The 66,910-nt window shown below is 38.0% G+C and overlaps 2 protein-coding genes across 2 annotated transcripts; both read right to left on the bottom strand.

The window, feature by feature from the left end:
* Window positions 1-7,389: 7,389 nt before the first annotated feature.
* Window positions 7,390-36,528, bottom strand: LOC132867597 (MICOS complex subunit MIC26-like). Its single transcript, XM_060900582.1, has 8 exons — window positions 36,515-36,528; window positions 36,352-36,468; window positions 11,384-11,468; window positions 11,238-11,292; window positions 11,045-11,140; window positions 10,900-10,995; window positions 10,391-10,476; window positions 7,390-7,422 (listed from the first exon to the last, which is right to left on the bottom strand). Exons 1-8 carry the CDS (start codon window positions 36,526-36,528, stop codon window positions 7,390-7,392), a joined length of 582 nt encoding a protein of 193 aa, XP_060756565.1.
* Window positions 36,529-46,645: 10,117 nt separating this feature from the next.
* On the bottom strand, window positions 46,646-57,591 carry prdm14 (PR domain containing 14). The gene is made up of 7 exons (XM_060900581.1): window positions 57,147-57,591; window positions 55,028-55,110; window positions 54,677-54,941; window positions 54,231-54,433; window positions 49,679-49,780; window positions 47,820-48,039; window positions 46,646-46,809 (listed from the first exon to the last, which is right to left on the bottom strand). Exons 1-7 carry the CDS (start codon window positions 57,589-57,591, stop codon window positions 46,646-46,648), a joined length of 1,482 nt encoding a protein of 493 aa, XP_060756564.1.
* Between the last annotated feature and the right edge of the window lie 9,319 nt (window positions 57,592-66,910).

The following is a 66,910-nucleotide window of genomic DNA, read 5'->3' as shown; positions in this document are numbered from 1 at the left end:
GATGTGTTGTTGTCATGAAATTTAAAATCACCTAATTTTTCTCTTTAAATGATACATTTTCTCAGTTTAAACATTTGATATGTCATCTATGTTCTATTCTGAATAAAATATGGAATTTTGAAACTTCCACATCATTGCATTCCGTTTTTATTTACAATTTGTACTTTGTCCCAACTTTTTTGGAATCGGGGTTGTAATATGCTGCTCAGATACAAACATTTATTTTCTGTAACATTTAATTTTGTGCTCTAAAACGAATGTTTGGACTCTAAAATGTTTTTATACTGACTCAATAATGTAGAAGTCATCAAATATCAATCTATAACAAAGTTTGTATGAAAAAGATAGGGTGCTAAGGCTTTTGCACAGTACTGATTTTATATATATATATATATATATATATAAATAATTTTTTCTTAATGGGGCAAGTGGACACAATCCATCATGCCAGTAAAACCAGTGAGCCCTTGTGCCCTGTGGATGGCAGCGGGGTCATGCTGGAAGAGACTGTGCCTATCAGAATGTTTCTTTGTAGAATAAAGTCGATCAGTCAGAATAAGTTTGTATTTGTTTGCAGTGATGCTTCATTCTTAATGGGGCAAGCAAACACAATCCATGCCAGTAAAACCATGTTCACTCTAAAGCCACTGGTTCTTTTTTTTGTCACCTGTCTGTACACACACACACACACACACACAAAAAAAAAATCCTGACCAAGCGTGGTGATTTGAGCAGCTTTGCCCTGTGTTTCTGTGTTTTGTGTGTGTGCAGACAGGTGACAAAAGAAAGAACCAGTGGCTTTAGAGTGAACATGGTTTTACTGGCATGGATTGTGTTTGCTTGCCCCATTAAGAATGAAGCATCACTGCAAACAAATACAAACTTATTCTGACTGATCGACTTTATTCTACAAAGAAACATTCTGATAGGCACGGTCTCTTCCAGCATGACCCCGCTGCCATCCACAGGGCACAAGGGCTCACTGAATTGTTCAATGAGGAAGAGAATAAAGAAACTCATATGAGGGAACCAACTGAGAGAAAATCTTTTAGGAGAATGCTGTTTATCCATCCAGTACGTCTGTCCATCTTACTTGACTAATAATAAGATTATTTCTTATTCAGATTCTGAATTTATTTGGAGTGTTTGCTATTAAGAGCTGTACAGTTAAAAGAAAAAAAAAACTAAAGTTTGTCCTCTGGAGAAAACGAATTGCAAAGTGAGAAAAATGAAGACCCTGGTGTGAAATTGCTGACCTCTGACTGAGCGTGGTGATTTGAGCAGCTTTGCCCTGTGTTTCTGCGTTATATTACAAAGACGAGGAAGATAAAGAACACACTGAATGTCAAAGGAGCTCTGAGAGTCCTTTAACCATTTCTCACAAGGACATTAACAAATATATTAACACATATGCAGACAGAAACAGAAAGACACCCCATGGCTGTTTCTGTAGCTCAGATCACAAGCAATAAAGCTTGAAAAGCAAACCTGCTGGAACATACCAACCTTTATCAACAGATCAAACACAAACTCTGATTTCAGCTTACTTTAATACAGTTGTGGTCAGAAGTTTACATACAGTGACATGAATGTTATCTTGGATATGAATGTCATGGCAATATTTGGGCTTTCAGTAATTTATTTGAACTGTTCTTTTTCTGTGGCAGAATGTACAGCATACATCTTTAATAAAAAAAACACTAGAATTTGGTGCACAAGTTTTAATTTTCTTTGGGTTTTCTGAAATCAACACAGGGTCAAAATTATACATACAGCGTCAAAACTTTACGTATGCTCACTTAGATTATTAATTCAGAGGTGCTGACACTTCTGAAATGTCTTTTATCTTGCCAAGGCTGAGGTCTCTTAACTTCCTGTTAGTGATCATGATTGACTACAGCTGGTAGCTTCTCTGTGCCTTCATAAAAAGGGTTTGTTTACAGCACTCATTGGATTGACCAATACACAATACAATGGGAAAGTCCAAGGAGCTCAGTGCAGATCTGAGAAAGAGGATCGCAGATATACACAACTCCGGAATGTCTCTTGGAGCCATTTCTAAACAACTGCAAATTCCAAGATCAGTTCAAACAATTGTATGTAAGTTATTGTGAGGTGTAGTCACTTTGCCAAGCCACTTTGCTTCAAGAAAACCCAAACTGTCACCCTTAGCTGAAAGGAAATTGGTTTGGATGGTCAGGAACAACCTGGGAACCACCATGGCACAGCCCTGCCATGAACTGGAAGCTGATGGATCACTGTCTACAGTTCAGTGAATTTTACATCACCATGGACTAAAAGGCTGCTATCCAAGAAATAACCCCCTGCTCCAAAAGTGACACCTTCAAGCTTAACTAAAGTTTGAAGCTGACCACACGGACAAAGAAAAAAGCCTTCTGGAGGAAAGCTGTATGGCCAGATGAGACAAAGATTGAGTTGTTTGGCCACAATGACCACCATGTCCAGAGGGACAGTGTATCAGCTGGTGGTGGTAGGATCATCATGCTCTGGGGCTGTTTTGCTGCCAGTGGAACTGGTTCATTGCACAAAGTGAATGAAATAATGAAGAAGGAGGACTACCTCAGAATTCTTCAGCATAAACCATCAGAAACTTGAACACGACTTGGGACTTGGGAGTTACAACAGGACAATGTACCCAAACATGCATCAGAGCTGGTTGTGCAGGATAAAGCAGATTAATATTAAGCTTAAAACAAGTCCTGACTTCAACCTTATTGAAAATATATGGACCGTGCTTATAAGTCGAGTCCATGCCAAGAAAAATTTTTTTGAATTGACCTCTACCAATTCTACCATGAAGAGTTGTGAAATATCCAACTACAATTCTGCCAGAAGCTTGTTCATGGTAAACAAAAATGTTTGGTCAAGGTGAATCTTGCGAAGAGACATTTTACCCAAATATTAGGTGTGCTGTATGTATATTTTTGACGCTGTATGTATACTTTTGACCCTGTGTTGATTTCAGAAAATCCAAAGAAAATTAAAACTTGTGCACCAAATTGTAGTGTTTTTTTATTATTATTAAAGCTGTATGCTGTACATTCTGCCACAGAAAAAGAACAGTTCAAAGAAATTACTGAAAGCCCAAATATTGCCATGACATTCATATCCAAGATGACATTCACGTCACTGTATGTAAACTTCTGACTACAACTGTAATTCTTCGTATGGAGCCAGGGTTATATGTATTTTAAAAAAATAGATGAGTTGATTGGTGTTAACTGTACCTTTTTACGGACCAGTAGGTGTTTTTCTTCTTTACACAAATGCATTAGTATACAATATTAATGCAATCATTCATTAATAGTAATAGTAGTAGTATACTTGTAGTAAAGCTGGACAAACTTGTTGTATACTGAGGACTTGCTAAGGTGTTTAACAATATAAAGTCAATAAAATAATTAAAAAAGAAGTCATTATCCACGAAGGTTTACGTATAAGATTATTGGGTATCTTTCTTCTCAACAAGTGCACATTATTATAGTGTACATAAAAAAGACATTTTCATCCACCCACAAGGACTAGTAGACATTTGTCTTCTCTATAAATATACATTATACATTAGTAAGTATACTTTATTAGCAGCACACTTGTAGTACACAGTACCAATCAAGGGTTTGTACACCCCTACTCATTCATAGGTTTCTCTGTATTTTGACTATTTTCTACATTGTAGAACAATACTGGAGACATCAAATCTATGAAATAAGATATGGAACATATATGGAATTATGTAGTAAACAAAAAAAGTGTTAAAAGACAAAATGTGTTTCATATTTTAGATTCTTCAAAGTAGCCAGTGTTTGCCTTGATGATGCTTTGCACTCTATTGGCATTCTCTTAACCAGCTTCATGAGGGAGTCACCTGGAATGCTTTTCAATTAACAGGTGTGTCTCATCAAAAGTTAATTAGTGGATTGATTTCTTGCCTTCTTAATGTGTTTAAGATCAAACAGTAAATAGTAAATAATAATGATACAGTAAATAGCCCTATTCCACAACTGTAGTAATCCATATTATGACGAGCCGCTCAACTAAGTAAAGAAAAATGACATCCATCATTACTTTAAGACAAGAAGTGTCTTTTAATTCATAAAAATAAAGAAAAACAATTGAATTAGAAGGTGTTTAACAAAAATAAACACAATAAAACATCTACTGCACATATGTTTATAAGGACAGTAAATATTTGTACAGCAGATTACAATAATGATTGATGGTGTATCTGTGATAGAATTAATAATATAATGCTTTAGAACGCCAAGATGTTCAACTTGTTATTTAGTGAGTCAATCATCAAGATACACCTGGGCAAAATGGCAATTTTTTTCATGAAAATGTTCATAATAGTCATATTGCCATTACAGCATGCCTACCCCCTTCTTTTTCTTGATGTTTTTAAGTCTATTTTATGTCTATTGGGTTCTTCAAAAGCAACTGTGCCATTCCTGTGTGGGTAATTGGCACCCATGAATATGAAACACCCCTTAAACAATGCGAAGGACTTTAGAGAGATAAAAAGCTCAAGGTGCTTCCTCATTTCCATCTCTTGAGTGTTGGGAAGAGGCCGAGACCGCTCTGTGTTTACTGTAAACTTGAAGAGAAAAGATGCTGAGTGGCACCTAAATGCCCTTTCATCCACTTATCAATCCCATCCTCTCTCTTCCGTTCTTCAGAAGACATCAACAGCTGAGGTCTTAATTAAACAAGGAGATTCTGACCTGTCAGTCATATCAGAGTCAGAATCAGGAACACTTTATTACCTAAACGTACAGGATATACAGGAATTTGACTTGAGAAATCAATATACAATATAACACATACATATGTATACTGTATATGGCATTTTGAATCCCAAATATTAGTAGCTTTTCTTTTATCAGCAGTGATTGATTGGTTTATTGGTATGCTCTTTGAAGCGAAACTGTTTAACGTGTGTTTTTTTTTAAATAAATCACCGTTACCCCTCAGAAGTTTATCAGAATAAGATACAAATACATATTTTTCTGATTTTTAAAATTGTTCAAAAAGTTGTTTGGAAACCTCAAAGCAGATTTTAAGCAATGTGGATCATCATCATCATCATCATCATCATCATCAATCATGGCACAGCATAACATAAGTACCTCAGATTAATTTCTCATTAATATTTAACAATTATTCCCTGAAGGTGAAGTGAATATGGATGAAAAATAACTGAGATGAAGTCGACATTGCACAGACTTGTGTCACTTATCTATGCTGAGTCATATAAAATACTTTATTTTGAAACAGATAAAATAAATCACAATTCCATCTTACCTTTGAATAGTTTCGGACCAAACTTCGTAGCATCTTTAGTGCTTTTAGGAACAGCATTTTCTTTCATAATTTCTAATTCTTCCTCACTTTCAGTGACGAAGTGATTGGCCGCCATTTTGCAGAATTGCTTGAAGTGATTATCGAGAAATAGTCAGGATCTCTTGACCAATCAGTGCGCATGATTTCCGACAACCACCTGCATATTTATACTCATAATGATTGTTATCTAAAACTGTCTAATGGAAACTAAAAAATATTCATCCACAGTGATAACTGACACCGCGACCCTGACCAGGATAAAACAGTTCCTGAAGATGAATGAATGACTAATATCTAAGTTGTAACCATTTCCTCTCAGTGTTCATGTGTTTATCCCCATAAATGATTTCAGCATCTTCTCAATCTTTTTCTCACTCCAAAACTCAAGACATGGAAATGAGGAAACGCCTCAAAGCTTTTTGTTTCTTTACTTTGCTTAAGGAGCATTTCATATTCATGGATGCCAATTACTCACATAAGAATGGCACGGCCACTTTAGAGAGTAGATTAATGTACCAGGTTAAGAAAGGCAGGCTACTTAGTCATTGCCCCAGATAATGGAGATTAGAAAATCTTTTGAGGAGAGGAACTTTATCTGATCTGATGCAGTGTGAGCCGTTAATGGTTGTGAATGAGAAACTTCCACTGTGTCACTCTCAGGAATTCGAGTAAAAGATCAAGCTGTCTTGAGAGTTCATTTGTGATGAACTACATCCTGAAAATGTAGTCATGAATGAAGATTAACCCTGTACATGTATATAATGTTTATTATCATGATGTTCAGTGTGAATTTTTTTTTATAATGCTGTACCAATATATTGCCACCCTCACCAGTTAGGTTTTCCTTCAGAGCACACAAAAATGAACATTTGGCTTTTAGAGGAAACTGTACCACCAGACTGTAGACGAAAGTGCCATGTGTTTAATTTACCCCATCATCACTCATGAGCCCCATTCTACTGCCTCATTTCTCTAATTACCCCACCCTTACTGTAAATTAGCCCTGACTGATAATTAGCCCAGGTTTAAGTGGATGCATTTCAATAGGTACCCCAGTGTGCAGCAATAAAGTCTTTAACCTCTTTAACACGACTTTATCCTCATCTATAAGCCTAATGCTAATAGATTAGAAGGTACATCAGGGCATAATTAGCTACACTTAATGATACACATAAATACGACAATATAATTGTAATAGCACTTTCTCAAGAGTGAACATCTCAGTAGTTTGTTCATTTATCGCCCACAGTACTTACAAACAAAAAGACTCATAGTCCATCCATTCATTATAGCTTATCCTGTGCAGGGTTGCAGACAAGCTGGAGTCACCCAGGTGACTGAGCGAGAGGCAGGGTACACCATGGACAAGTCGCCAGGTCATCACAGAGCTGACACATAGAGACAAACAACCATTCACACTCACATTCACACCTACGGTCAATTTAGAGTCACCAGTTAACCTAACCTGCATGTCTTTGGACTGTAGGGGAAACCGGAGCACCCGGCGGAAACCCACGCAGACACGGGGAGAACATGCAAACTCCACACAGAAAGGCCTTTGTCAGCCACTGGGCTTGAACCCAGAACCTTCTTGCTGTGAGGCGACAGTGCAAACCACTACACCACCGTGCTGCTAAAAGACTCATAGTACAATATTGAAGTATGGTATATGAAGTGTATGGTTACACAATGTATTGCAATATTGAATACTTTCTTTTCAGAAAGCTGTTTAATAGGGAGGGTGTATTTTTTTGTTAAGCCTGTCCCATTTCTAATCAGTATAAGGACAAAAGTTCCTGATGGAGAATATGTCCTTCTCACAGAAACCAATTAGATAATGATCCTACATGGATACCTACAGTTAAAAAGATGTGGAAAAGATGGAGTCATAGTAAATCATACTAAAATTAATTATCATGATATCAAAAAGGAACATGGTGTATGATATAAGGTGTCTTTGGTTTAACAATCCACTCTTAAGGTACGCTGACTTACCCATATAGCTAAGGTTACCGGAGAAGGTTATTGCTAGCTAGCTAACTTCTCTAACAGTAGATTCCTCTTAACACAAACAAGAGGGGAAAAAGTGTTAATATTCAACACTTATTCGCTGAAGGTGAGGTGAATATCGGTGAATAATAATCGAGATGAATTTGAGGTTATTATTTAAATTATATTGGCTGGCGTTGAGTGGTCTATCAGATATATTCCATTTAGCTAGAGTGATATTGAACAAGTTGAAGACATAAGTATTTTAAGTGACAAGTCTGCGCTGTGGTGTTATTACATTTGCATGCCACTTTTGAAGTTTGAAATAAACGATTTTTAATTTAAAAAAATCACCTGTGTATTTATACTAAAACAATTATCCATCTCAGGCTCAGTGAATATTGCTGAATAATAACTTTGACTTCATCTCAATTATTAATCACTGATATTCACTTCACCATCAGCGAATAATTGTTAATTATACACTAGAAGATAACTTCCGTACTGATTCATATATGCCCTGTTACAGATCCACACAGCAGTATAAAACTGATAGGAATGAGCTAAGCGGGTGTCAAGTGTCTTTCAGCTGGAGATGAACTTTCCCTTCCTTAATTCTTCATCTGTCTTTGGCCTGTGATTCTTCATTTCCAGATAGAAAAAGACAAAAAGAAACGATACAAACCTGGAATACATAATAATAATAGTAATAATAGTAATAATAATAATGATGATGATGTTGATGGATGGATGGATGGATGGATGGATAGGGGTTAGTAGGAAGATGGCTATATTATATTTCTAATAAATTAGGAATTAGTCTGAGACTCTGGGTGGCCAGCACGATGGTGCAGTGGTCTGAGTTTGAGCCCAGTGGACAGCGGTGGCCTTTCTGTGTGGAGTTTCCATGTTATCCCCGTGTCTGCATGGGAGAAAAAGAGATAAAACAGCAGGTGTATGGGTGTTTCTAATAAAGTGGCTGCAGTAAAATAACAATGTGCTCTCTTGTGGCTAAGAGTCAAGCACTGATGACGTTCTATCTCTTGAGTATTCTGATTGATTCAGGCTGGAGACATGAGAAGGTTCTGGGTTCTAGCCCAGTGGCCAGCGGTGGCCTTTCTGTGTGGAGTTTGCAAGTTCTCCCTGTGTCTGTGTGGGTTTCCTCTAGGTGCTCTGGTTTCCCCCCACAGTCCAAATACATGCAGTTAGGTTAACTGGCTACTCTAAATTGTCCATACAGTGGCGCTTGAAAGTTTGTGAACCCTTTAGAATTTTCTATATTTCTGCATAAATATGACCTAAAACATCATCAGATGTTTACACAAGTCCTAAAAGTAGATAAAGAGAACCCAGTTAAACAAATGAGACAAAAATATTATACTTGATCATTTATTTATTGAGGAAAATGATCCAATATTACATATCTGTGAGTGGCAAAAGTATGTGAACCTTTGCTTTCAGTATCTGGTGTGACCCCCTTGTGCAGCAATAACTGCAACTAAACGTTTCCGGTAACTGTTGATCAGTTCTGCACACCGGCTTGGAGGAATTTTAGCCCATTCCTCCGTACAGAATAGCTTCAACTCTGGGATGTTGGTGGGTTTTCTCACATGAACTGCTCGCTTCAGGTCCTTCCACAACATTTCGATTGGATTAAGGTCAGGACTTTGACTTGGCCATTCCAAAACATTAACTTTATTCTTCTTTAACCATTCTTTGGTAGAATGACTTGTGTGCTTAGGGTCGTTGTCTTGCTGCATGACTCACCTTCTCTTGAGATTCAGTTCATGGACAGATTTCCTGACATTTTCCTTTAGAATTTGCTGGTATAATTCACAATTCATTGTTCCATCAATGATGGCAAGCCGTCCTGGCCCAGATGCAGCAAAACAGGCCCAAACCATGATACTACCACCACCATGTTTCACAGATGGGATAAGGTTCTTATGCTGGAATGCAGTGTTTTCCTTTCTCCAAACATAACGCTTCTCATTTAAACCAAAACGTTCTATTTTGGTCTCATCCATCCACAAAACATTTTTCCAATAGCCTTCTGGCTTGTCCACGTGATCTTTAGCAAACTTCAGACGAGCAGCAGTGTCCTTTTTGGAGAGCAGTGGCTTTCTCCTTGCAACCCTGCCATGCACACCATTGTTGTTCAGTGTTCTCCTGATGGTGGACTCATGAACATTAACATTAGCCAATGTGAGAGAGGCCTTCAGTTGCTTAGAAGTTACCCTGGGGTTCTTTGTGACCTCACCAACTATTACACGCCTTGCTCTTGGAGTGATCTTTCTTGGTCGACCACTCCTGGGGAGGGTACCAATGGTCTTGTATTTCCTCCATTTGTACACAATCTGTCTGACTGTGGATTGGTGGAGTCCAAACTCTTTAGAGATGGTTTTGTAACCTTTTCCAGCCTGATGAGCATCAACAATGCTTTTTCTGAGGTCCTCAGAAATCTCCTTTGTTCGTGCCATGATACACTTCCACAAACATGTGTTAGGAAGATCAGACTTTGATAGATCCCTGCTCTTTAATTAAAACAGGGTGCCCACTCTCACCTGATTGTCATCCCACCGATTGAAAACACCTGACACTAATTTCACCTTCAAATTAACTGCTAATCCTAGAGGTTCACATACTTTTGCCACTCACAGATATGTAATATTGGATCATTTTCCTCAATAAATAAATGACCAAGTATAATATTTTTGTCTCATTTGTTTAACTGGGTTCTCTTTATCTACTTTTAGGACTTGTGTGGAAATCTGACGATGTTTTAGGTCATATTTATGAGGAAATATAGAAAATTCTAAAGGGTTCACAAACTTTCAAGCACCACTGTAGGTGTGAATGGTTGTTTCCCAAGCCTGGAAATGGGAGGGTTGCAGCAAGAAAGGGCATCTGGCATAAAACTATGCTCCAATTAATATGACATGTGGATCAACAGGGACCACATGGCAGTGACCCCACAAGAAGTGAGTGAGTCTGAGACTCTGATGGAAACACTGAGGACCTTCATGTTCTCTGTGCTCACCTTCTTGCCAGGTGATTCTCCCTTCCTCACGTCCTCCAAAAGCACACGTGTCTGTGAACCCAAACTGGATATCTGGTCTTTGGCCTCTTAAGAAATCATTAAACATTAAAAAGAGATCAAATTCAACCAATCTTTTAACAAGGATTCTCTGGAAGATCAAATTTCTAGCGTTCTAAGTGTGGCTCCAGTTTTACTGAAAAAAAGAAAGCTCTGTGTGGATACAGCTGAAGATCTCTGCTTTAAGGATCCCCTTCGAGGACCAAACTAGAAAAAAAAGGAATTGAGTAAGGGTTTTAAAAAGCTTTATTTATTAAAGACCAATGTCATATCTTTTATCCATTTATAGCTACATTTAATGTTCTGGAACATCCATGAAACAACCTAGTTCCTGTTATCCCTTATGTTACAAAGCAGATACAAACACACGTTCCCTCACGGGCCTCTTTTTTGTTACCAAGAAACCAAAAAAGTCTAACGTTCTCAGTCCTGAAGGCTTTCTCATGTCAGACTTGCCTTGGCCAGAGAGGCATTGTGTGGTGAGTAAAACATGGAGGTGCTCAGAGTCCTCGATACAGTGGGGAAAAGAAGACGTTTTACTCTGCTACCTTAAAAAGACAGAGAGAAAACCAAGACAGTACACAGTTTCACACGTACCCTTGGCAAGGTAAATTCTGAGGATTGCAGAAAACCCCACAGTGCCGACACTTGGGTAGAACTTGGACAGAGGATTAATCAGAAACGAATAAATGTCTGAAACAATAAACAAAAACACACTATGAAAATATTGCATGTAGTAAATATACTGTATTTATAAACTATTTCTTTGTGCACTGATTAAGCTTCTCACCTCTCACAGTCTGTACAGATGTATTAATACCAGGATCTATGCTCTTATAATATTCCTGAAAGCTGTAAAAGAAGAAAAGCTGTATTCATTAAAAGGAAATTGCCACGTAAGGAATATATTTCTGACAGAAGCACTAAACAGAATACTTCGGCTTTTTCCAGGGCATATGATATACATCTTACTGTTAGTGGCTTATTTTCCTGTAACTGCACATCCTGAAGTGATTTAATCCTCTCACAAAAGAACAATTTGTCAATGATTACTTATTTATTTATTTATTACAGAATGACATAAGGTTATAGTTATGTTTAATGTTGTGGAACATCTGTAGAATATTTCCTTAGCGTACTTAGTCTGCTCATATACATTTAATTTTATGGAAAAAAAATTGGTTATGAAATTGGAAACTCCTGAAAATTTTCTCAACCATGTTATGATTGTTACTGCTATAAGGTAATTAGGTAATCATCTTAATCTGATGTGTTCATACAAATTTAGAATATGATGATACATTGAGAGAAGATTGTCTATCCTTTTATTGAAATTTGATTTACTGAAGACAGTAACAAATAAATGTCATTAAAATGGGTCTCAGTCATTTTCCCTTCACATGTACACTCACCGGCCACTTTAATACAAAACTGGATCTTGATTCTATGACTCCTGTTCTTGGCTGCAGGAGTGGAACTCAGTGTGGTCTTCTGCTGTTGCATGCTGAGATGCTTTTTTGCTCACCACGGTTGTAAACAGTGATTATATGAGTTATTATATCCATCCTGGCAGCTTGAACCAATCTGGGGTGGGTTTCCCAAAAGCCTCTTCATGCTAAGAGCATCTTAACTCAGAGAGAGAGAGAGCATTCATTGTGCTGCTCGCTCTACCATTTAACGATGACCTTTGTGCTGCGATGCTTTTGGGAAACTCAGGCCTGGATATTTTCCTCTGATCTCTCTTATCAACAAGGCATTTGTTTCCACCCACAGAACTGTTGCTCACTCAGTGTTTTTTGTTTTTCACACCATTCTGTGTAAACTCTAGAGACTGTTGTGTGTGAAAACCCCAGGAGATCAGCAGTTTCTGAAATACTCAAACCAGTCCATCTGGCACCAACACCCATGCCACAGTGAAAGTCACACTTTGAGATCACAATTTTTCCCATTCTGATGTTTGAAGTGAACATTAACTGAAGCTCTTGATTTGTATCTGCATGATTTTATGCATTGTGCTGCTGTCAAGGGGTTGGCTGATTAGAGAACTGCATAAAACAGCAGGTGTATGGGTGTACCTAATAAAGTGGCCAGTGAGTGTATACATCACTTTTACAAAGTTGCAGTAAAATAACAATAGAATAGAATCTTTATTGTCATTGCACATCAGGTATACAATGAAATTGCAGTGCTTCTCCGGCCAGTGCATAATAAATATAAAAAAGAAAAAAAAACAGATGTACTCTCTTGTGGCTAAGGTTGAAGCACTGATGGTATTGTATCTCTTGAATATTCTGATTGATTCAGACTAGAGATACATTGGTGCTAGAAAGTTTGTGAACCCTTTAGAATTTTCTATATTTCTGCATAAATATGACCTAAAACATCATCAGATTTTCACACAAGTCCTAAAAGTAGATAAAGAGAACCCAGTTAAACAAATGAGACAAAAATATTATACTTGGTCATTTATTTATTGAAGAAAATGATCCAATATTACATACGGTATCTGTGAGTGGCAAAAGTATGTGAACCTCTAGGATTAGCAATTAATTTGAAGGTGAAATTAGAGTCAGGTGTTTTTGATCAATGGGATGACAATCAGGTGTGAGTGGGCACCCTGTTTTATTTAAAGAACAGGGATCTATCAAAGTCTGATCTTCACAACACGTTTGTGGAAGTGTATCATGGCACGAACAAAGGAGATTTCTGAGGACCTCAGAAAAAGCATTGTTGATGCTCATCAGGCTGGAAAAGGTTACAAAACCATCTCTAAAGAGTTTGGACTCCACCAATCCACAGTCAGACAGATTGTGTACAAATGGAGGAAATTCAAGACCATTGTTACCCTCCCCAGGAGTGGTCGACCAACAAAGATCACTCCAAGAGCAAGGCGTGTAATAGTTGGCGAGGTCACAAAGGACCCCAGGGTAACTTCTAAGCAACTGAAGGCCTCTCTCACATTGGCTAATGTTAATGTTCATGAGTCCACCATCAGGAGAACACTGAACAACAATGGTGTGCATGGGTTGCAAGGAGAAAGCCACTGCTCTCCAAAAAGAACATTACTGCTTGTCTACAGTTTGCTAAAGATCACATGGACAAGCCAGAAGGACATCTGTCAGAAAATGTCAGGACATCTGTCCTTGAACTGAATCTCAAGAGAAGGTGGGTCATGCAGCAACACAATGACCCTAAGCACACAAGTCGTTCTACCAAAGAATGGTTAAAGAAGAATAAAGTTAATGTTTTGGAATGGCCAAATCAAAGTCCTGACCTTAATCCAATCAAAATGTTGTGAAAGGACCTGAAGTGAGCAGTTCATGTGAGGAAACCCACCAACATCCCAGAGTTGAAGCTGTTCTGTATGGAGGAACGGGCTAAAATTCCTCCAAGCCGGTGTGCAGGACTGATCAACAGTTACCGCAAACGTTTAGTTGCAGTTATTGCTGCACAAGGGGGTCACAGTAGATACTGAAAGCAAAGGTTCACATACTTTTGCCACTCACAGATATGTAATATTGGATCATTCTCCTCAATAAATAAATGACCAAGTGTAATATTTTTGTCTCATTTGTTTAACTGGGTTCTCTTTCTCTACTTTTAGGACTTGTGTGAACATCTGATGATGTTTTAGGTCATATTTATGCAGAAATATAGAAAATTCTAAAGGGTTCACAAACTTTCAAGCACCACTGTATGAGCAGGGAGGACACCACTGCTGTCCTATGTGAGCTGGGAGAACTCCTGGGGGTCGTGTGCAGAGAGAATGTGATGCTTCATCTCACAAAGAGAGAGGCACATGTCAGTAGTCAACCAGCAGAGGCTGCTAAAAGACATCTAAAGAAATCTAAACAAAAGAAATCTATTGCCACCACCTTTCTGAAGCATTGAAGATTTACTGGTACCAGCAAGCTTTCATTCGTTTATATACCTGAGGAAATAAAAACACATTTATGTTCAAATGTAATAGTATTATACAGTCAAGTGCAAATGTGTGCACACCCCAAAGTTTCCAGGTGGAAAACGCACCTGTGTTTTATTATTTTATTTACAAAAAACAGTGCCATGTTCATTTTAATTCATGTTCATCCTAAATACTACAGTAATTCAGCTCAAAGGTTTGCATCCCCATACACAGACAAAAATCACAAGAATTGCTGAATCTGATTGGGCAGAAGGATTATATTAAAGAAATCCATTTCATTTACGATCCTAATTTTTGACCTGACACACTGTCTGTAACTCGCAGTATGTTATCAGAGATCCAATCCACCTTCCCAGACAGCAGCCTCGAGATCAACCCGAACGGTTATCCTGAAACAGCGGCAGGCCGTTATGGACCTGCTGTGTGACAGCTCTCTTCTGTCCAGCGTGTGTGTAGTTTTTGGGGCTGTGAGCACACATGTCCACAATTGGTCAGTGTGTGAAGATTTTATAATAGATGTTTGGGAGAAAGCTGGTCTAGAATGAAAGTGGAGGTCAAGGAATGGGGAAAGTAATTGTCTGGAATGCAGTTTTGTCCCAAAAATCAGGATACACATGACCTCTAACTTACTCCTCCCAGTCTGAATCATATGTAGGCTCCTGAAGCAACATCCAAAATATCAGTCTACAACAAAACATCACTATAAATCAGGCCTTTAAATGGAAAAAAAAATACAAGTGATAATATGCACAATGCCATTCAGAAGAGCATTTGAAAGTTGATTCTTTGGGGTAGAAGGTATTTCTGCTTTAGTGTGCTTCCTTTCATGAGATAAATATTCTGGAATGTGATACTGAAATATGATCCTTTAATAGAAAGCATAAGAGTCACTCTGTTATGTAACAGATTACCTGTGTATAATTGCACACTACAAATATACATTACATTATGCATCATGTTGCATCCCTTCAACAGGAATCTACAGAAGCTTCAAATTCTGGCACCCCGGTACTAGCTTGGGTGTTTGACATCTTGTGCATTATTGTGTCAGCAAAAAAGAGTGAATTTTAGTTTTGCAAACAACTATTTTCTCAGAAAATGTAATGCTATTCTGCCTGATTAACATCTACATCCAGATTTCTGTAAAGCCACTTTATGACACTGCCTATTGTTAAAAGTGGTGTGGGGAAAAACACCTTAAGTGGAAATTTAACATTTGTGAAAAAAAATTCCCAGATATTTCTAAAAATCATTTTATTATTTCTGAAATAAGGACATGCATATGAAGTATGGGGCAGCACGGTGGTGTAGTGGTTAGTGCTGTCCCCTCACAGCAAGAAGGTCCGGGTTCGAGCCCCATGGCCGGCGAGGGCCTTTTTGTGTGGAGTTTGCATGTTCTCCCCGTGTCTACATGGGTTTCCTCCGGGTGCTCTGGTTTCCCCCACAGTCCAAAGACATACAGGTTAGGCTAATTGGTGGCTCTAAATTGACTGTAGGTGTGAATGTGAATGGTTGTTTGTCTCCATGTGTCAGCCCTGTGATGATCTGGTGACTTGTCCAGGGTGTACCCCGCCTCTCGCCCATAGTCAGCTGGGATAGGCTCCAGCTTGCCTGCGACCCTGCACAGGATAAGTGGCTACAGATAATGGATGGATGGATATGAAGTATGCATGAAATAAGACATGAAATAAGGACCTGAATTCCCCCAGCTAAACAAGAGCTAGTTTGGCTTTAACGCTAGTTTGTGTTTTATCATGTTATCATGTACTTGTTCCATGGCTAGCATGTTTGCTATAACGCTATGTTGTATATTTTAGCCTGTTTACTATGATACTCGTTCGAGATGTGTTCTTAGTTTACTTACTGTGCTTCTGGTTGCTATATTGCTATTTTGTGTGTTAGCCTGTTGTTAGATAGCATGTTTTCTATAACAGTCGATAGGCTGATTAGAATGAATATATGTTCTATGTCTTTGGCAAAACATTGAAAAAAGTCAAAGATATATCTGCAATATTTTTACGTTTTCTGAAAACTTGCAATTTTTGGTGTAAAATGAGCAAATTGTGAAAAGACTTTCCCCCTTTTTTGTACCTTCACATCCTCCTAACCAGTTTTCAAAGAAACTCCTAGCACAGTTTGATTTTGTCTCTACTGAGTAAACACTATTAACACTCCCTGATAGTATCATTCTTTTTCTTGGAGCGACAAATGAGCTCACGGTGATATTGATATTTCATCGTGTAAAAAGCTGTATTTACTGCTCACTGGTGTGTTTTTCAAATACTGGAAGAATTCACTGAGCTCAGAACACACAGGCTATTTATCGAGGGTGTGTGTGTGTGTGTGTGTGTGTGTGTAAAATGGGAGATTATTGATTAGAGCAGAGGTCACAGCTTGACCCTGCAAAAGGCCCACACGGGGATTCCTCCTCTTCCTCCTGTTCTGTCTCTCCATCAGTAATTATCCACTCATCTTTCCTCTCATGAGCCATGATAAAACATGTCAACAAGTTTCAGTCCACCTTGTGTTTTTACAACGAGTCCTACTTAATGATCGGCAAAATTAGATAAACGCTCAGTGCTTATGTGATATTGATCAAGCGATCTGGAGATCAGAAGAGCTCTATATTAGTGTGTTTAACCCCTTATGTTTTTATCAGGGTCCAAATGGAAAAAAAATTCTCTTGCATTACAGAAATGATGATGATGATGATGATGATGATGATGATGATGATGATGATAACTGTAAGCCTGAGAATATTGTAGCCTGAGAGCCTATTGATCAGCACTGAGATGAAGAACAGATAGATTTGAAGATTTTAAAACAGCATGGGTCAATGAGACATCCTTTGCTAAGTAGTGAATGCAGCATGCTTATGAATAACAGCTCAGCGTCTTTGAAGCTGCCTTAAAACACTAGATTACAGTTAATGGACTTTTCTAAAACTCGAAATATTGATATTGGAAATCAGAGGATTATGTCTAATGGCTTTATGATGAATTACTACTAATGCCAAAGATACAAGCAAAGCAAAATCTCTATTCTGAGGCAAAGTCAGTCTTTCCGTCTGTTTCTCCCTATCTCTCCATCCAGAATGACAGGTACTAGCAGGACCTTGATTGAGTCCCAGTGGGAGAAGTGACTGGAATCCACTCTTGATTAGTGGGAGGGCTCGGTGTATGTTTAAACCTTACACAAATCAATAACTGATCATCACTACAGTCAGACTGCTATTGTATGACACCGTAAAGCAGAACAGTGCCTCGGATTGCACACATCTATTGTGGACTTAATCCTTAAAACTCAATTAACAAAATTTATAGGCGTTTGTGCAGCCAGTCGTCTCAAGGCTCATGCAACTCAGATCATCAGAATCAGCATGACTTAATGTTGTTTTGGTGAAATTGTGTTATTCTGTGCAGAAAAACGTTTTTCTTGCAATTTTACATTTAGGGGGAAAAAAATCTGTGTATCAGATTCTGCAGAACATCATATTAAGCCAAGAAAAAAATTCTACACAAGAAGCCTTTATTTATCGCACATGCACTCAAATACAGACTTAAGCACACAGTGAAATTCCTCCTCTGCATTTAACCTGTCTGAGGCAGTAAACACACACATATGAGCAATCAGCACACACACATACCCAGAGCAGTGGGCAGCTATGCTACAGTGCCCAGGGAGCAGTTGGGGGTTAGATGCCTTGCTCAAGGGTGCTTCAGCCCAACCTTCTGCCCCGTGTTAAACTAACCGCATGTCTTTGGACTGTAGGGGAAACCGGAGCACCCAAAGGAAACCCACGCAGCCACAGGGAGAACATGCAAACTCCACACAGAAAGGCCCCTATTGGCCACTGGGCTCAAACCCAGAACCTTCTTGCTATGAGGTGACAATGCTAACTACTACACCACCATGGTACCACCGTATTTAGCTGAAACCAAATCAAAAACCTGTCTCACTCTATACACTGCTCTCAATTGATTCAATCTGCTTGGAACTTCTGCTCTTGTGACTCACTTTCTGCTGTTTTGGATCATTCCACATGGATACCCTAAGGGTTGTTTTTTTTTTTACACATCCCAAAAACAGTTTATGCCCAAGACGCCAATGAAAAAAAAATAGATGCTATTGATTTGTATCTTAGAACTGCTGCTGCAATCATCAACATTGCCTTGTGCTCATCGCAGGATTCATTTACAATCTGCTCATACTGAATATCCATTCAACACTCTTAGTATTACGCTTAGACTTTATAATATACAATTGAAGAAGTGTAGTGATTTATAATTGCACTAGCCGATGTATCCCAGAAGATAAGGATTCTCTTTTTAGTCTGGTTCCTCTCAAAATGTCTTCTTCATGTCGTCTCAGTGAGTTTCTCCTTGCTACTGTCATCTCTGGCTTGCTCATCTAACATCTAAATCTACATCTACACCTGGGTTTCTTTCAAGCTGCTTTGTAACAACGTGTAATATTTGCTTCTTCAACTTAACAAACCAATTTTATGCCTCAGCCACTAGATAGTTGTCCTTTCTGTCTGAGATTCTCATTAGAGCCATTTGTCAAGAATGAAATGTTCTGGTTGAATGTTTGGAATTATCATTGTAACCCATAGATGAACTGATTAGATTTTGGAATTGATCCAAACAGGGTCAAGGTCACAGCAAGGTCAAATGTCTGAAATTGTTCTTCTTCAATAGCCTCCTTCATGTTTGAAGTATATTCTAGGGGTAATCAAATCATACAAAATGGACTTGTTTGTGGTTGAAGTGTGCCCATTTATGCTGCTGGCGCCGAGCTGTACTTGTTTGAGTTTGCTTTCTTTAATTTACAATAACACTACCAGAGCTTTGAGTATCAGTCAATACTGATCTGATTCTGGCTTCTCCCTGTGTCAATGTGGGTTTCTTCCCACCTCCCATTAACATGCTAGTAGGTGGACTGGCTATACTAAATTGACCCGAGGTGTTAATGAGTGCGTGTATATTGTGCAATGAACCACTGTCCAAGCCGCAATGTTCTTGCTAGGCTCTGAATCCACTGCAATCCTCTATTCATCATAACAGAGCCCATAAAATTGAAGTGTGTGATTGCACAAAGCTATAATATCCTTGGGTGGTGCAGTGGTTAGCAGTGTCGCCTCACAGCAAGAAGGTTTTGGGTTTAGACCTTGCGGCTGATGGGGGCTTTTCTGTGTGGAGTTTGTGTGTTCTCCTTGTGTCTGCGTGGGTTTCTGCCGGGTGCTCCAGTTTCCCCCACAGTCCAAAGACGTGCAGTTAGGTTAACTGGTGGCTCTAAATTGTCCATAGGAGTGAATGGTACAGCCTGGGTGGTCACCTCAGTCGTTTCAGCTCGTTGAGCCACTGTAGACAGGCCCCCGGGCCTAAAGAGTGGGGTTGGCTTGCATGTGTTGACTTTCACTTCAAAAGCACATAGCGCAGGCAGGAAGTTGTTACCTTCCCACTGATGTTCAAAATCAAATATTATCTCACACATGCACACGCGCACACACACACACACACACACACACACACACACACACACACACACACACACACACACACACATTATCCTCATAGTAAAGAAGTAAGCTTCAGACACCAAATGTTGGCTTCACTGATTGAAGGCATGATGGTGTATATTTCATATTTAACTACTGATAACAGATCCCATCTATCTCCTGTTAACTTTCATGTAATGTTGCATTTCATGTGTATTTAATAAGCCATATATGTGGAATGTGTGGCCTTTATGTTGTGTTATTACTTCATTTAACCCAAATTCATGAAGCCTCCATTTTCACAAAGTGTTTTCATCTACTTCATGAAGGAATGCAGTGTTTTCACTGTTATAAGGCATCGCTGCAAACTAATGTAAAACATACAAGATCTTTGACATCTTTATTATCTCTATGATTTTTCTTCTTTTTAAAACATAAAGCGGATGTACTTTTATGAATGCTGATGTGTAAACTTCTATTAATACACTATTCAAAGCTTATACAGTACATTGCTATGATGTCTTAATAAACATAACCTTCCATTAAAGTGTTATTGCGTGAGTGTGTGTAATGACACATAGAACTCCTTTGGCACAGTGACCACTGATCCTGGGAACTTTCCATGTCATCCTCCTCCACCACCACCACCACCAGAGACACACACTAACTAGTGCTAAGCTGACGCTTCATTTGGCTTCATGTCCACCTGGAGAGAAGCTTCAACGTCAACAACAGGTACAATTACCAGTGAGTCCTCCTTCATTAGGCCTGTTTTTGAAGGTGAGGATTTGTGAACAGGCGTTTTAAAGGACGAGCTGTCACTTAATGGGTCACTGGGGTATATCATGTGTGAGAGGACGGACATGGCAGACAGTTCACATGGAAAAACCAGGCAGTAGACAACGATAAATCGGTAATGACCCTGGTCATTCAGAGGACATGAGCTCGCCTAGGGAACTCATTATTGCACTTTATGGGTTGCGAATTATAGAGTGATACACTAATTATGACAGGAAAGTCAAGTACATCACATGGTAAACTCTAGCCAGTGGTTTGACCGAACCACAGAGTTGACCAAGGCTAATCATGTCTGCTAAACCTTTGGATCTGATTATGCACTCTGCTTAAATACGCAACATATCAAGGGAATTCCTTGGCATTTATTCATGCTTAGGCAGTGTAGTGTAGCTTAGGGAGGAAGGGTCAACATTACTGTTACTGCACATTTGTTTACTATCGGTACCAATTACTTAAGAACATTCCAAACTTTATTTTATCCACTAATAAAATGTGAAACCTTTGCATATTTTCTTCTGAAGCTATATTAACAGTAGTTATGAAAGAATTATAATAAGACAGTCAAGACAACATGCATGTTACTTGCTAGCTAACTCATGCAACTGGCTAACTGATGTTATAACTAACCGTGTGGGAGTTTGGTAAGTACACAGCTAATGATTAAATCTCTACCTCATGAGGATGTTGCGGCTACATAGTTAAAAAACATGCCAGTAGGTAGATTGGCTACTCTAAATTGCCCCTAGGTGTGACTGTGTGTGTGCATGATGCCCTGTGATGGACTGAGGTGCCACTGAGGGCAGATAACCGCCTCACAAAAGCCCCACTTCATCACTGTCCTATCAAGCACACTCCATTACAAATGAATACATATCTTGTGTTGTGTTTAAAAGTCATTAAATTTTTCCACCTCTCTCCTCATTCTTGTAAAGAGAGGAATTATTACAGAGGGAAAGCAGCCATCGTCCTTCCCCCCCCCCCACACAGAGAAATCTGTAAATCTAACGTGCCTGAAACATAGCAAATGAGCCCATCGCTCTCTGCCATGTTTTCACTCAATAAAAAACAGAGGCTGTAATTATCTGTGATTTTTTTCCTGCTGTCATTAATTGGAGCTGCTTCATCTCCTAACCGTGACACAATGTGTGTGTGTGTGTGTGTGTGTGTGTGTGTGTGTGTGTGTGTGTGTGTGTGTGTGTGTGTGACATTTCAGATTAATTTAATGATCATTAACTAGAGGCCAAATAAAAAGGACTAACACAGAAAAATCGCTAGATTTAATCAGATTATTATATGAATTAATGCTGTAAATCCCTGTACAGACTTTTTTTGGATGAAAAACTGAAGATTTAGCCATGAGTGTACATACACATTACATATATACAACCCCGATTCCAAAAAAGTTGGGACAAAGTACAAATTGTAAATAAAAATGGAATGCAATGATGTGGAAGTTTCAAAATTCCATATTTTATTCAGAATAGAACATAGATGACATATCAAATGTTTAAACTGAGAAAATGTATCATTTAAAGAGAAAAATTAGATTTTAAATTTCATGACAACAACACATCTCAAAAAAGTTGGGACAAGGCCATGTTTCCCACTGTGACACATCCCCTTTTCTCTTTACAACAGTCTGTAAACGTCTGGGGACTGAGGAGACAAGTTGCTCAAGTTTAGGGATAGGAATGTTAACTCATTCTTGTCTAATGTAGGATTCTAGTTGCTCAACTGTCTTAGGTCTTTTTTTGTCGTATCTTCCGTTTTATGATGCACCAAATGTTTTCTATGGGTGAAAGATCTGGACTGCAGGCTGGCCAGTTCAGTACCCGGACCCTTCTTCTATGCAGCCATGATGCTGTAATTGATGCAGTATGTGGTTTGGCATTGTCATGTTGGAAAATGCAAGGTCTTCCCTGAAAGAGACGTCGTCTGGATGGGAGCATATGTTGCTCTAGAACCTGGATATACCTTTCAGCATTGATGGTGTCTTTCCAGATGTGTAAGCTGCCCATGCCACACGCACTAATGCAACCCCATACCATCAGAGATGCAGGCTTCTGAACTGAGTGCTGATAACAACTTGAGTCGTCCTTCTCCTCTTTAGTCCGAATGACACGGCGTCCCTGATTTCCATAAAGAACTTCAAATTTTGATTCGTCTGACCACAGAACAGTTTTCCACTTTGCCACAGTCCATTTTAAATGAGCCTTGGCCCAGAGAAGACGTCTGCGCTTCTGGATCAAGTTTAGATACGGCTTCTTCTTTGAACTATAGAGTTTTAGCTGGCAACAGCGGATGGCACGGTGAATTGTGTTCACAGATAATGTTCTCTGGAAATATTCCTGAGCCCATTTTGTGATTTCCAATACAGAAGCATGCCTGTATGTGATGCAGTGCCGTCTAAGGGCCCGAAGATCACGGGCACCCAGTATGGTTTTCCGGCCTTGACCCTTACGCACAGAGATTCTTCCAGATTCTCTGAATCTTTTGATGATATTATGCACTGTAGATGATGATATGTTCAAACTCTTTGCAATTTTACACTGTCGAACTCCTTTCTGATATTGCTCCACTATTTGTCGGTGCAGAATTAGGGGGATTGGTGATCCTCTTCCCATCTTTACTTCTGAGAGCCGCTGCCACTCCAAGATGCTCTTTTTATACCCAGTCATGTTAATGACCTATTGCCAATTGACCTAATGAGTTGCAGTTTGGTCCTCCAGCTGTTCCTTTTTTTGTACCTTTAACTTTTCCAGCCTCTTATTGCCCCTGTCCCAACTTTTTTGAGATGTGTTGCTGTCATGAAATTTCAAATGAGCCAATATTTGGCATGAAATTTCAAAATGTCTCACTTTCGACATTTGATATGTTGTCTATGTTCTATTGTGAATACAATATCAGTTTTTGAGATTTGTAAATTATTGCATTTCGTTTTTATTTACAATTTGTACTTTGTCCCAACTTTTTTGGAATCGGGGTTGTAATATAGCTGACTTAAAATGTCATAGTGAAATGATTACATAATGAAACTAGAAGTGCACTCGATAGAGTCCATACCTCCACGAAGCCACATATTTGGATTTGCATCAAAATCTAATCAATTGTTTCTTGGCCCATGGCTCACCTTTCCTCCAAATTTCATCAAAATCTGCTCACTACTTTTAGAGTTACGTTGGGAACAGACAAACAAACGGAGACAAAAACATAACCTCCTCCATAATGCATAAACTTAGTTATGTTTTCTGTAACATACAGTATAGCTTAAGGTCACATGTTAAGCAGGTATGTCATATTTACCTTACACTAACTGCTGACTAGCGAGCAGGCTATTCACTAGCTACTGAAAAGGCTAAAATGTAGGCTACATGTGACATATGCATGAAGTTATACTTCTGAAACGTGCTTTGTTTTGTTCATCAAACTTTCATACAAACAAAATGCACAAATCCAACTTACCAGCTTCATACATTTAATCTTTTAAATAAATTAAAAAGCTTTAACACTGACTTTATGAAATGTTACTTATATTCATGTCTGAAAGCTAACACACTCAGTTGAAAGATTTGTCTTTGGTCATAAACTTTTCAAGTTCTTCCTCTTTTCTTTTACACTTACTGAAGTAAATTTTTCCTCATTGACTGACACATTGTAAATGAAGCTCCCTTTATGGCCACACGCTGCTTTCTTAGTGGATCGTCCATCATTTCTACATGCGCACCACTGCAGAAGAAAAGAGAATTAAAGTTCTCTATCTTCCTGATCGAGGCCTAGAACCCTGCGACTACCTATCTGTCTAATGCACACTCCCTCTCTGCTTCCTTTAATTAGCCTCTTCATGCGCTGAATGCTTGATTTGAGGACTTGATTAAGCCTGGCTTCTCCGTTCCAGTCCCTAGCTGCCTGATGAATTGGTCTCAAGCTTATTAACTGACTAATTCTGATCAATAGAGCGATGATGCTGAACATTGGCAGGGCAAAAGAAAAGGGGGGGGGGGGGGGGGAATGCTGTGGACTACACACCACACAGAGAGTAATCACAGCAACACAATCATTAACTAAAGTCCAAGCAATGATGGACTCATTATTCATTGCGGAAAAGTATAAATAATTAGAAAGAATAAATAAATGTGGCCTAATAAATTGTATATTCAGAAATGTATATGGTGATAAAATATAAAATCTTCTATAGATTTACATTTGTTAAGTTTGCCAATTTATTTCAGCAGAAATTAATTTAAAAACTTTTCTACTTGCTGTATTCAGATTTGTTAAACTGTGTCATATGACTGACATTAAAATCAGGAAGTGAGTAAAACAAGAAGTACTCCTTTAATGGTGAATGTGTAACTGTTTTCGTTAGAAAAAGTGACGAATCAGTATTAAATTTTTGTAGAAATCACTTAAACTTACTGATGTACTTTTAGAATTGCGTATAATATCTTTTAACAATTAATTATTTCTCATTTGATACCTTGTCTCACTGACTAAACATGTTCTAGACTATTAAACTGCTCTTGGTATTCTAATATGTCTACAAAAATCATATTTGCCTGATAATGTACGGGGGGGGGGGGGGGGGGGGGGGCACTTTGTGTCCACTGCATTTTTATAAATTTTATAAGATTTGTCCAGAATTATTCTCTAAGAACTTTATACATAACATTTCTTCAAAGTTAGCAAAGTCCTTGTGTTTTGAATGTCCCAATATGTGATTTATTAGCCCATGCTAAATCTATGACATGCTAAAAATATCTTTGACCTGAAAATACATTATATATAAGATAATTTAGTTGAACTTTGAATTTTCCTCTAAGTATTTTAATCTGTATTAGTTCTAAATATCTTTCTGCCTAAAAAAAAAAGCTAAAGAGTGTAATTATGTATCTGGCCTAGAAAAAAATAATTTCATACAAGGTGATGATGGTTTACTGTATTATGTACACCTTATACGCACACTTCACACACAGTCAGTCTCTCTCTCTCTCTCTCTCTCTCTCGCTCTCTCTCTCTCATATATATATATATATATATATATATATATATATATATATATATATATATATAATATTTTTAAATGGTATTTTTCTTGCGGGTGGCCTCTTGTATGACCTCCCTGATTGGGACAATTTGTTCCCCAGAGAACACCATAAAAGGAAAAACTACCAAATGTCCCTCGTCTCCTGCCGTACACCAGTCCGTTCCCCTCGTGACACTTTAAGTGAAGGTTCTGACCACCCAGAAACCACAACACTCCACTTTGGCCCAGAAAACATGTGCTTTAAGAGATTAAATATGTCTTTCTTCCCATTATTGATTCCGAATGCAACTGTGATATCAATTTTGAGCGGATATTTTGTGTCAGGAAGTGCAAAAACACGGATGTTGGAGAATTGTAGTTGAATCACACAAGGGACCCAAGATGGGATTCAGTTTTTATGTATTTTTTTTCTTTGTCTGTGAGTAATGAAGACTGTGTGTAATGGACACCACGGGCACCTTTAGGGCTGCCTGTATTGACCTCTGTCTGTCCTACACAGAGTGTGTGTGTGTTGATGGGAAGCCATTTTTAAGATGATGTTCTGACCCATTAGCTTGACTAGTGTAGATGAAAACACATTCTCCATTTCCGCAGCATTGATCCAGACAGACCACATAACAGATGAACACCATGCAAAAAAATGAAAATTTTTAAGGAGCATTTTTTGTCATTTTACTGAACTGTCTGACAATCGATCAACTATATATATATATATATATATATATATATATATATATATATATATATATATATACACACACAGACACACACACACAGTACTATTGAACATAAACAAAAGCACAAACAGAATCATGGAATGCTGGAGCAGGGATGTGAAAATCTTGTTTCTGTTCATCATGAACCAAATTCAAAAAATAACTTGTTTGTAATCCCTGTTTAAACATCCATCCATCCATTATCTGTAGCCACTTATCCTGTACAGGGTCGCAGGCAAGCTGGAGCCTATCCCAGCTGACTATGAGTGAGAGGTGGGGTACACCCTGGACTAGCCTAACCTGCATGTCTTTGGACTGTGGGGGAAACCGGAGCATCCGGAGGAAACCCATGCGGACACAGGGAGAACATGCAAACTCCACACAGAAAGGCCCTCGTTGGCCGCTGGGCTCAAACCCAGAACCTTCTTGCTGTGAGGCGACAGTGCTAACCACTACACCACCATGCCGCCCCCTGTTTAATCATTTGAACACAATTTTATCAAAGTAACAAATCTTAGAAACAGTAGAAACAGGTATAGCATACATATGGCATAAAGATACAGGACTGTGCAAAAGTCTTAGGCACCCTATTTTTCATCCAAACTTTTAGATTTCTATTTTATGACTTCTACATTATCGAGTCAGTACAAAAATATTTTAGAGTCCAAACATTCGTTTTCCAGCACAAAATTAAATTTTACAGAAAATAAGTGTTTGTATTGGGCGGCATGGTGGTGTAGTGGTTAGCGCTGTCGCCTCACAGCAAAAAGGTCCGGGTTCGAGCCCCGTGGCCGGCGAGGGCCTTTCTGTGTGGAGTTTGCATGTTGTCCGCGTGGGTTTCCTCCGGGTGCTCTGCTTTCCCCCACAGTCCAAAGACATGCAGGTTAGGGTAACTGGTGACTCTAAATTGACCGTAGGTGTGAATGTGAGTGTGGATGGTTGTCTGTGTCTATGTGTCAGCCCTGTGATGACCTGGCGACTTGTCCAGGGTGTACCCCGCCTTTTGCCCGTAGTCAGCTGGGATAGGCTCCAGCTTGCCTGCGACCCTGTAGAACAGGATAAAGCGGCTAGAGATAATGAGATGAGATGAAAAGTTTGTATCCGAGCAGCATATTACATAAGAGAGCACTTTTCAGATTAATAAAGAAACCATAATGAAGGCTGCTGGGTTTTGGTGCAAAATGAAGAAGCGAGTGTGACAGTCAAAGTGTCCAGAAGAACTGTGGCTGGTTCTGTAAGATGCTCAGTAAAACCTACAGCTCATTTCCTTATCAAACTGCACTCACTGTACCTGAGACTACTATTTTTTTTAAAGCAAAGGGTCGTCTCACACCAAATACTGACTTTTATTTAATTTATTATGGCTTACTGCTGTCTATAGTATTTTTTAATGTTGAAACATTTCATTTCATTATTTTTAAGCCATTTTTGGTCTACAACATTTCTTTACATGGGCCTAAGACTTTTGCATTGTATATATACTGTACGTATGTTTGCATCCTAAAGTTGATTTTACTCAAAATATGGCCAGTTGGGTCGTTAAATCTTATATTTATTATATAATTTAATATAAACAAGCTATAAAGATAAATATATAGAATAATACAGTAAAATGTGATATTTCCCTCAAAGTAAACCACAAAGAACAGTCAGTTGAGGCTAAAGTTTTCAATTATAATTAGTACCTCTCAGGTGTAAAGTCCTCCATCTTGAACATCAAACAGCTCAATATCCCTTTGCTTTTAAGTGACGCTTTTCTTAACCCGCGGCTCCTCTGAAACCAGCAAGTGTGTAAGATGGGAAATCTGAGCGGAAACTCTAGCCATTTAGCATATGGCCTTCTCGACATGCGAGGATAAACACAGGCACAGGGTCTGTGCAGTAAAACAGGCTCCTGGGAGCTCGGCTTTAACACACACACACACACACACACACACACACACACACACACACACACACACACACACACACACACGGTACATACACACACAGAGTAATGGTGGTCTCCTGATGTCCAGTCAGGCCTCTGACAGTACAATGACAATGTGAGGTCACACCACTGTCCCTCTGTCTCTCTTTCTCTGTCACATTCTTTCGTCCTTTTCACACCTCCTGACCTTCTTCCTTAATTCCAACACCATACCCACTTTAAAAATCACAGAAATATTAATATCACTTGTCAGAGCCTTATCTTAAATGTAGTCGACATGCCAACATGTAATTTGCTCCTTCAGAGTTCAGAGGCTTGTCTCAGACCACTTGGACTTGCGTACATGGTTTCACCGGATGACATGCAGTTATCTATAATAATGGACAAAAGAACGGAACAGGGGTAAAAACAGTAGTAGAAAGTGTTTGTGGTGTTTTGTTTATAAGTGCATTTTAAGAATTGATGATAAATAAATTGGTGGGGGACAGAATAGGAAAATAAACAACGTAGTTAGGTAAATGGAATAAGCAACTAACTAACCAACCAACCAACTAACCAAACAAACTAACTAACAAATTAATAAATAGTAATTCCATTATTTGGTGCATAATGTATTATGGTTACTATAAGTATACAGTAGTGTGCAGAAGTCTTAGGTACATGAAAAGAAATGCTGTACACCAAAAATGGCTTAAAAATAATTAAATGAAATGTTTCAACATTAAAACAAATGTTTGGAACTCTAAAATGTTTTTGTACTGACTCGGTAATGTAGAAGTCATTAAAATAGAAATCTGTAACAAAGTATATATGAAAAATAGGGTTCCTCAGGCTTTTTCACAGTCCTGTATCTTTATGCCATATGTATGCTATACATGTTTCTACTGTTTCTAACATTTGTTATTTTGATAAAATTGTGTTCATATATTTAAACGGGGCGGCACGGTGGTGTAGTGGTTAGCACTGTCGCTTCACAGCAAGAAGGTTCTGGCCCAGTGGCTGGCGAGGGCCTTTCCGTGTGGAGTTTGCATGTTCTCCCCGTGTCCGCGTGGGTTTCCTCCGGGTGCTCCGGTTTCCCTCACAGTCCAAAGACATGCAGGTTAGGTTAACTGGTGACTCTAAATTGACCGTAGGTGTGAATGTGAGTGTGAATGGTTGTTTGTCTCTGTGTCAGCTCTGTTATAACCTGGTGACTTGTCCAGGGTGTACCCCACCTCTTGCCCATAGTCAGCTGGGATAGGCTCCAGCTTGCCTGCGACCCTGTTGGACAGGATAAGCGGCTACAGATAATGGCTGGATGAATAATATATTTAATTTGTTTTTGGCTTTCATTCCCTGTAAAGTTTCTAATTAATGTTTTTAAATGCAAATTTCTTGAGGATACCTTTTAAAATCTGGCCAGAAATAACACATTTCATCTAGCCAGCAAGCATACAGTAGCTATTTACTATTAAATATAATGCATCGCAGTAGCTGAAATAATGATTAGATGTATAAATATAGGTGCCTGAGCCAAGGTCTATGAGAACTATGAGAATCACAAAGAAACTCAGCTAAACCTTTGGACTATACTGATTAAACTTCCGCTTCCTGCGATTCTAAACATAGGAGATAAATATAACATGATTTTCACTTACATAAAACAAATTTTAAAAAGTACTGGATAAAGAGAATGTGGTTCAGCTCTCCACCAACAAACCACTTAAATTAGCACTGTAGCTTATAAAACTCTGATGCATATAGCATTTTCTGTGCACACATCCCATATGGAAAGGATGTAGTAAAATCATACATAATTTTTACACATTTTACATGAATTCTAAAAGATTTTACATGGCAGTGAAAACAGATATACATTTTTTGGTAAATATGTGTAACATGAAACATATAAAACTTTGAATTCTAAAAGATTTTACATGACAGTGAAAACATACTTTTTTTTGGTAAATGTGTGTAACATGAAACATATAAAACTTTGCAAACTGCTAAATCTGTATATGACACCAGTCCCTCATAGGATATCCTCACAAATGTCAGATAAAGTTCATCCTTACCAAATAAACATAGGGGAACAAATGAAATGACGCAGTTCTACTTAAACTGATTTCTATGAATTGGCCTATCACTGTCTGTGTGTGTGTGTGTGTGTGTGTGTGTGTGTGTGTGTGTGTGTGTGTGTGTGTGTGTGTGTGTGTGTGTAACTAGGAGTAAGTTAAGAGGAGAGAGCTTGCATAGGTGGATATATACCACCAACTTAAAGAAAGCCGCCATACACATTTTTGGTTTTCAAAAAAAAAAAAAACAAGTGTGGTGATGTCACTTTATTGAAGTGATGTGAAACTTTATGCACATTTTCCCTTAATGCATGTACTACTGTATCATCTCAATTACAACTCAATTACACAATTAACAAGTCATTAATTTCATCATTTACAGCAATGAGTTTTTATTAATATGATTTATATCAGTATTTGCCAGACATATTCTTCTGTTTAGGTTTCTGTGTACTGGCTGGATGTCTACTATTAAACAGAAGAATATGTCTGACAAACATTATTAGAAATTATATTTTGCAGTGATTTTTGAGTCATTTTATGGCTGTCCACCACTGACCACAAAGGTAAGTTTCATGTCTTTGTGAACGAAAGTTTAATGCCATTTTAGAGTGATTGTTCGAGTGCCCATTGGAATCGATGTAAGGGCTCAGCTCAGCAGCAAATGTTCAAATTTTGTTCAGAACCACCTTATTTCATCCCAGACTACCTAAAAACAGGGCTTTATGTAAAAAATAGTGAACTTACACTTTAAATGTGGAGGGAGGGCATGGTTTATGTTACTTAGTATGGCAGAATTTTGGATATTTTTTATGTTTATGTATGTTTATGTTTAAAGGGTTTTTCTAAGCATTTATTTTTTATTTTGTTCATTATTACCGTAATCCAACCCAAGTCTGCTCCTTTTCTTTTTTTATATATTGTTCTGTTGAATAAACTGGTTATTTCATGGAAAAATTCTGTGTTTTTCTTACATTAACAATATTTGGTTGAAATATAAAAAACATAGATAAACCTTCAACAATTCATTGCAAAAAAAAGTGTGTTTTACTTACATTGAGGGAAATTGATTTTCATATAAAAAACCTAGACTAACCTATAAAAGTTTTATAAATAATCAGGTTTTTTTTATATTAATAGAAAGTTGACATATAAAAAAGTTAGAAAGCCAATATATAACACCTTTATGATACATCTACAATTCAAACCAAAGCATATTTATTTGTATTAATTTTAATATAAAAGACATATTTGAATCTAAAAAATAGAATTAAGAACTATAAACATTATATGAAGCATACAAAGAAAACATTTTGTCATACACATTTTCTGTTAATGCCATGCACAATTTGTGCTTTAATTATACTAGTTTTACCTAATAATAGTAGGTTAACATATAAAAAACATAGAAAGCCAACATATTATACCTTTATGATGCATTCACAATTCAGACAACAACCTGTATATTTCTATGACTTCTAATATAAAAGACATACATTTGACACTAAAAGACCTATAAACATTATATGAAAAGAAAGTAATTTGCCATACACGTTCTGTTAATGCAATACAAAATTTTTACTTAATTTACACTCGTTTCAGCAAATAACTATGTATGAGGAAACACCAAAAGGGGCCACTTTCAGGAGTAAATCATACATGGCATACAAGGATTTTCTTTTAAGACAGTGGTAAATTCATATACATTCTGTCCATGTAAAACATGTAAAAGTTGTTTAGGATTTTACTATATCCTTTTCATATGGGATCAATCATCCATGAGGACATCCAAAGTGCTTTAACCCCACTAAACAGCAACAGGTTTAAATAAATAAATAAATAAATAAATAAATAAAGAAAGAAAGAAAGAAAGAAAGAAAGAAAGAAAGAAAGAAAGCGCTGAGACAGGGGTGTTAAGGAGTTAGATGCTAGAGGCTTAGCTTAGTTTGAGACGCCATAAAGGCCTGTTAGGGTACATTAGGCTGAGTGAGGATCATAAGGCTTCATAAATGTTTCAGCAGGAGGACGCTGCTAGAGAGTAATGTGGTTTTACGAGGAAGAACTGCTTTCAGACAGGATTAACCAATGTACTTGGCTCAATTTTTCTAATGAATATTTTTAAAAGAAAAACGAATCTTTAAATTGAAAATGTAATTAAAAATCTTTGCATCATTTTGTACACCACTTTTCATCAGGAAAATCCCAGAGTATATGATTTTACAATTGATCTCGCTATTAATGAAATCAGCACACTCAGCTTGCATCAAACACATATAACCCTTTACCTGTATTACTTTTGAAATGAGACAACATTTTCTAACTGGACACGAATTCTCGCACTTGGGATAGAAATGTAATCATGCTTTATTTCTCTGTTTGACCTATGGGAGGGCTGAGGTCACTGTCGATGAGCCAGGAAACAAAAGAGAGGGATGGACAGAGAAACTGAGAATGCGTAAGAGGGAAGAGACACACTCTGTTCAACTCAGACTAACCAGGGAGGAAGAATGAGAGAATAATCACAGGGTCAGACACATTAGTGTGCTAAATTACATGATCATCAACCATTAGGACTATAATCATCATAGAGAGGAAATGAAGCTAGGTTTGGGATTTCACAAGAAATGTATGGCAATAAAATCTAAAGAGTGGGACATAGTCTTGGGCTAGGAAGGAAAGAAAAACAGTATAAGACATACTGTAGGTCTGAAAGATTGATTTAGATTGTATAAAATATACACACAAACACACATAAGCTGTACGAAATGTTAGAGGCAGATATTGTGTATTTCGGATATGCTTCGATTCCACAGTATTCTAATATGCAGGTGGTCTTGCACAAAAAGTTGCAAAAGGTCAAAGTAATACATATACACTCACCGGCCACTTTAATGGGAACTTGTTCTTGAGTCTAAGATTCCTGTTCTTGGCTTCAGGAGTGGAACCCAATGTGGTCTTCTGCTGTTGCATGCTGAGAGGCTTTTCTGTTCACCATGGTTGTAAAGAGTGATTACATGAGTTGCTATATCCTTCCTGGCAGCTCAAAATGGAAACAAACACCTTGTTGATAAGAGAGGTCAGAGGAAAATGGCCAGATTGGTTCGAGCTGCCAGGAAGGATATAGTAACTCATATAATCACTCTTTACAACCGTGGTGAACAGAAAAGCATCTCAGCATGCAACAGCAGAAGACCACATTGGGTTCCACTCCTGCCAGCCAAGAACAGGAATCTTAGGGTGTTTTCACACTTGGTCCCTTTCAGCCATCTAACCGAACTCAGATCGATGACTCAGCATTTTTTGCGCATATGTGAACACTCCAACCGTACCCAGACCCCTTTAAAGAGAACCGAACTGAGACCACCTCAGGAGGTGGTCTCAGTACGGTTCGCTAAAAATCAATGGTACGGTTCGCCTAATCTGCGCATTGTGAACAAAAAGCACACCGGGTTCACTTTGCCTTTTTCACTGTAGTTTAACCTTCTTCGTTTGCCGTAGTTGGTCACGTGACTGTAGCAGGGAAACTCAACTTCCTTTTGGAACTTACCACAGCCACTGGAATAAATTTATTTTCCTTAATCCGCACTATTTTGATCAAAGAATACAGCAGGGCAAGCATGGCAGCAGACATTTTGATTCAAGAGAAAATTACCCAGAATTCCGTGCACTGGGGGTCTGAGGGCTCTAGAGGACCTGGTGTGAACAGAAAGAGGACTGAGGCCCCATCAAAGCTTAACTGGACCAGAAAGAGAACCCAGTCCTCTTTGTAATAAATTCACAGTGTGAACACAAAAAGAACTGAGTTCTTTTTCTGTTGGTCCATTTTTTGGTCCACTTAAAGAGGACTGAGTCTGGTTCCTTTAAAGGGGACCAGATGTGAAAACACCCTTAGACTCAAGAACCAGTTCCTATTAAAGTGGATGGTGAGTATATACTTTCTTTCTTTCTTTCTTTCTTTCTTTCTTTCTTTCTTTCTTTCTTTCTTTCTTTCTTTCTATGTATTTATTCTCTCACTGTTCAATAACTTTCTCTATATTTCTGTCCCAGTTTCAGTGAGAGCTTTCCCTTGCCCTTGTGTATAAATAATTGAAAATTTCTATCAAAATGTATTTCAAATGTTAAAACTCTGACTGGATAATTCAAAGCACCAGTGAGGCTCGGTGCTAAAAAAAACTGAGTGCTCATTAGCTACAGCACGTGCACGTGCACACACACATACACACATTACTCATTTGTGTGTGTGTGTGTGTGTGTGTGTACGCGCGCGCCTTATGCCATACTGTTTCCATCCGAGTCCAGTCCTGTGAGTACACACTTTTCTTTGCTTGTACAGAAGTCATTTGGGAAAACTACGAGACAATGAAGGAATTAAAAAACAAAACACCAGAACCCTCTCTGGTTTTCTGTTTTCTAATTAGCGATGTTCTGTCCCATTGCCTAAAACCATCTCTTTAAGATTTTTATAATGATATAACCACAAGACACTTCAGACTTCTTTAAGATAATTAAAATACACAGTTGTACAACAATGGAAATACAATGTACAAATGATGGAAATGTTCCACTCAGCTCAAAATAACCAGAGGATCATCTGTTAAACCCTGGAGTTGATTACTTTCCTATAACAGCATGTCCTAATAAATGCATTATTCCTTTTATGCCACAGAGACTTGCCATTGATTTTTTAAAAATAATTGTTTATTTATTAAAGAATGACATCGTCATAGTTTTATCCACTTATAGAACATCCATGAAACAAGTTAATCCTTCTTCACACTTAATGGCAGCTATAAACATTTGTTCCCTAACAAACCTCTCTTTTTTCCTTTGGAAAATAATAAGATGAAAAATGTAGCTTATTTTGTTACAGAGAAACCACAAAGTGCTCTGTCTTCTGTTCAGAAGACTCTCCATTGTCAGAAAACTCAAAGTTACAGCTTTACCTATGACTGTTACAAAGCACTGATAGTGGACCACTGTAAAATATAATAAGTTGACTTTACTTAAAAAAAATATGCAAAGTCGTTGCCTCAAAAAAAGTCATTTATGTTGATTTAGATAAATTAGATTGGGTTAACTTATTTTTTGTGAGTTTGCAGTACTCAAATTAACTTAGATTAGTTTGATTACATTAACTTATTTATTTTGAGTTTGCAGTACTCACATAAACTTATATTAATTTGATTACATTAACTTATTTATTGTGAGTTTGCAGTACTCATCTTATATAATTTTGATTACATTAACTTATTTATTTTAAGTTTACAGTACTCAAATCAATGGCTTTCAGATATCTTTTTTCATAAATTTAACTTAATATTCATGAATTCCATTGATTTGAGTACTGTAAACTTAAAATAAATAAGTTAATGTAATCAAAATTATATAAGATGAGTACTGCAAACTCACAATAAATAAGTTAATGTAATCAAATTAATATAAGTTTATGTGAGTACTGCAAACTCAAAATAAATAAGTTAATGTAATCAAACTAATCTAAGTTAATTTGAGTACTGCAAACTCACAAAAAATAAGTTAACCCAATCTAATTTATCTAAATCAACATAAATGACTTTTTTTGAGGCAACGACTTTGCATATTTTTTTTAAGTAAAGTCAACTTATTATATTTTACAGTGCACAAATGTGAAATAAACATCTCGACTGGACGAATATCATCACGGGAATCATCACATACAGTAACGCACGATAATGTAATAGAGTCAACTGAAATGCCCTATTTATTACTTTACTGCTTCGAGAGCTGTGTGTGTGTCACTGAAAGAACCCTTTCCTCTGCGCTAAATCCATCGCTATAACCCCAGGAGTTCTAGCTCTGTGAAAAGGGGACCAGTCATCCAATTCATATGGACATGGACCGTCAGAAAGGAGTGTGTGTGACGATGAGTGTGTGTGACCACACCACAAGTGGCATCACCACAGGACCTCCAGCAGTGTGGTTCTGTCTCTAACTACCACTCTCTCTTTCTTCCATTCTTTCTCTTCTCTGTTTCTCTCAGCTCTCCTGCTGCTCTGTTTTACTGTAGTGGAATAACTGTGAAACAGAGACAAAAGCAAAACACGTGTGCACACACACTCACATGGCTAAGCCCATTGTGCTCGGTGTACGCGGTGAGAGCTCTTTCGCATGTCATGAATGACAATGCTCAATTCAAACCTGTTAACACTGTTCTGTTGAAAAATGTAAACCTTTGTCACCCTGATTCCTGTAAAAAAAATCTTTCTGAAACAGTTACTTAATGTCTAAAAGACTAAAAACCTTCTCTTGAGGCTGCTTGAATCCAAAACATCATCTAAATGCTAATTCTTCTTTCTTGCTAACACTTAGCAATGGCCTATAGATATTATATTATCTTATACACTTGTGTAATTGTAGTGCTGGTGTGCTACATTCCTAGCATTGTGTTAGCTAACTCTATAGATTAGCAAGGTAATAATTAGCTTCTCAGCTGATTTAATACAGCCCTTACGAAAATTAACCATGGTTTTACTATGAAAACTAACCATGGTTTTACCATGGTTTATAGTTATTCATGGTTTTCATGGTTTTTTGGGTAACCATGAAAACCATGGTGCATTTTACCTCAGTGTTCACTTAAATTTTTAGGTTCTAAGTAAATGTTAATGTATCTGGGCTGTTACTCGAGATCCTTCTCTACAGCATTGACTGTTGGACGAAAGCATGGTAATACTACAGTTAGTGCATCCTTTTAAAAACCATACTATCCCTTTTTAAACTAATTTCGTAGTTACTATGACCTATTACACATACAACTATGATGCTACCACAGCTACTGCAGTACTATGGATAAACCACAGTAATGCTATGGTTGGTTCATAGTACTTAGAATAACCATGAGATACCATGGTAGAATCATGGTTACTACATAAAAACCATGGTAAAACCATAGTAAACCATGGTAGATTTTTGTAAGGGAGTACTTACCTACTTAGCAAGCTACCTAGCTATTTAGCAATCTATATTTACCTAATCAACTCCTAAAAGCTCCTCAGTGTAATGTAAGTCAGCTAGCTACATTTAATGCCTCGTTTTATGACCAGATTTCTAGGCAGCTACATTTTATATTGAGCTAACAGTTTAACTCCAGTGATATCCCGCAGTTTAAAGCTAGCTAGCTTATTTAATTACAAGCTAGCAATAATTTTGAACTGACTATTAAATGTATTATTTTTTTGATAAGCAGTGTAAGCCTAGGGTTATTTTCATCGGTGTATACCACATGGATGTTACACTTTCCAGGTCATTCATTTTACTGTGCGTAAAAACTACACAAATTGCAAATTCGATGTATTATTCAGCTAAGCTTATCATATTATTTAGCTTTTTAAAAAGACAAATACATTTGTTTGGTGGAAAAGCCAATTCACCTGTCATATATCTTATCATAAATTAACAAATCTTGGACTTATTAGCCAATAGATAATAACAGTGTAGAATGTGGTTTCTTTCCTAATTATTAAGGAGTAATCACACCAAACGTCACCTCACTAATGCTGCATGTTAGTCAGTTGTGAAAAAACAACCTAGCTAGATAGCTAATATTACCAGTGTGCTCACAATTACCAATACAACAGCATCCGATCCAGTTACATGGAATAAACTTGTATTCTATTCTTTTGGATGCATGTTTTGGGAAGGGTACTATTCTTTTCTATCACATTCCAGTAGAATCATCAATAAAACTCATCAAGTAATATTAATTAATCAAGGCCTTCAGCAATGAGAGAAATTTAATGCATTTGTTGGTATTGGCGAGCCTTGGAGCTGCACAGTAGAACCCAAAATAAAAGGAGTGTGTGTGTGGATGTGTGCATGTGTGTTGTCCCAAGAGACCGACCCCAAGTAAAGGTTTACTGAAGCTTCAGACAAGCATCTGGCCATCTGCCCTGCTGCTACTGTCATCTGGACCCTCTGTGTTTCACTGTCCTTCTCTGTCGTTTTTAGCCAATATGGAGCAGCTTTACTGTGTTTGATCAGCCTTTTATCCGGTGAGCCACATTCAGACCATTTTTTTCTCTTTCTTTCTGAGGATTATCTCTACTATCCCTGTGGAAATCAGTTGCATCATCACAGCACAGACTCAAGAAGTTGCTCTGGAATCTATTTGAATTGTTTTAGCTTTTTTTAATTTTAGGTTTATTTATTTATGTTTTAAATGAAATCAAATATAACCATTTTACCAGGTTACTTCATGTCACATACAAATGCCATCTAAAAATCAAAGACCACATTGAGAATCAGAGTTTTTTTTATTTATAATGTTTTAGGGTGGCATGGTGGTGTAGTGGTTAGCACTGCCGCCTCACAGCAAGAAGGTCCTGGGTTCGAGCCCTGTGGCCGGCGAGGGCCTTTCTATGTGGAGTTTGCATGTTCTCCCCGTGTCCGTGTGGGTTTCCTCCGGGTGCTCCGGTTTCCCCCACAGTCCAAAGACATGCAGGTTAGGTTAACTGGTGACTCTAAATTGACTGTAGGTGTGAGTGTGAATGGTTGTCTGTGTCTATGTGTCAGCCCTGTGATGACCTGGCAACTTGTCCAGGGTGTACCCCACCCGTAGTCAGCTGGGATAGGCTCCAGCTTGCCTGCGACCCTGTAGAACAGGATAAAGCGGCTAGAGATAATGAGATGAGATGAAAATCAGAATGCCAGATTAAAGCCACTAACGGTTTTAACTTTGATTTTGGCTCAATTTTTCTAATCTTATTTATACACTGAGCCTGAGAGTATTGCTATAAAATAAAAGTGTTAAAAAACGATCTAAGCATAAACCATAACATGACGTCCTATTGTCATCATTTCTTATTTCCACTCCCACCTGGACACACCCTACTATCAGGAGGCTGGGGTTCTGTGATGATATGGAGATTTTATAATAAAATCGTATCATTGCTGTCAAATCAAAAACACTAGCAAACTGAGTATTGAACGGGGACAACCAACCATTGTGCACTTCTTTTCCAATCTGTTCGGAGTGTGTGCGTCACTTTAAAGCCGCATTTATGGTTTCACTCAGCTACGAGCCCGAGGCTGATTTGAGCCCAGTCCTGTGTTGTGTGTTCATGCTATTAGAGAATCAATAAGGTTAATTGTAGTGACTGGAGGGGCAGCTGAAATAGGAACTGACAGGTAACCACTTACAGGGAGGTGTGTGTGTGTGTGTGTAAAAGTAAGAGAGAGAAAAAAAGATGGCAGATCTTCCATCTTACTGCATAGAATCTATGCAGTAAGGGCCTGGCTTACTTTTCCTCCTCCCTCCACCCTTATTGGACATCCATATCTACCTCTCTCCTTCTTTTTTCGTAAAAGCAAAACAAAACTACCAGGTCCAATTGATATGTAAAGTTAAATACACACTTTCCATAGTTTCCTCCTTACCTAAAATGTCTGAGACATGTTAATACAGTATTTTGTTAATTTTACAAAAAATTTCACCTCATTCAAGTTTTCTTGAGTTCTTCAGTATCTCAAACAGACTTGCTGATGTGCTATGATATTATGATTAAACATATACAAAAGATTGTCTCAGAGCTAGAGACGGTAACAGAGACATCAGGACATAGCTTGAGCTTATGTTTTAGGACTCTGGGTTCAAAATTCTGGACAGCATACAAACATCACAGTGCATTATGGGTATTTTGTACCTGCTAGTGTACACAATTTAGACACTTCCCAATTGCAGTGCATTGTCGGACACTGGATATGCTTTCAAATGTAACTGCAAAATTGTGAAATGTGAAAAATAGTGCACTAATTAGTGAGTAGGCTGTAATTTCAGACATACACAGATTCAGGTAAAAGGCATGGCTCATGATAATGTAGCTCCAATTTTGCTTCATTGTTACAGCTTCATTGCTACAACACGGACAGCTGCCACCTCCAGAAGTTCTCAGATGATACAGCCATCGTTGGACGTGTGTCAGAGGGGGGCGATCTGGAGTACAGAGAGGTCATCACCAACTTTGTCGCCTGGTGTGAACTGAACCACCTGCGCATCAACGCCAGCAAGACAAAGGAGGTGGTGATCGATTTCAGAAGGACGGTTCCTCAAATTGCACCAGTGAACATCCAGGGTTTGGACATTGAGATCGTGGAGGAGTACAAATACCTGGGTGTTCACCTCAACAACAAACTGGATTGGACTAACAACACAGATGTCCTGTACAAGAAGGGCCAAAGTCATCTCCATCTCTTGAGAAGACTGAGGTCTTTTGGTGTGTGCAGGACACTGCTTAGGACTTTTTATGACTCTGTGGTAGCATCAGCGATTTTCTACGCTGTGGTCTGCTGGGGCTGTGGAAGTTCAGAGAGGGACAGGAAGAAACTTAATAAACTGGTCAGAAGGGCTGGCTCAGTCTTGGACTGTCCTCTGGACTCCATTGAGGTGGTGGGTGAGAGGAGGATGTTAGCCAAGCTGACCTCAATCATGGATAACCCCTCTCACCCCCTACATGAGGCTGTGGGGGCTTTAAGCAGCTCGTTTAGTAGTAGACTGCTACACCCACGGTGTAAGAAGGAGAGATACCGCAGGTCATTCATACCTGCTGCTGTCAGACTGTATAACACCCACAACTTGTAACGTAGCACCAATAACTTGTTTGTCATTATATTTGCACTACTTCACCACTACTACCTCTGCCATCTCTCATCAATGCAATTATTATGTGCAATAATATAGGCCTTAAACTATTTGTGGCAGCGGGGGCGTGGTCAAGCGCCGGTCTGTGACCGGAGGGCGGAGTCAGGGAAGGTAAGTGGCAGAATCACTACACCTGATGTCAGTTAACCTGTGTTTGTGTGTCTTCCCAGTGACCGCACCCTATATAAAGAGAGAGAGAGCAGAGGAAGTGAGCTCTCTCCCCAGCCAGACAACTTGTGTGTGTGCATGGCTGAGAGAGTGAAGTTTGCATCTGAAAAGAGCAAAAATAAACAAGTTATTGAACTTTATTCTGGCCTGTCGTCTTTCTGTGCTCCTCCCCCTCCTACGAACTGCCACACTATTTTTATGCATACTTATATTTATATTTATATATACGTATATAAATATTATGTATATATGCGTGCATATATACAGAGTCTACCTGTAATGTGCAATTTTTCCGAGCCTCTCAATAAGGCAATTTTTCTATACTTTTTCACGGTAGATAATGCAAATAGCCCTCTGTATTTAATCCTTTGTTTGTCTAATTTTTATTTCAGTTTTATTTGTTATCTGTTTGACATTTTCTTGCTACTGTAACATGTGAATTTCCCTGATGTGGGATGAATAAAGTGAATCTAATCTAATCTAATCTAATCTAATCTAATCTAATCTAATCTAATCTAATCTAATCTAATCTAATATTAGTTCCTAGCTCCAAAAGTAAAGAAGCAAACTTCAACACATTTGTGCGAAGCGGAGGACTCATTACATATACATTTAATTTCTATATTTTTCATGTTACTTCATTTTTTAAATCAAACACAACACTGCACAGACTTATTGTTTGTTAACAGGGCTGTTTGTTAAGGATTCTTAGTTTGCTAAAGTGGTTTGATGTGAAAGGAAGACTGTTTCTGAGGGGAAGACTCTGTTGGGCTTTCCATACAGTGCTTTGCATAAGTATTCACCCCTTACCATCTCGATTAAACCCCATTCATTTTCATTTTGTAACACTACAAAATGTAGAAAGGTTCAAGGGGGTGAATACTTATGGAATACTTATGCAAGCCACTGTAGAAAGTGAGCAAGAAATGAAATAACCAATGAGGTTTTTTTAAGGATTTAACCTTTATTAACTCTGCCAGCTTTGTTGGAGGAGGTAATGTTTTTATGTGGCTTGGTGGAGATATGCACACTACCGAGTGCGCTTCTAGTTTTCTGAGTGTAGAACACGTTGCCTCGTACAGTGCACCTCCATCCATCCATCCATCCATCCATCCATCCATTATCTGTAGCCGCTTATCCTGTTCTACAGGGTCGCAGGCAAGCTGGAGCCTATCCCAGCTGACTATGGGCGAGAGGCGGGGTACACCCTGGACAAGTCACCAGGTTATCGCAGGGCTGGTACAGTGCACCTGTATCACACTATTATCATACTTCTGATTTCCATGAGCACTACATTCCTTATTTACATTCCTATAGTTATATATTACAGCTACATTCCTGCAGTTCTTATTTAGAAAGAATTATTACTTGGAGGTCAACATTGAATGTGATAATCCATATCCACGCCTCAGAGGAGGAATCAGTAATATCACATTAGCACAGAGATGAAACTGGATTATAGATCTCCAGTGGTGAAGGGGCAGAGTTTAATAGCTTAGGAGGTTCAATCAATGCCTATAAACAAGCATATAAAGTTCCAGGAGAGAGAGAGAGAGAGAAACAGTTACACACTGAGCGGTGAAATGAGAATTTAGTTTCATAATCACACCAGGCTGTAATGTGGGTTTAATTTGTATTTATATTGTTTATATTGGGCTATATTTAGTCAAATATCATCTTCTTTAAATTTTTTTTTGTTGATTAATAGAAAGAGAGACAAAAGAAATGAGAAATGGTTATCTGTTCATATCTGGCTGATATTTTCTACCTTAAATCTTATAGCTAGCCATAACCTGTGGGAACGTTTTCTCGCTAGGTAAAGTGACCTTTGAGAACAAACTTTCCAGGAAATTATAAAAGAAAAAAAAATAATGTTGAAAGTTTCATACATTCCACCTAGCTATACCTCTAACCGATTCTACTACAGTGTTAACAATCTGTGCTTGAGGTATGTTTCTGGATGATGCTAACTTTCCTTAGCTAGCTAACATTACCACACAAGCTTATTGCTAGCTATTGACTAATATCAGCCTCATATGTTGTAACCTTTATTACCTCCACCAGATGTGTTGGAGGAGGTTATGTTTTCACCTCTGTTTGTTTGTCTGTTTCCAGTGTAACTCAAAAAGTAGTGAACGGATTTTGATGAAATTTTGAGGAAAGGAGGGCCATGGTCCAAGGAACAATTGATTAGATTTTGATGCTCATCCAAATATGTGGCTCAGCGGAGGTATGGACTCTACCGCGTGCCCTTCTAGTTGTTTGCTAGTAATACCTCCTGTGGTAATGTTTTTAGCTTTAGTACTCACAGCTTTCATTACTCTCATTATTTGCTAATAGCTTGTATGACTTATGTTAGCTAACTTATTCAGCTTTACTTTTTATAGCAAATCATGTTTGTAAGTTTGGCTAAACTTATTGACAACAATTGTTTGGCTAAGATTTCAGCTGTGTTGTTCTCTCAGCATTGCTCAAACGTCTCACTGGTTCACTGTGTTGTGTTTAAAATGTAAATAGAAAGCAATTTTCTCATTAGCATGTTGTATTATGAGTAGAGTTACATAACATATTTAGTTTCATTTTGGCACAAAAGAGCTCCAGTCTCTGAAATGATCATCTGTCATGTGCTAACCACTACACCACCTCTGTAACCACTTACTGATTTTAAAATGAAGACTGTATTGCCATATTTTTTTATACTGAATTTCAACCCAAATAAACATTCATACACAGACAGTACTTATTGTCATGATTGATCATTGCTATCATGAGCAGGTGCTCATACTCTAATATTAGCAACTTAGGTAAATGTAACCTAGACCTTATCTAACATAGAAAGTCTCTGGGTCTTATTGTGGAATTTTATACCCTGCTTTCTCAGAGTTATGACCGCGAGTTGGTCTAGTGGTTAGCGTGTCCGCATCTTGACTGGGAGATCATGAGTTCTACTCGCAGTCGGGTCATACCAAAGACCATCATAAAATGGTACCTACTACCGTCTGGCAAGGCACGCTGCAATACAGATGCAAGTGGGGAAGTCAAACTCTTGTGGTTACCAGAGGACTAGCCCCCCACTGTAACCTTAGCTGTATCGGCAAGAGGCCGAGGGCTGTTGCTCATGGAGATTGGCGCCGCACCCATACACCTTAAAGAGTTGGTTAGTACTGGGACAGGAGACTGCCTGGGAAGACCAGATTCTGGCGTGAGAGGGACTTTCACTTTGACTTCTCAGAGTTATACTGCATGTAATCTATAACAGCTGTCAAACAGCAAAGATGGCTCAGACACTGTTACATCAATGGTAGCTAATATTAAAGTGTAGAAAAAATTGTGTATTCTACACATGGTAATGTTATCTAACTGTAGTTCGTCCACATACATTGTTAGTGTGAGTGTGTCTGATGACTGTAAGGTCAAAGGGTGATACAACCATACGCACTAATGGAGCAACATGTAATTAGTAAGAGTGCTTTCTAATCTCTCTCTCTCTCCTATTTTACACACACACAAAACAGACAGCAGATGTCAGAAAGGTCGTTTTTGTCTTCTCGTGTCTTCACTACACACACCTCATCGCAGCAGTCTATTGTCATTAATTTGCTGTTGGGGGAGGTTCGTGCCCCTCCTACCCCACCCTTAGCCATCACTTAGTAAAACACACACACACCTGTGTATCACTGAATCTGTATATCATTTAAAACAATGACTATGAAAAGTATGTAAAATGATCTAATGAGATCCCTCATGATTCATGCTGTATGTTTTTTTTAGTGATACAATGCCATGTTTAGCTTATAGCTGTACATTATATGGATAGAATCACAAAACATGACATTTGCAATATAAACATGATTAGTTAGTGACATTAATAATAATAATTTACAGCACACCATCACAATTTGCTGCAAGTTGAATCAAACAACAAAACACCACTTCTAGTCAGAAACATACACTGTAATAAATTACGACACTTTAAATCATAATAAAAACCACAAGAGGAAATTATAATGTTAAATATAAGCTACTTACTTGTGTATTAAATAGAATAGAACAGGATGAAATACAGAAAGACTGAAAGTTGATTAACAGGAGGCTAATAGAGCTGAACAGGCCTTGGTTCTGGAAGTTTCTCTTACTGAAGGACACAACTGTATTATAAATGTATTTTACAGTTGAATGAGCTACTGAACCCATGATGCTCTTGTTGAATTTCTCAAGTGTTCATACTATTAAAGATTAGCAATGCTTAATTTAATACTTAAGTATTTAATAATTTTTGTGTATGGTATGTAGTCAATTTGATTGTTTGACGTCCCTTTTTTTTTAGCCCAATTCATTCATTCATTCATTCATTCATTCATCTTCAGTAGCCACTTTGTCCTGGTCAGAGAGTATGATGGAGTCTATCCCGGGATTGTGGACAGTGAGGACGGACAAGGCACCATACACACACATTCACAGCTAGCGAAATGTACCTTTAGCATAGTCAATTCACCAACCAACATGTTTCTGGAGGTGGGAGGAAACTGAAGAACCTGGAGGAAACTCATGATGACATGGGAAGAACATGTGAAACCCCACACAGGCAGCAGCATAGGCTCAGGACTGGCAATGTTCATGCTGCCACCTATTTTAGACTAATTCACCTACTAATTCATTAACTTAGCTAGTGGCTTAGCAAAATGATGTCATGTTAATGGTGCTTCTGGAAACAAGGCTGTTGAAAAAGTGAATGGTCCTGTCCAGTGCAATTTTGAAAGGTACTAGGTACTCCATGCTATGTATTTCAGAGGGATTTTGCCACTAAAGACAATATTTAAAAACTATACTTTGTAGCATAAAGGCTAATTAAACAACCTTGTCGCTCATAATGAGGTTATACTTCATCATCAAAAATCTAATTGATTACAGCCATCACAAATGCCATATTCACATCCAGACCGCTCACTGGATAAATACATGCAAAATAGTATAATTTCTAACTTTATTTTTTATCTTATTTTGATAAAAATAAAGTTAGAAATTACACTATTTTGCATGCATTTATTACTATTATGCATGTATTTAAAATACACTACATCTAATTGATTACAGCCATCACAAATGCCATATTCACTTCCAGACCTCTCACTGTTCAGCTCTATTGAATGAAAACTCTGGTCAGGTGGTTATTGTTATTGTGCTCCAGTATGTTCCTAGAGGTCCAAGCACATTGTGTTTATGTTACGACATAGCCTAGACTATTACACCTGAAGCTAAGCTAGGACTATTTTGAACACAGCAGAAACGCCCAGGATCCTATGTCTGAGCCAAGTCTTGAATTGGATCACAGCCATTCTGTGTAGTATATTATTGTGCAGTTAGGATGGAGTCACAATGGTTTGTGAGTTAATTCCAAGGTCTGTAACTGGAGGTGATTCCTGGAAAAGGCGGGAAACTCATGGTGATATCCTGCTGCACTCGAGCACATTCAGTGTTTAAAGGGCCATTCTGTTCTGCTGTGTATGTTCGAGGAGAGGAAGGAAGAGCCGGGGACTGCATGAGTGGACGCTCTGTGCAAAATACATGGTAAAGATTGTTATAGAAAGATACATATCTATATATAAACTAGATCAAATATTATAAGTATATTATAATATATAAAATGAAGGACTATAACTCCAGCCAGTCATTGTCAATCAATCGATCAATAAATATTATCAAGTGAAAATCTTGAAAATCTTACATAAATAAGCATATTTGCTGTCACTTTCTCAATTAGATAAACGTCTGACACAAATGTACACAGGATGTAAAGACTGATGTGGAGCCAAAACTTGCCACCACAACGACATCACAAAACTTCAGTCTTATCTTAATAAAGATGGCGATAAATACATGCAAACTTTTCATGTATAAAAAGTAACATAATGTTGAGATCATTATGCAAGTAAAATGTTCATATACAACTCATTTAAACTCAATGAATAAGAACAAAACAAGATAAAAAATAAAGTTTGAAATTACACTAGTCACACTTTGGCTATATCAGCACTCTATACAGTATATGCAAACACTAGTAATAAGTTAATACATAGACACATTAAGTGATGTGCAAACTCCAAGTTTAATCCAAATTGACAAAAGGATGAACTTAGAGCAGATATCTAGTGTTTCACTTCTACATGTTACTGTGACGGCACGGTGGTGTAGTGGTTAGCGCTGTCGCCTCACAGCAAGAAGGTCCTGGGTTCGAGCCCAGTGGCCGATGGGGGCCTTTCTGTGTGGAGTTTGCATGTTCTCCCCGTGTCTGCGTGGGTTTCTTCCGGGTGCTCCGGTTTCCCCCACAGTCCAAAGACATGCAGGTTAGGCTAATTGGTGGCTCTACAGAAACTGACCGTAGGTATGAATGTGAGTGTGAATGGTTGTTTGTCTCGATGACATGGCGACTTGTCCATGGTGTACCCTGCCTCCCGCCCATAGGATAGGCTCCAGCTTGTCTGTGACCCTGTACAGGATAAGCGGCTACAGATGATGGATGGATGAATGTTACTGTGAGAGCAGGTGTGAAGTATGAACTCACTCTTGTGGATCTTCATGTGCTCTTTGAGCTCCTCTGCTTGATCAAATGTGCTGTCACAGAGATCACATGCCACCGGTTTGTCCTTGGCATGACTCCGGCGTACGTGGCTGTCATGGGCTGCATGAGAGGCAAAAGCTTTCCCACAGTGTTTGCACTTAAATGGCCTTTCACCTGAGTGCTGCCGGATGTGTGTGCGGAGGATGCTGGAGGCAGTGAACGCCTGCAACAACAACCATTAAAACTTTATATACAGTACCATTCAAAAGTATGGACACACCTTCTAAATCAATGGTTTATTAATTAAAAGTCACTTCATGTCTTAAAGTAATGATGGATGTCGTTTCTCTTTACTTAGTTGAGCGCTTCTTGACATAATATGGATTACTACAGTTGTGTAATAGGGCTATTTACTGTATGTTTATTATTTACTGTTTACTGTTTGATCTCAGAGGCATTAAGAAAGCAATAAATTCCACTAATTAACTTTTGACGAGGCACCTGTTAATTGAAAAGTATTCCGGGTGACTCCCTCATAAAGCTAGTTAAGAGAATGCCAATAGTATACAAAGCATCATCAAGGTAAACACTGGCTACTTCAAATAATCTAAAATATGAAGCATATTTTGTGTTTTTTTTAAACATTTTTTGTTTCCACATAATTCCATATATGTTCCAGATGTTATTTCATTTTTTTGATGTCTTCTGTTTTGTTCTACAATGTAGACAATAGTCAAAATGAGTAGGTGTGTCTAGACTTTTGAACAGAATACAGATATAAATATTTGTGTGTGTGTGTGTGTGTGTGTGTGTGTGTGTGTGTGTGTGTGTGTGTGTGTGTGCAAAAGTCTTTGAAGTCTTAGGCACCCTATTTTTTAGTACAAACTTTATTATAAATTTTTATTTTAGAACTTCTACATTATCAAGTCTGCACAAAAACATTTTAGATTTCCAAACATTAGTTTTCAGCACAAAATTTAAATGTTACAGAAAAATGTTTGTATGCCAGTAAAGAAAGCAGCACTTTTCAGACAATTTTTTTTTTAAAATAATGAAGGCTGCTGGGTTTTGTTGCAAAAATAAGAAGTAAGCGTGACAGTCAAAATCTTCAGAAGAAACCGTGTCTGTTTTTGCAAGATGCTCAGTAAAACTTTTTTTTCTTATAAAACTGGGACTATTCATTTTTTTTAACCAAGCGGTTGTCACACCAAATAAAATATCAACTTTGTTTCATTTCCTGCTCTTTATAATACGTTTTTTTAAATGTAGAAATATTTAATTTCATTATTTTTGAAGGCATCTTTTCTCTAAAGCATTTCTTTGCATGTTCGTTTTTTTTTTTAACTATGGGAGATCCAAACTTCAGACTACAACAAAAATGTTTTAATTTTTGCCCTTTTTAAAAAGACTGACAGCTGAAAGTGGGTGGAACAATGTGAAAAGTTCATGGTCAATTCAGCGGAGTATGATAACTAATATATCCTAAAGGATAATCCTTAGTGACGTCATAATGCATCACACAGGATATTATTATTATTATTATTATTATTATTATTATTATCCAAAATGTTGCTCTTTCTAATAATAGCTTTGTAAAGTAAAGATGTCCTTATGAGGGTTTACACTCACACCCGTGTCAGGAGTGTGTAAATCCCTCTGTTGTGCTGTTATGCGACAAAAGGGGCAGGAAAACTTTTGTTCCTGCGCACGAGCCATAAATGAAAGGCATATAATCCTGGGAAACAATGACTCGGCTGTGCATCTGGCATTAATTAGCATGTAAGTGTGCACAATGCGCACACACTCGCATTAAACACACCATGAAATGGGGTGAAAATCCGCAGGGCTTCTTTCCCCCTCACCTTATTGCAGTAGACGCATTTGTAAGGCCGCTCTCCGGAGTGCACGCGCATGTGCTTGTTGAGGCTCGAGGACTGAGAAAAGCTTTTCCCGCACACAGAGCACTGCACAAAGAGACAGCACAAGAGGGGAAGCGTGTGTTACACAGTGTTAGAGCAAGAAACACTCAACAGTTCTGATATCTGAATATGCATAGGTTAGGGAGATGCACACATTCAAAATTCCTCATGATTTCTACAGTAGGTCAGGATTACGTCAGAGGTCAGGGTTCATGAGAATGCCTTCGACATGCTTCATCATCGATGACCTCTAACCTTGCCTTTCACCCTAAACATAACCGTTTAGGGCTCGGCTTCACGAAAGCATTGTAAAGTTCAGATTATGAACTATTGAACGATAAACTTTGGGATGCGACGCTGCTGGCACGTGCATTTACAGCTTTCCTAAAGTTCTGCATTACTTTGTTGATCCCAGGTGGTTATAAATAATACAAATAATGCAAAAGAACAGAAATAATTCAGATAAACAGAATGGTGCAATTATACATGTTCGTACCCTGTTTGCAGAAGTTTAGATTTATCTCCTTTTTGTTGTCTTTTCTGAGCAATTATTTTTAGTGCAAAAGTGATGAAACAAAATGTGTGTGAGGTTCAACTGAGAGAATTGTCTTATAGTTAGTATTTCACGTGTGTGGACGATTAATTGCCCATTTTTAACCTGTGCACAATATCTAAGAGCCTTTTCCCTTGAGGTTTGCTTTAATGTTATTTATAAATGAATTTTTAATCGATTTTTGTTCAGATTTTGAATTTTAATTGAAGTGAAACTTGACTTCCTGTTAAAGGAGCACAGTATTTTCCTGTAGAATTTACCATTTAGTTTCTCTGCTTACTGAAGTTAAGCATTTTATCAGCCTCAGCTGATCACTCAACTCATATCACTGTTCCTTACAGAACAGTTTCTTTACAACTCTCAGAATAAACCATCACATTATTTTATCCCTTATGTACAGAAAACAAAGAGTGTTTTCATTTAATAAACTTAAAACGAACCTTGTTTTCTAAGGGAAAACAATCTGGGTTTTTTCTGTAATCAGGGCAAAAAAAATCGTTTAAATTTTCAATGAAATAAACATTTGAACTCTAACAACACACACACACACACACACACACACACACACACACACACACACACAATATATATATATATATATATATATATATATATATATATATATTGTGTGTGTGTGTGTGTGTGTGTGTGTGTGTGTGTGTGTGTTAAATTACTCCATTCACCTGTAGTAGTGCCTTGCTTTAAACACACTGAGTGTACAACAGGTGTTCTGATAAATTGTCCTACACGTCAATGCGTCCTACAAAGCCCCACTGCGCATGCGCAGAGCACAAAACGTCATTTTTTGGCATTTGAACAGATTTTTGTCCTACATCAGCTGTGCTATAAACGGTGCAGAATAAACGGTGCAGATTAACGGCGTGCATTCAATCTTTACTACGTAATCCGTAAACCTGTTCAAAACAAATAGTTGGCCATCTTGAAGTGTTCCAATAAAATGAAATCATTCAAAATTAGTTGTGGAAGTTTGTTTCCTGCGTGCTGTTGCGTCGCCAGACAAGGAGAACGGCTGGATGAATAGGAGAAAGGTAAAACTCAGTTATTTAACTCGAGTGGAGGTGGAGAAAATGAGTTTAATTCCAGAAATGGTGGACTGACACTTTAAGTGGAATGTTATGCTTCTCTGGGTTGGATGTGTTAAATGAAAGTAAGCTTTAAAAAAGTTATTGACTGAATGAAAACTGTATTGATGCTCCAATATGTTGTTATGCCGTTTTATGTCTTGCAATAAAAATAACATAACGTTTAATTACATTACATTGTGTAAGTGAGACATTAATTGCTCAAGTTGCTGATACTTACAAACTATAAGGTGTAGATTCTGCAAGTAAACCTTACAATCAGGAATTAGGTACCCATTACACAGCTGAAAGTAAGAGAAACCCATTTAACACCAGTAAACACAACTTTGCTCCAAGTAACCTTTACTAGTTGGTATGAAGTAAACATTACTAGTTGGTTTTAAGCAACCTCAACATTCAAGTTCCAAGTAAGGATAACAAATATTTCCAGTGGAGATTACTTTTAAACGTAAAGTAAAGATAACTTGAAAGAGAACAAGTTATATTACTTCATTTATTTGAGGCAACGAGTTTCCACCTTTTTTTCAAGTAAGCTTAACTTTTTCTTTTTTACAGTGAGTGTAGTATATTCTGGTGGGGTCATTTGAATTGTCAAAACTTCCTACATTCATATGTTAATGTAAAGGCATATTCTGATGGTCATTGAGTTGTCAGAAAGTCCTGCATTCATATATTAAAGGAAAAGAATATTCTGACGAGGTCGTTTGAACTGTCAGAACGTCCTACACTCCTATTTTAATGTAGAAGCATATGTCAGAACACCCTACATTCATATATTGTAAAAACATATTCCGATGGTCATTTGAATAGTCAGAACGTCCTACTTACTGTAGAAGCATATTCTGACGTGGTCATACGAGTTGTCAGAATGTCCTGCAGCGTCATTTGAATTGTAAGAACGTCCTACACTCATATTTTAATGTAGAAGCATATTCTGAAGGGGTCTTTTGAATTGTCAGAACATCCTACATTCATTTATTAATGTAGAACACGGGCGATTGCTCTAAGACAACGAGGGAGGCTCAGCCTCCTCTAAAGATGACGAACATCAAATCATAGAAATATATGTGCTCAACCCAACTACAGTGCGAAATCATTCCGTTATAACTTTCCCCAGTTCGCCTAATGTGTTCGTGAGTTTTTCCCCCTCGTGACAGCGCGATGCAGCCCAGCCTCAGTGCACTTCAATGGCATTGGGAGCTCTGCGCTTTTCAATCTCAAAATGCAAGACGGTTATTGGACAAATACTGCGAAAATGCCCGCCTACGGACTCCCAGCCTCACATGGGAGGGACATGGCAGTTTCCGCAAGGAGACTGGTGATTGGTGAAAGTGGCCGGATATTTTCTTTGATTGACAGCTCGTTTCAACTATAGACAGGCAGCGGTGAATTTCAGTTCAGTCCCATGCGGATTCGCAAGTGCTGTGGTGTATTGTAAGAGATCAGCTTACATTTCGATTTCATTCATTACATACGGTTTCTACCAGCTTTTTTAGTTTGTATATATTTTCATTGTAAATAAAGTGTAAATATAGTGTTGTCAAGTTTGCTATCTTAGTTCCAGAAATTTCGTTTATTTGAGTGACTGAACTTGAACTTGAGGGGGCTAGTCAGCTAGCAAGAAAGCTGTGCACGGATGCCAAGCATTGCTGATTTAATTTTGGCAAAGCCATTTGCCAGTCTTCCTTTCGAGGAAAAAATTAAAATTAAAGAGCAGGGTAGACCAACGCCTCAAATTGACTTGGTGAAAAAGGTAGGGAATAATACTCGTTCCTTTCAGCTCTCCTGGTACGAGAAAGTGAATTGGCTAACAGCAAGTGACCCACATCAACAACAGTAAATAGGCTACTTTAGTAATATGTCATGGATGGACCAAAACTATAGAATCTATTTAAAATGTTTATGCTGAGTATATTATATTGGAATATATATTTCTCTGGATATGAATTAAACACCGCTACAATTTGGAAAACATTTTTAAACAAAAACACAGCCGAGAACATTTCACACTACAGACCTGGATTAAAAGTGAAGGGTTATCAAAATTGTCAATAAAACATTTCTCAGTCAAAATAAGTAAAATATAGGGAAAGTGTCATTGAATGCTGAGGTTCCTGACAAAGAGCTGCTTTCAATAATCACTTTTTAAACAACATGCCACAATTTTAAAGTATAAAATGTTAAAATATACCCCTCCCCCCCAACACCACCATCATGTATATTGGACAGTAGGCTAATGGGCCAAAAGAACCTGTTATTTCACAGTTTGTGACCCTGCCAACGATCAGCCAGATCAGAGGCAAGAGTATGGGCAAAATTGATGTGTTTTTTCTTTTAAAATCTGGAAATATCATAACCGACCAGCCTCCCCTGTTTGAAAGACTACCAGCCGCCACTGATGCAGAAGCATATTCTGATGGGGTCATATATGAGTTGTGAGAACGTCCTGCGGCCTCATTTGAATTGTAATAACGTCCTACACTCATTTTAATAGAGCAAATGGTACTTGTGAATAGTGACAAAAAAACCCTATTAATTCTACATATTCTGACAGGGTCAACTGAAGAGTCAGAGCGTCCTAGATTCATATGAATGTAAAAGCATATTCTGACGGAGTCGTTTGAATTGTCAGAACGTCCTACATTCATATGAATTCTGACAGGGTTGGTGGATGTTGTATCAGTGTAGAAGCTGTTCTTTGCAGAGGGAAAAACCGCCAACTATGACTAAAAGTTAAAGCTGAATCACACTGTAGGATTTCCTGCAATGTAGGACTGCTCGACAGACCGGTCGACAGACCGATTATCAGAACACCGGTATTCGGTATCGGTTGCTGTACCTTATGCGGTCGGTGTTTCTCGTGCACGTGCAGGATGTGGATGCGCAGTCGGTCTCTCTTCTCGAACGATCTGTTACAGAGATGGCAGGGGAACTTCCGGTCTCCCTGATCCACACAGCGCGTGTATTTCAGGTGCTTATCTCTGTAGTATCGGTAAGCGAAGACCTTTCCACATCGATCACATTTATAGCCCTCAGCCGAGTCTACACACACACACACACACACACACACACACACACACACACACAGAGTTCTAAAGGTTATCTAATTACATTGCTCCCTACCTTCCCTTTTCCCTCATCCCTTCGTGGGCATTTAGGTTTAAACTTCATTCTGTTCTACATTTTCTTTCCTTCACCTCAGTCTTTTCCTTCTTAATGTGATGTTTGTTTGTTTGTTTGTTTGTTTGTTTGTTTGTTTGTTTGTTTGTTTGTTCGTGTCCGCACCTCCGTCCTGCTCTTCCTCTTCTTCCTCCTCTTGTCTGAGGGACATGGGGATGCCCATGTACAGGGTGTAGGTGTCTCCGTACCACACCAGGAGTTCCTGCAGGGGGCGCACCTCTCGGCACGTCTCATAGTAAATGCGGCTCGCGCGCTGAACCGCCACCACGTTCTGCTCCTCCGGGAAGCGCGCGCACTGCACCAGAGACATCCAGCTGCCGCGCGCGCCGCCGCCGTCCACAAAGTGACTCAAGCGGCCTTTCTCAAAGATCTGCAGCATCACAGCGCTACTGAGCTACTGCCATAATCACACACCATTCATAACATCATCATCAGCAGCATCAGAATAGTCCTGACCTCCCACATGAGTGTGTTATCGTGGTGTGTTTTGATCTCGCTTGTGTTCACCGCTTTCCCGCGGTACGGCCCGAAGCGCGTGCCTTTAGGGATAGAGTTGCGCGCGGCAAAAACCCCACAGTGGGGAACACCGGCGCACGAGCACCAGAGCACACACAGACCTGAGAACACACACACACAGACCTGAGAACACACACACACAGACCTGAGAACACACACACACAGACCTGAGAACACACACACACAGACCTGAGAACACACACACACAGACCTGAGAACACACACACACAGACCTGAGAACACACACACACAGACCTGAGAACACACACACACACACACCTGAGAACACACACACACAGACCTGAGAACACACACACACACCTGAGAACACACACACACCTGAGAACACACACACACAGACCTGAGAACACACACACACAGACCTGAGAACACACACACACAGACCTGAGAACACACACACACAGACCTGAGAACACACACACACACCTGAGAACACACACACACCTGAGAACACACACACACAGACCTGAGAACACACACACACAGACCTGAGAACACACACACACAGACCTGAGAACACACACACACAGACCTGAGAACACACACACACACCTGAGAACACACACACACCTGAGAACACACACACACAGACACCTGAGAACACACACACACAGACCTGAGAACACACACAGACCTGAGAACACACACACACACACACACCTGAGAACACACACACACACACACACACACACACACACACACACACACACACACACACACACCTGAGAACACACACACACCTGAGAACACACACACACAGACACCTGAGAACACACACACACAGACCTGAGAACACACACACACATCTGAGAACACACACACACACACACACACACACACACACACACACACACACACACCTGAGAACACACACACACAGACCTGAGAACACACACACACACACACACACACATCTGAGAACACACACACACACACACACCTGAGAACACACACACACACACACACACACACACACACACACCTGAGAACACACACACACCGAACTGAGAAGAACACACACACATACACACAGATCTGAAAACACACACCTGAGAACACACACACACACACACACACACACACATCTGAGAACACACACACACTCAATTGCTTTTCATCTTCACGTTTTGTCACTTGACCTTTTTCGTCGATTCGCATAAAACTGAAACCTACAAATAATTAATTGCAGTATAATTATAATTGTCGTGTAATAATTAATAGAAAACTGAGCTCACGTGACACACAGGAGAATAAAACACACACCTTCAGGCAGCGCGAGGCTCTGTGTGGCGCTGTGGGCGGGCAGCAGGTCTGAAACACACAGCGGGGGAGTCGCGGTTCCTCACATTCAGTACAAACCGGGGAACTTATTCACTAATCACTGATAATGTTTTAATTTAAAAAAAGATATAACATAAGTACAATCAGCAAAATTATTTATCAAAATGTATTTTTTAGGCTATTTAGTTGGGTGACTAGGTAACAGTAGCCCAGGCAACAACAGCAATAATTTTATCAGTCTTCTTTTAAAAACTAAGAAGTGGAATTAAGAAGCATGCAGCAAAATAAGGAAGAAAAAGAGCATGAGATTTTATTATGATTGTTATGATTATTATGATTAATAATAATAATAATAATAATAATAATAATAATAATGTTTTATCAGATGTAAATCGCAATACAATTTATTCTTTTTCTTGATGTTAATAAAGTAATTCTTTTCTTTTCATAATAATAATAATAATAATAATAATAATAATAAGTAATTTTACAGTAGTTTTTAGTACCTAAAAATACATTATTGTTTTCCATTTATTAATAATTACAGCAGTATTATTATAGACAATAATTTTACTGATTGAGACTGATTATATTTTTTATATATTACACAACAACAACAACAACAATAATAATAATAATAATAATAATAATAATAATAATAATAATAATAATAAACACCTAAGTTTCCATAGTTTAATTCTATTATTATTATTATTATTATTATTATTATTATTAAATGAATTATAAATCATAATACCTGGGTCATTAGGGAGCAGCAGTCCTGAGATGGCGTGTCCAACCCCATGCTGGTGGTCTTTACTGTATCCATACAGCACAGTGAACAAATCCTCCTGGGTGAAACTGTAAGTGCGTTTCGGTTCCTCTATCCTCAGAGGGTGCATGAAGGTGTCTTTGTTTGGAGAGGAAGAGGAGGATGAGGCAGGGCTGCTGAAGCCTGACAGAGAGCCTGGTGTGTGCTGAGGTCTGTGTATGTGATTCGGTTGGATAATGTTGAAATACGGAAGGTTGAAAATTTGCTCATGAAGGATGGAAGACTGCTGGCTCAGTAAAGAATGAGTGTCCAAGCCAAGAGGAGGAAGAGGAGGATGGAGAGGAGGATGGAGAGCAGGACGGAGAGGATGAAGAGGCTGGAAGGTGGGGTTTCTCCTTAACAGGTTCATGCAAGGACCAGAGCTGGCCATCACTGCAGCAGACATAAGGCACCCTGAACTGATGGTGAGTTGCTCTGCAGAGTCAGGTTCCCTACTGAACTCTGGGGAAAAGTTTTACATTTTATACATTTTAGTGATGCACTCATTTATGTTTAATTATATCAAACAAACAAACAAACAAACAAACAAACAAACAAACAAAACACCTTTTATACATCAGCTGGGTATTTTACAATTTGGACACTTAAATATCTAACACTTTAAATACCTGATTCTGTTTAGTCATTTGTTTATTGTTCTTTATCATATCATTTTGCACGACATATACTTTTGGACACTGCAAATCACTGAACCTGTTTTTCTTATCAGCAACAACAATAATAATAATACATTTTAGAAATGACTTAAAATTCCATTGTAAATCATCATCATCGTCATCATCATCCATTGGTCTTATGTTATCAAGTGAAATATATAATTATTTAAGACAATTCCTTGTTAAATTTATTGGACAAAAGTTTATATTTACTAAATGATCGAAGTACTATAATTATTTTATCAATAAACAATGTAAAATCAGTAGAAAAAAGAGAGTAAATCAGCAAAGGAAGTTATATCCAGTCTAATAAAACACTAGAAAGGCAATATAAGGTTTATTACTGAATTTTAAAACATAAATGAGATAAAACTGAAGAACTCCACACAGTCGAATTAAAGTCTGTATTTTGGCTGATTTTATTAAATGTGGGATTTTTAAGGGTCTTTTCAGAAAGGGCTTCAAATTGAAACCAGTCAGGAAGCTAAGAGCCTTTAATAATCCAAACATCCTTCATTACCACAAGCAGAACGCTATCATTTTCTATGGATGTACTATGGATTATTACTACATATATATTTTTTATCATTCTATTTAAAATAACAACAATTAAACATATCAAAAACAGTTACTGTACACTTTAACTAAAATATTTTTTTTCAATAACACAACTGCCAGAGCCATGGTTGGTTGGTTGGTTGGTTGTCTGTCTGTCTGTCTGTCTATTTATTTTGTTATTTATTGAAGGAAAACAGCATAATACCCAGAGTAAAATTTTACACATGGTTAAGTTTTTGTTCTGTAAGAACAGCTCGTGGTAAAGCATCCTGTTGTACAGAGTGAACTTTTGGATAGAAATTTATTTCCACGCATTTTTACACGCACAGTTACAACATATCAGAAAAATAGAGTATAACAAAAGACTAACATGTCCTGCCTTGAGAGAAAAATTCCTTACTTTAAAAAGTCATGAAATCGTGTTTTGCCATTTATTATTTTTCCTTATATGTTATTTTCCTATCTAAACAACAACAACAACAACAACAATAATAATAATAATAATAATAATAATAATAATAATAGTTGTTTTTTTATTTTTATTTATTTATTTAGCCGCCTTTGCATTATTAATTTTGAGTCCATCAAAAATTATTTTAATAATAATAATAATAATAATAATAATAATAATAATAATAATAATTATTATTATTATTATTATTATTATGAAATACTTAGGCTACATAAATAACACTTCTCAATAATATAAAGATTCAGGGAAAAAAAACCAAAAATAGGACCGAGAAGATGCAGCAAAAATAAAGAGATGAATAAACATAAGAAAAAAATTACATTGAAAAAGAAAAACCCGAACATTTTCGTGATATTTAAATAATTTTTCCGCACTGGAGGATTTAACGGTTTTTGCTGAAGATTAATTTTTTTTCCACCGTAAACATTTACATTCACTGTGGCTCAAGCAAAAAATGGTTAAAGAGTCAAAGCATGAAATTCGTTCGGGAAGCAAAAGCGTTGATGTTTTCCCTGTGATGATGCTCCGTAATGAGAGAGATTTTTTGCGGCACCTTTAGCTTTAAGGTTACACTTTAGTTTCTTTTTTGTGTTGTTGATTAACTGACTCATGAAATAACGAAATATATACAAACACTATTACTACTAATAAAATACATTCAAAGAAAATAAAAACGTGCAGAAGACGAAAGAAATCAGGGTCATGAGGGTCAGCATTAATGAAGCGCCGCACTCCTTTAACAGCAGTAAAGGAGGTGTCAGGCTCCATAAACTTCCTGAGCCTGATTCATTACTGCGGGTGGGCGCACACACACACACACACACACACACACACACACACACACACACACACACACACACACACACAGCACATGCCCAATTAATAAAAACTAATAATTTGTATTTGCACGTGCTGGTAATTGCAGCACTTGCATGCTCTGCACACGTTCATTCCCAGTAGACTGTAATCGCTTTCGGTATATAACGGTTTACGACATTATCACGATATCATAAATAAAAATACCTCTGTAGCCTGTTGGCATGCTCCCATTCAGCACTACGTTGCAATAGGAAATAGAACAGACTTTATCTTTGTTCTTGACACTTTCATGAGCGATGATGCACGATCGGTATCACGGTATATCGTAGTATATAATTGATTATCGGCGCGCACCGGTCCGCCTTCGGCAATATCAAGAAATAATAATTCCACTATAATAGAGGATAAAGTGAAGGGGGGAAAAAAGGAAATCACTCACCGGAAAAACAGCTTTTGAATCAGATGGAGGGAGATCAGGGACACATTCCTCTCGGATACAAAAAAGAACCAAAACAAACAAACAAACAAACAAACAAACAAACAAACAAACAAACAAACAAACAAACAAACAAACAAAAATGCAAAGTGTGTGTTTGTGTATAAGAGAGCGAGCGAGAGAGAAGTGGATCAGCTGAGGCTGGGATGCTGAACTGGAAACATAAGGAGGAAAGAAGGGAAGTCTCTCTCTCTCTCTCTCTCTCTCTCTCTCTCTCTCTCTCTCGGGGGATTTAACCCTCAGTCCTGATTCCCCCTTCTTCCTTCTCCAGAACTCTTTCTTATGCAACAGTGACTTCTGTAATGTGTTAACTACCTCATTATAATAACCACACACACACACACACACACACACACACACACACACACACACACACACACACACACACACACCACCTCAGGCTATTGTCAGATTTCTGTTAACATTTAATGTTTATACAAGAGCATAGTGCTGTTATCCCACACTGTGCATTAAACATACAGTAAAATCGTGTTGAATTATGAATCAACCCCTATTTGAAATATTTCAATAATTTGTTTATTTGATTGATGCGTGTTTATTTATAGCCCTCTGTTATGTGATAATTGATTAGTGTTGAAGGTTTGTCAGAAAACTATCAGGAAAGAAGAACAGTTCTGTTCCTCTGAGCCCGTATTGAGGATGGAACAGGTTCCAGAAAAGGTCTGAATTTTATGCAGTCAGGTTCATATGCATGATGTAGTTTAAAAGAGAGGTGCGGATGGGTGTGTATCTCTGGAGCAACAGCAGGATGCAGGCTGCAGGACACACGACCTGCCTCATCACAAGTGCTGGAGGCATGACCAAACCAGAATGAGCACCTCAGGTTCAGAATCAATGAGGCTACTGTATTTCTATCCTGTAAATCATTGAGCACCACATGTCCCATAACCTCATTCACATCCTATAAGCTCACATGGGGAAAAAAGTGTTGCAAAGAAATATATTTCATGCACTGTGTTACTGGATAGAATATGTCAGAAAAACAACAACAACAACAACAACAACAACAACAACAACAACAACAAATACTGTCAGTAAAGTAACCTCCCACTTAAAGCTCAGAGTTAAACTGGCTCATGCAGTGACGTCATTGTATAAAAAGGCATTGTATTAGGCATATGCAAAGAAATGCTGTAGAGCAAAGATGCCTTCAGAAATTGACATTAAATGTTTCTACATTGGAAATAATACTACAGTATAAAGAGTAATAAACAGTAATAAATGAAACAAAGTCAATATTTGCTGTAACTTTGCTTTAATAATAACTCTCAAGTAAAATTTCTACAGTTTTATAAAGAAGTTTTACTGAGCAGCTTACAGAGCCAGACACAGTTCTTCTGCAGACTTTCACTGTCACACTTTTTGCAGCAAAACCCAGAAGCCTTCATTATGTTTTTGTCTGAAAAGTGTCTCTTATGTAACATGCTACTTTCTTTGCTGCACACAAACATTTTTCTCTAACATTTAATTTTGTGCTGAAAAACACGTCTGGAAATCTGAAATGATTTTGTAATGACTCGATACTGTAGAAGTCATAAAATAAAACCCTATAACAAAGTTTGTACTAAATAACAACAGGGTGCACTGTAATGCATGTCCATAGGTCCAGGTCTGACCTTTTCTTTGAAATAACTTCTTTTTTTTTGCTATATTATTGACGTAATAATACTTTTCATAAATGTAATTTGTCTTTTAGTTTAGCAAATCTCTAGAGAAGCGAGAACAATGTTTTCCTGTTGCTACAGCTCATTTAGTATTTACTGTAAACTGTTCCTGATACCGTGACTAAAGTGAGTCCTGTGTGACTGCACTTCCTCTAATCCTTTAATGAAAATACTCCTAAAAACAGCATACACTATACTAGGAGGAAAAAAAATACATAAAATATATAAATATAATGGTCAACAAAATCTATTTGCAATATAATCTAAAAATTTATATAAAATACTTGCTTATGACATAATGGCTGCAAGAGCAATGGATTTAAAATTATTTAAATTTACATCATCATTTATAGGTAAATTATTCCATGTTATTATCGTCCTTGGATAAAAAGAAAACTTAAAAACATTATTTGATACACTGATTTGAGGAAAAGGACGAGTGTTTGGTAGTCTAGTAGCTCTTGTAATTTGACGCACTTCATCATTCAACCTGGGGCTGAAATTACTCAGTGAGCTTTCAAACGCTTTTATTTAGTCTGTTTTACTGATGATTGGTGTTTCGTCGCCACAGCAGGGTCGAAAGATGACTTTAAAAATTCGATTTTATGAATTGGACAAATTTTTTTCGTCAGGAAAAAATGTAAGAAATATTTTCCACAAAAATATAAAAAGAGAATATAAACATGATGTTAATCAATAAAATGTAGCCAAAATAAACAGCATTAAGATAAATAAGACATGTCATGAAAAATATCTAAAATGTTGATGAAAATATTTCAAACTTTATAGTTTAAAAAGAAAACTTTAATTTAATAAATAAAGTTTTTGGGGTTTTTTTTACATTTCTGTGGGCAGGTAAAAATGAAAAAGTAGCTACAGTAGATATTACCAAGTCGATTATTATTATTATTATTATTATTATTATTATTATTATTATTATGTTTAAGTGCGTGACTTCAGTGTGCTCGCACACTGAAAACAACCACTCAGGGAAATAAATAAATAAATAAAGATACACTTTGGTTTTAAACAGAATTCTTTATTTACAACAGTAATTTATTATCATTTCCAAACATCAAACAGCATCCGCGAAGCCGCATTAGTTTACCCACTTGCATAACCTTTTTTTCTTTTCTTTTTTTTAAGCTTTGCATAAAACGCCCACACACTAAATATCAGAAATACCGAGACGCGTGAACAGATGAGCTCTCGATGTGCACGGACACACAAAAATTAATAATAATAATAATAATAATAATAATACATTTCATAACACGCAACACTGTCGGCTTGAAGAAGGTCCATAAATTACATATTGCTTCGATTTCCCGTTGCATCATCATCATAAGGGTGAAATCAAAACTGTACAATAATAATAATAAACTCACAGCTGATCACAAAAAACATGGATGTGTGTGTGTGTGTGTGTGAGAGAGAGAGAGAGAGAGAGAGAGAGAGAGAGAGAGAGAGAGAGAGCTATCTCCATTAAATCTCAATCAGCACTCTCAGAAAAACAAGAGTGCTAAGCTGGACCTTTCTGTGTTGTTGGGGTGGTACCCTTATAGCCTTAACCTTAGTACTTTTAATATGATCTTTAACCTGGATCTGTCTGTCTATCCATCCATCCACCCACACACTATATGTGTATACACTAGGTAGACAGATAGATATATAGACAGACATGAGTGTTTTACTGGGAAAAATACACCGCTCGTATTTTTCATACGAGCTACATCCAGGACATAGAGAACTAAAGCCATGACATAAATCTCTATATGTCACTCGTGAGGAAATTGATGAATTGTTTTGATAAATTTGGGTACTTTTTGTTTGTAAATTTCTCTATATAATAAAACGAAAATCACACATTATCTTGAAGATATGAAGTTTATCTTCTCGTGTTGAAAAACTCGCATTTTTCATCCAAAATATATCACGGATCTGAGTGACGTATTTAAATAATATTGGCTGGCGTTGAGTGGTCTATCAGATATATTCCATTCAGCTAGCACGATACTGAACGAGTCGAAGACAAGTAGCTGAATGGAATATACCTGATATACCACGAAAAAAGGCCAGCCAATATTATTATCTCATCTCATTATCTGTAGCCGCTTTATCCTTCTACAGGGTCGCAGGCAAGCTGGAGCCTATCCCAGCTGACTACGGGCGAAAGGTGGGGTACACCCTGGACAAGTCGCCAGGTCATCACAGGGCTGACACATAGACACAGACAACCATTCACACTCACATTCACACCTACGGTCAATTTAGAGTCACCAGTTAACCTAACCTGCATGTCTTTGGACTGTGGGGGAAACCGGAGCACCCGGAGGAAACCCACGCGGACACGGGGAGAAGATGCAAACTCCACACAGAAAGGCCCTCGCCGGCTACGGGGCTCGAACCCGGACCTTCTTGCTGTGAGGCGACAGTGCTAACCACTACACCACCGTGCCACCAATATTATTATTATTATTATTATTATTATTATACATACACATTCCTTTCGGGTGTTCAATACATCTTTCTTGTTCAAAATTCTCTCAAAATCTTCCGTATTTAACGAAGCAAACCTGGCGGCCATGTTTATTTACAATTTGTCACAGTCGCTTGCTAGTGTGGAATTTTTACACCTCTGACGTGTGACATCATGTTGTCTTGACAACCATGCAATATCGTAAACCATATTCAACGCTCATTCTCCATTGGGTAGAGTGGTGTAATGCATGTAGGATAAGCGATATGCTAACAATATTGCATGCTATCAAACCCAATGAAAAACAAGCTAGAAGGGAAAAGAATACATGTTTTTATTCCATCAAAAATTGTCCTGTATGTGTATATAATTCCCGATATTTCACTCCGATGATGTCACTCCCAGTGTTTCCCTGTTGACTAGGCGCGCATTGTCAAAGTAGTAAACTGGTTCAAAATGTAAATTCTTTTGATTTACTTGCATATTTTTTGGGGTACATAGTGTACCTTTAAAACATGAAGGTATATAATTGGACTGTAATTACCTTTTGGTTAAAGTTTTAAAGGTACACTGTCTACAGTAGCTAAAAGCTGCATATTATAAGTCCAAAAGATAAACTCATACCACCCCAGCGACAAGGAAAGGCACAGTGAGTAAAGTGATTGGGAACAGTGGTGAGCTCATATTGTGACTGACTGTACAAATGCAACTCAAAGCTCTTCTGTATGCAACATTAAGGTCTAAGGCAACATATAGCATTTAGCATCTTAGCTTCCTGCGGTTAGTACTATGCTACTGGCCAACTACAGAGCAAAATCACACTTACAACAGAGAAACTACAGGTGTCGGTGTAAAGTAGCTGATAAAAACACTTTAGAAAACCCTACAGCGCCTCCACATCATGGCTTATACCCATTTAAAATGGCGACAATCTTTGGATTCAAGAAGTGGCTACTCCCGACCAAGTGTCACTGCAGGACAACAGCGCTGGACTTCCAAACAGAGTGATATCCAAGTGTGATCTGAAAGTTTCAACCATAAAGGAGTAGTGTGTATAAAGGAAGGGAAAAGATATACCTCTGTTGAGAAAATAAAATAGTAAATGTCCGACTTAGATTTATGTACTGGTATTACCATGCTGCTCAAATCATGGGACTGCCTTTCCCTGAGAAGGACACATAAAACCATGTCCCAATTAAGGGACCTTATAAGACATCTGTCTTTATGGTGCATTTGAAAGGGACAGGCTTTATCTCTCCAAAATCAGCTGTCTAAACCCACATGCAATGGAGAGAACGAGGTGATACTTTACAAATATGGTGCCTAAATATCACGATACTGATTATTGATTATTGGCACATGAAGACTGGCGGGTGTGTCTTTGAGCTTTTCATATGAAAGATATCTAATTTAAAGAACATTTCTGATTAGCACTAAATCCTCAAAAGTAGTTACAAATTGCACTCAAACAGTGTTTAATATTAATTAGTTCACGCTAGCTACTTGGCTAACATATCAGTGTATATGATAAATATTTATAATATAACCAAAGCATCCTGTGAGAAATCCTGTCAGGTGCATTCATGTTAGCTAGCTGGCTAGCATTTCAATGTATGTATATTATAAACAGTTATAATATGACCTAAAAATCCTGTCAGAAATCCCGTCAGGCTAATTTATGTTAGCTATGTGGCAAAGATGAACAGTGATTATTATAAACTTTAATGAAACTGACAAAAACAAATCCTGTCAGATTAATTTATGTTAGCTATATGGCTAGCATGAACAGTGGTTATTATTATAAACGTGAATGAAAATGACAAAAATCCTGTCAGGCTAATTTACGTTAGCTATGTAGCTAGCATGTACAGTGATTATTATAAACAAATCCCGTCAGGTGATCTCAGTTACTGTGGACATACTTATGCATATATGAATGCTAAAGACTTTTCCTCTGACTTGGCTTCCATATATGGAGTTACCCAGCAAATAGCCTTAAAATACACCAACACAGAGCTGCTCTTATTTCCATATATGGACTCAAGAGTCACCCGCATTTGCATCCACGGTTTTAAGACACACCCACTCAGAAGAGAACCACTCTTATGTCCATATATGGACTGATCTGCAGGCCCTGTTGGTCAGAATAGCCACCCTGAAGTCCAGCGCTGCCCCACCAACACCGGCTTATCGCTGAGGAACGTACAGATTTAAACATTATTAGTTGTATTTTTTCCCCAAAAAATATAAACCACAATAAAAAAAGTCCATTCTTAATACTGGGTCCAAAAACTGGGAGCGCAAAATTTGTACAAAATTACAAAACGAACAAAGCAACATTTACGAAGTTATTGCTCGTCTTTTTGGAACACGACAGACAAAAGCAACACGTCAGTGCCGAGTTTATGGCTGTGTTGGGTTTTTAATTTGAAAAGGCTGAGAAGCAAAGCAAGTAGCTATACACCGTACACACGGCGAGCTCACACACACACACACACACACACACACACTGTCTAAAATAACC

Source organism: Neoarius graeffei, chromosome 19, assembly GCF_027579695.1.
Source record: "Neoarius graeffei isolate fNeoGra1 chromosome 19, fNeoGra1.pri, whole genome shotgun sequence".
Classification (NCBI taxonomy): domain Eukaryota; kingdom Metazoa; phylum Chordata; class Actinopteri; order Siluriformes; family Ariidae; genus Neoarius; species Neoarius graeffei.
Note: the sequence above shows the minus strand (reverse complement) of the source record. Positions and strands in the feature narration are given on the sequence as shown.

Coding starts and splice junctions, on each gene's coding strand:
- prdm14 (XM_060900581.1), bottom strand. CDS start 57,591: ATGGCCAGCTCTGGTCCTTGCATGAACCTGTTAAGGAGAAACCCCACC. Junction 54,942..55,027: donor ATAACACACTCATGTGGGAG/GTCAGGACTATT, acceptor GTGATGCTGCAG/ATCTTTGAGAAAGGCCGCTT. Junction 46,810..47,819: donor GCACATGAAGATCCACAAGA/GTGAGTTCATAC, acceptor TATTTTGCACAG/AGCGTCCACTCATGCAGTCC.
- LOC132867597 (XM_060900582.1), bottom strand. Junction 11,469..36,351: donor ACACTGCTGGAGGTCCTGTG/GTGATGCCACTT, acceptor CTTTTGTGAGAG/GATTAAATCACTTCAGGATG. Junction 11,141..11,237: donor ATCTGTACAGACTGTGAGAG/GTGAGAAGCTTA, acceptor TTATTGTTTCAG/ACATTTATTCGTTTCTGATT.